Source organism: Theobroma cacao, chromosome 10 (genome assembly GCF_053813885.1).
Source record: "Theobroma cacao isolate CCN51 chromosome 10, ASM5381388v1, whole genome shotgun sequence".
Taxonomy (NCBI): Eukaryota; Viridiplantae; Streptophyta; class Magnoliopsida; order Malvales; family Malvaceae; genus Theobroma; species Theobroma cacao.
Genome location: NC_142648.1, coordinates 21762664 through 21834752, shown reverse-complemented (window position 1 = coordinate 21834752; position 72089 = coordinate 21762664). Strand labels below are relative to the sequence as shown.

Here is a 72089-nt window from a genome sequence, read left to right as displayed (position 1 = left end):
ATTAGGTACTTTTGTCCATCCCTCTGGAATTGAGCAACCACTGAACAAGTGCATGGATATGATGGAAAGATTATATGGGGATAAACTAGGAAAGAAATATCGGGTTTGGCTGGATTGGGTTTCAGCAGCTCAGATTGATTTAAATTCATGGCTTGTGAAGTTTGATAAGTGGGAGTCAACTGGTAAGATTTGTTCAACCTTTTTTGGTTGTCTACTTTGCCCTTTATAATCTCTATTTTATCAAAATCTTATTGTCTTCCCTTTTTGGCTGGTTTTGACTTATATTTGTCTCTCCCAGTTTACTTCTTATACTGTAAGACTTAATTCTACCAAGTTGTGAAGTAACCAAATTATGCTCAATAATTTTACCACGGCCATTCAGGTAGCTCAAACCTGTTATGTCGATGTTAGTTGATGTGTAAATAAAAACAAACCTAAAGGGTTCAATTCTAAGAATGTAAGAGAATCAAAAGAGAGAGAGTACTAGTGATTAAAAACACTGCCAGGAGGCTGGTTTTCTTAGTTTTTAAGCAAGGTAATAGAAAGAGTGTCTCCAGCTAAGGCATTATTGCAATAAAAGCTGAAGCTAGCCCTTAATTTGGTTTACCATCAACTTCCAAACTCACTTAAAGCGAAAATTACATACAATAACATAAGTAGTAGCCTGAACATTGTGGTATTGCAGCACTAGGGTTTTGCATTCTAAATAGTGCTTATTTAGAAAAATTTAACTGCATAACTTTTGAAAGAGAAGTTAACTCAGCCATTTATTATTGGATTCTATATATATATATGTTGCTCCCCTTGTGGGAGTCTTAACTTCTTGTTAGCTTACTGACAGAAAATAGCTCTACCTTCATTGATGACTAAGGCTCCATTTGGTTGATGCTTTTGCTCTTTACCTTTTGTTTTCTATTTATTTTTTATTTTTGCGTTTTACATTCTATTTTGCAAAAAGGAAAAAGAAATATCTCTCTTTTACTTTGTCATGGGAATAGTTGAAGGTGTAACTATCCTTCTCAAGTTCATTTGCTTGTAGTTGAATAATCTTGTTCTACTATCATCCTAATTTTACACATTGGTGAGCAAAAGCTGGCTTTAACACTAAAGCTTGAATTTTTTCTTCTTATGATGATCTGGATCTAATACAAAAACTTGCCTGACTGGTTTAGGTTGATTGTAAGCTTCTGTTTCTTTTCTCTTACATGGAGTGCCTGCAGTGTTCATTGAAATTCTTTATGTTTTATGTTAACAGGTGGTTTTTTGATGTATCACCAATTATCTCAAAATAAAAACTAGAGAAAAAATTTATTATGTTTTATGTTAACAGGTGTACCACCAATTATCTCAAAATAAACACTTGAGAAATGGTCTAAAATTCCAATTGGAAAAACCACTAAACTCGTTTCAAATCTCAATATCAAAAGCTACCTCAAAAAGTTTGACAGGAAGGATGCCAATCTTGTACCCTGAAAATGAAAGAAATAAATGGTTTCATTAACATTTTGATTTATGTACTTGATTGAAGTTAATGCCAAATGGGAGAAATCGTTTGAGATTCATTTATGAATAGCTTCAACTACATGCTTACTAAATATTTTTATTATATATTTTAGTTTATGGTTGTTTTGTCCTTCCCTCAGTAAGAGTGAGTGCCCTTGTTTTTTTCTGTTTGTGATGCTTTACCTGCAAAGCATGAGTGTGGCTTAACATTAGATGTTGGAGCCGTCATTTCTTAGCCTTCTATATACTATATTGTGAATTTCTGCTTCTTTTTATCTTCAACCATTGAACACTCAAAATGCTATTCATCTAATTGTGTAAATTGTTAGCAGGCCAACATCTTTTATGCCCTTTTATCAATTCATTTTATGGACCACTTTCTGTATAATCACTATAACTGTTAATTTTTGAATTTAGAAACCTTTTAGTTTCTTATGAAATATTTCTAAATCATTCTTCCAGGGGAGACGAGGCAGTGCTGTCTTACAACAGTCTTACTGACTACAAAGGTAACCCGGCCCATATCCTGCAAATTGGTGTATTTTCTTCCCCTCTCCCTTTCAAAAACATTGTCATTGTTATTATCCCCATATGAATTCTAGCTACAGGTTTGATAATTGTGTAATCAATATTTTGTATTTCGGGTTTCAGCAAGCTGAAGAACCAGAAGCCTTCACATGGATGCACATACATCAGACATGGCTGGATGGTTTGGAAGCAAAAGACCAAACTACTTGGTTTTTCTAGTCTGCTGCCTGGATCAGCATTTCTTTCTTGTCTCAATAAGTATTTCCTGATAACACACTTCTCATAACTTACAGTTGTTCACTACAAATCTGTACCACTATTGAAGCTAAGTATTCACTTGCTTACATGATTGTTGCAGGTTCTATTCAATGAAATGCAGAAAATTCACCTGTCGTCTGGATAAGCACTGTTTTGTGCTTAATGAAGTCGTCGCTTACAATGTTTGGTGAGAGCCAAGATGCACATTTAGATAGGATTCGGAGTTGAAACTAATTCCAAGTTACCAATGGTACAATCTGAAAATTTATCAAGATAGACGTGTTTAGGGTTGTGGCATCTGCCAACGCCTGAAGATCCGGTCCACCCTGAAGATATTATTATATTAATAAATAACATGTTTTTATTTAATTTTAATTGTAAAATATATTGAATATTAATTTAAAAATATTTTAATAAAAAATATAAAACAAATAGAGTGGGGGCGAGTTTGGCCCTGTCTTCGGTTTTGAAGTTCAACACTGTCTGAAAGTGATGATTGATGACACGGTTACCATAAGCTTTACCTAGCCCGGAAGGGAGTCAAAAACTGGATGAACTTGACGGACTTTTAGCAACGGAGCTTCAGGCAAGATCAACGGCCACACAGTTTATGTTCAGGGTATCGTGACTGTAGTTGGTATGGCAGAGAATCGGCTATTCTTTGTTGCAGTAAGAAGCAGAACTTCAGAGTTTTTCTTGATAACGTAAGTGTAAGAGTGCCATGGAAGGCTTTATGGGACGTCTTCAACATGTACGAGCACGTTATGGATGTCTACATCTAGGATAAGGTTAAGAGGAGCAGAGTAAAGGGCACCACCTTTGCCTTCATCAAATATCGATTGGAGACTGACATGACTACGGCATTAAGGTCTGGCAGCGATAAACTAATCGATGAGATGTGTTTTTCAGTGAAGAAAGCTACTTTTGGATGGGCTGACAGATTCCAAAGAAAGGACAAACAGAGAGTGAACACCAAGCAATCGTTCAGGCAAGAGTGACTATAAACAGTGGCAGTAGGGTTCGGCGTTTGTACAAAGAGATGCTGATAGGAGATCCAAGCCATCAGACGATGAAGGGTTCTTCAACGTGAGGAGATGAACTGGTTGGCTAGGAACATCATGGGAAAATTAAGTCGACATATGTATTTTAAGCAGGTGAATGATGCTCTAACTCACAAAGACATTCATGCAAATATTAGGTCGGCCGGTGGTCATCACTTTCTGGGACAAAATGGAAATGGATACCTTATTGAAAGAATACAGGGACCTGTTTGATGGTTGGTTCGCATGCTGGTACCCATGCTCGGAGTGGAAGGAAAGAAGGCTCTTCAACATTTGGATATGGGTGGAGAATGTACCTCCACATGGATTGTATGAAGCTTTCTTCCCTTTCCTGGATGATAATGAGGGAAGTTTGTTATGGTGGACCGTCAGGCGCCACTAAAATTATGCTTTGATCAGGCCTGTTTGATGGTGGAAGTGGCAAACAAGGCTACCATTCCCTCGGTGGTGAAGGTGCTGAAAAAAGCAGAGTGCTATGTATTATCTGTGGAAGCATCGGAGGTGGAAAAAAATCGTTATGACCAAGGAGGTTGTATCTGAACACTAAGAGATGAATTTCGTGAGGTGCTTGAGGGGGAAATGATGAAGTAAGCCTTCTTTTTTTTTTTAATGGAAACTATTTAGGATGGAGACATTAATAAAAGAAACGTCGCGTTGATCAGAAAGGCAGTAGTTACATTGGAAATTACTGTAACATAGGGTTGGTCTTCCACAACAATAGACAAGATATTATGCACCTGTTCAAAGCAGGGAGAAAACGGACCAGTTGGAGTGACCACAATGAGCATCGATTTAGGTATGCTTGTGGGGTTAGAGTCATATTTTCTCAATGAAATTCTTAACTTGGTATATCAGAGCTTAGAAAACAAGAAAAAATTAGAGCTGTTAAAAAACCTATTGGTAAGGAAAAATCGGATACTGTGTTTTCGCAAGAAACAATTTACAACAGATTGATGAGAAATTGTATAAAAATTTATGAGGCAATCAGTGGCGGAGCTAAGGTGGTGATAGACGCCACTCTTCAATTTTTAATTTTTTATTATTATATGTATAAATTTTGAAATATATAAATATATATAAATAATTTTATATGATTATTCTTTAATTACTTCTCATGTAAAATTCTAACTCTATCATTGGGGGCAGCGCAGCATCAACAGGTGTTTTCACCTAAGTCAAGTGGTGTTGTAGGAGATCTAATTACAATATGGAGATAGCCTTTTTTATAGTTAAGTCTTCCTTTTAGATTGCACTCATACATCCTGATGATAAGGTATGAGAACCAATGGAAATTCGAATGCAATGTCGACAATATTTATACACCTAATGATGATGGGATATGTAGCGTTTGTGAGAGGAATTAGTTTAGATTTTTAATTTGCTCCAATTACCGTGATGTCTTGATGGTGACTTTAATTTGGTGGGGAATATGATGAAGAAAATTGAGAATCATAATAATTTTAGAGCTAAGATCCAATTCAAAAAATTTATAAACTTGATAGAGTTGGTTGATATTTTTGTGGTTGGTGGGAAATTTACATAGTATAACAACATATGCGTGCTGTCCTTTCATTAAATTTTTAATTTTCATTCTAGATTAAACAAAAAAATTTCATTATTTTAATACAAGGTATATAGTATCAACTAAATATAAGATACGTAAGAATTTTTAAAAGAAATTATTATACAAACTATTAAACAATCTAATTATAAATCTTATTTGGCACACTAATTTAAAATCCTAATTTTTTTGTTTGGAAAAGTTGGATTTCATTTCATCAAGAAGGAAAAGAACATGAAACAGAACAAGGGGTATACATGTTAGTGTAAGCCCTACAAGCCAACCGATTTTGTGCTTGTAAAACACTACATTAATTAGTCATATTCATGTTAAACACATTATGAAGCGTTTATATAATGTCTGAGATGTTTCTTTATCCATAAGTTTATTTATAAGGAGTTATGAGAGATTTATGTAGATAAAGTTCTTAGAACATAATGGCCTTGCAAAGAAATTACAAAGGTTATAATTATGAGATTTTTATGCATCAAAGCCTTGTTCCTAAATATGTTCCTAGTCATTATATTGTAAAGAATAAAGGCATTGACAATACTTAAAGGCTAGTACATGCTAAGTCTCCTTACTTTGGAAGTAAGTAATTGATCTCATAAGTTGAAGTATGTGAGATATTAGGAGATAGTATGTGGGTGCTTGTTAAGAAATAAGTTCATTGAATATGACTCGCTATAAGAGTTCCATTTAGTATTTCACTCAAGTGTTTATGAAAATACTCTCATGTGTCAGTAGTGTAAGTAATTCGTAGACTTGAGATACTAGATCATCTTGTATGCGAATTGCCATACTTTGATTTTACCTCTACGGGTCTGAAAGTAACCAGATGCTTAAACATGGTGCTTTTGGGTAAGGCATGAAGTATGCGAAGATGAATGACTAGTCCAGAGAGGATTCATCACTCCAAGTGATTTGAATGGGACATATCTCATTCGCTCTTTATTTATATTGATTAAAAGTCCTTGGCCGAGGCAATCTTGATAGGTCAATATAGAAGTTGCAAGACTACTATGGATAAGTTAAAAAGTAGACACCAAGTCAAGCTTTTTATCTATTTGGGATATATGATGAAAGAATCGAATTACACTGAGATACTGTACACTGAAATGGTAGTCGAATCATACTAACTGTAGTACTTTGTATATTGATACAGTGGCTAATAAAGTTTATGGATGCCAATTGAGGTTGATTACTGAGTTAAAAGGGTAATTCAGAAGTGAACCTGTGAAATCTTGACCCTTATAAACACGTAATTAAAAGTAGACGCGATAATGCGGACCAGTGGTAATTATACAATTTCTCTTGGTAGGCTCCTATGAGTGGGTTTTTTTTATGCTATTAAGGTCTAAATAGGCCTAAGGAATGAATAAATGATGTTTATAATGGTAAATAAATGAGGAAAATAAAAATAATGATAATTTTCATAGTATGGGCAAAATGGTCATTTTGCATCTCGAGTCAAAATTTTTAATTTTCATAAGCCTGAGTAGTTTAGATCATTGTAGACCTTGTCCCAATGTCAAAAGAATAAAAATATTGCACAAAGGATTGAAGAAGAACAAGTTAACTTGCTAAAGGGCATTTTGGTAATTACATGAGAAAATGGATAAATATAAGGCATAAATATCCAAGTTTCTAGCAACTTCTTCAAATTTCCAACAGATTCTTCAAGCTTCCAGCAAATTTTTCTTCTTCCTCACCCATCCGATGCCATTTTTCATTCCACCTCCATGAAAATCAAATATTTCATGTGATTTTTCCTTGTTTTCTTTTTATTTCTTTTCTTTTCCTAATCCTTCCTTCTTCTAACTTCTTGGGCACTGAATTGGCAGCTTCTAACCCCAATTTCCAGCACATCTAAACCCTTGGAGAGAGAAAGAAAAATCTCTCCTTGTTTCTTATATTTTCTATTTCTACTTCACTTTCAACAACACTTGGATTTTTGGCTTCAAATCTTCATTTTCAAGGTTGAAAGGTATATGTTTTCAACTTTTGGAAATTTTGAATTTATGGTTATATTTTCAAATTTATTCTCTAATTTCTTCAAATTATTTTTCTTGGAAAGATTAGGTTTTTGGTTGATCTTCATGCCTCCAAGCTCATCCAAGTAACGAAATTTAAATTGGAGTAGTTGGCCAAATGGGTTTGTGAATTAGACTAGAAACTTAGGTTAAATGTTAGGTTAGAGAGTAGATTGCCTATTGTAAATTCATTAGAATTATTAGATTTAATTTACAACTTAATTGAGGTTGTTATGGTTTATTGATAAATATAAGTTTTAATGGTATTTCGAGACTACTTGGATTAGGACCTTGTTGGTGCTAGTTTTGTCAGGTGAGTGAACTGCATTTCAAAATCATTTTGGGAATGTGACTGTTTTGTACAAAACATTTGAATGATTTTATACAACTTTATCTTAAAGCAAGTGCCTTAGGAACAAGCTTTTGCTAAATGGTTTTATGTTGTGATATGTGGTTGTTATTGATTCAAGCACCATTTCATTATGATATATATATATATATATATATGTTGTGCATGATAGTTGATATTGTGTATGATGACTATAACCGTTTGTGTGCACGATGTGGGGGGATGCACATGCCGGTGATGATGGTGGTGTGGGAAATGGATGATGATAGTGCCTGTGTGCACGATGTGGGGGGATGTACACGATGGCACTGATTGTGCACGATGTGGGGGGATGCACATGATGGCACCGGCTATGTGCACGATGTGGGGGGATGTACATGAGCCGGGTGTGATTATGCTGATATTGGTGTGGGAGATGGATGATGATAGTGCCCATGTGCACGATGTGGGGGGATGTACACGATGGCATTGATTATGCACGATGTGGGGGGATGTACATGAGCTGGGTGTGATTATGCTGATATTGGTGTTATCTATGCATTTATATATATACATCTATGTTTATGGAATCAAAGTTCATGAGTATGGTATATGGTTTTGCATATGTGAATCTTGCATGTTGAACTTTGAAAGTTGCTAAGTATTGTCAAATTGGTGTTCATTGCAACAAGGAATTTGGCTATAGGGAAATGGATTCTCGTTGCCGCCAAAAACTCTCGGTGGTTGTGCAGTAGTGTCACTTTGACAGTGATTTTGACCACATTTCGATCAGAATTGGGCAAAGTGGAAAACACTAAAGTCGTAGCCCTATCTCTTAGCTTTCTAATGACTGAACAAGCATGTCAATTGGACCCATGTAGTGGAAGATATACTTGAAAAACTGAACCATATGCAAACCGAGAATGCCTTTTGTTGCAGCGAGAAACGTGTTGTCACGTTGCTACCTTGCTCGGGTTCTGATATAATTTCCTTCACTCCCTTATCTTCATGATTGAGCATGGGTCTTTGCAATACTAAGAGTCCACTAGTCAATGTCCAAAACAAGGGGGTTTAAGAAAGAAATTAAACCAAATTGCATTGTTTTCAAAACAAGTGCATCATGATTTCCAAATTCTTCCTATTGATTGCTTGTTCCCTTCTTATGTTCATTCACTGAGTTTTATACTCATGTTTTAAAATTCATGTTTTCAGATTTAGAGGCAGTTGGAACCTAGTTTGAGTTGCACACATATGCTCGTCTTCTTGGTAGGTACTATGGCATCTCAATAGTTGCACCTTCACTATGGTCACTCCGCTGGAAGTCTAGAGTCCTTTTCGTTGAACTTATGTACCTTGATGTAAATTGTTAAGCTATATATATCTTAAGCAATAGACGTTTATGTTTATTAATGTTGCCACTACGAGATGGCACGAATGACTTTATTTTGAATCATAAATGTGAACATATGGTTTCGATGGAAAAGTATTGAAATACTTGTTGATAAGAATTATGAAATACGGTTGTAAGAACAAGTGATGAAATCGATGAATGGAGTCACATAAATAGGCTTGCTTGGGCTTAATGGGCTATGCCCATTGGACTCATGCACCGATTATGGTCCGAAAATTTGGGCTATGACAAAGGTAGTATCAGAGCTCTAGGTTTAGTAGAGCCCTAAGGATCCTTGTGTCTGTCAGCGGAGTTATCGGAGTTAATGTAAAGTCTTGTTTATGGTTTGTGACTGCAACACAAATCATAGACAGGAGACTATATGAACTCCTATTCCTAGTAACCTGCCCTTTTGCTATCGTCATGTAGAGAGTATAAATGGTATCGTTGCTCGGGTTTGAGATGCCACCCGAGACATAAACCATTATTGGAAAGATTTTTAAGCAAATGCTCCTAATGAAAGGTCAATATAATGATATATTCCTCTTACTAAGGATGAAGGAAGGTGGAGCTGGACTGTTAGGTCCGTAATAATTTATTCCTTTAGTGGAATTATGATTTGAACCCATGGTTATCAAGGAAAAAAATTTTAAAAAAAAATTAGAGACTATGGATTGTATTTGAGGTCAATATAGGGAGGATGTACGATAATGGTAATAAAAGCTGTTTTTTGACTGGAATGAATAGTGATTGTTATGACTCGCTTGAGATTTATAAATTTAAGCATCGAGGAAAGTGTAAACCAATGTTTATGTGCACCTAGGTAAGTGCACCGTGTTAATTGAGCTTGACATGCCCCTATAGAAATAGTGTGGGCTTTTGAAATATTTTATAAGCATATAAGTGTTGAATATGTGTATAGTAGCTTAAATGGAGTTGGTTTTGATTTCAACTAAGTGATTGTGAGATTCCAAGGCTTGAATTAAATTATTGTGGTTTATAGTTATAATTGCATGAATTAGCTCAAGAGTGAAAATCATGGATTATTATAATTGATGGTAGTCATGAAGTAAAAGGCTAGTAAATGATTTACTCTAAGAATGAACTTGAATTTTTGCTATGTTTAGTGTGGAGCCAAAAGATTAAAGGACTAGATGTGGATTTAGCAGTTTGAAATTAAATGACATGGAAATGACAAATTTAGTCTAAGTGCCATATGGAGTTCTATACTAAGATCGATATATGAATTGCTTTAAAGGTCAATTTAAAAATATGTTTGGTTCAATATGCAACCTATGATGTAAATGATTAGTCTTGAATGTGATTTCTCCAAAGGTAAGGGACTTAAAACATGTGAATTTTCATATATGCTCTAAGAGGAAGCTTCTGCACCTTAAGCTTAAGAAATTTGATCTTATGACTGCAAAGGCAAGATACAAAAAATTTATGTGAATTGTTTGCCTTATGGATGTAATTGGTTAAGAATTGATGAGTACAGCCAAGATCTTAACACTAAGTAGTGTACAATTTGATATATGTGTACCTAAAAGCAAATTTGGAGATCCTCGCTTAATCAATTTGCATTGAATGTTGTGGTAAAGGTATATGAATGTTAGTGGTGAAGTATGTCCAAAGTGAGATATGTGGAGACTAATGTTCCAATCACAAACTTGTGATAGAAAGCTAGTTTTGCAAATTGTGGTTTCCATGATCACAAAATATATGGAGATTATCAATATGTAGGCATACACTTGGAGTTGTACATCTTGTGATTCCCATGCATCATATGGAAGGAGATATCCCATAGAGGAGTTTACCTGATTTATGGTTACATGAAAATAGGCTTGGCATGAGATTGAGAGTGCCTTGGCATAAATGTGGAATGTATTGTGAAAGGTTGAAAAGCCACATATACCTTAACAAGGTCAATAACATGAATGAGAAGGGAGATATGAATGTTGATATGCTGAGCATAAAGAGCTTAAGGATAATTAATGCAATTATACTAAGTTAGATAGTATGATCCGAACTAAGAACACAAATACCTTAGGAGATTTTAAAATAATACCCAGTAGGGTCAGTGAGCTAAAGTGTTATCGGGCATACAATGAACGATTAAAGTTATGAGTGGCTTTGAAGATAAGCCTTTGATTGATTAAATTCTCAATGGAACCCTATTAAAGAAAGTGTTTAAGTGATTTGGAAGTGTATGGAAAAGCATAAGAGAATATATTAGCTTGACTTGCTATAAGAGGTCAAAATTTGGATGGCCATGAGTGGCTTATGAGTAACCCAACAATGTATAAGTAAATGTGCAAGAGAGCTATAATTGATAGATAAGGGTAGAACTTTAATGATGAGACTGTGTTCACTGCTTTAAGCATTGAACTGTAAATTACGAACATGTATCCACCTTGTGAATACCCTGATGAGGTAAATTCAAAAGATTTTTCACAATAAGAAAACATTAAAGCTCGAGGAGCTAATAGTTTTATAGCGATGTTAATGCTCGTGACTGATATGTCACGTAGTACCAAGGTATGCTGCAAGTCTAAGAATGTTTGGGAATGTTGGTTTGAGGTAATGACTACCTTGCCATTACATAGACTCGATAATGATACGATCTTGATACACTTGTGGAGGTAAAGCATACAATAGTAAAAAGTGCTTCCCTCGCATGTTTCATTTCATGTTGAGTAGTTATCAAGGTAGAGTACCAAATAAAGGTAAGCAAAGATTGAACTGTGCTTTAAATGCTTAATGAATAATGGTGATATGCTTTAGTTAATCGATATTACCCTTGGTGAGGGAATAAAAGTACATAATTGGATTCGTAGAGATCTACTTGGGAAAAGAGATGATGATTTGAGAATTCAAGTACTCATATACAAATAAAGATTTGGTAATGAAACATGACCTAGAGATGGAATACTACAATATAAATTTTGACTAAGAAAATCGACTTATAAAACACTTGGTGTTTGGAGATGGTGTCAATTAATGGTTGACTCTTGTATGAGAATGGAATATTGAAATCAGCTTTGTGTATTCACCACAAATGATGAAGCATGATCTAACCAACTAAGAGACGACTTATTGAGCTTGATATGCCTAAGGCTATTCGAAGTTAAAATTTTTGGAAATAATATGTATGGATATATATGTTGCATATTGGTATAAAAGCTCATGCGGAGTTAGTTATAATTTGATTCGATGATGATATTCTATCAACGGTTATAGTGCTAGACAATGATTAAGATAATTTATCGCTGATTTTGGCAGTGAACAAGTTGATTATGATGCTGTTAACTTAAAAGTAAGTGTTTATACTTTTGGTATAAGTTCATCAAATTCTATTATATTGTGATCAAACTTGGTGTTTTGATATAGCCTGAGAGGCTTGGCATATCAACTAGCTTAACTGTGAGCTAGAAATTGTTAGGTTATTATGAAGTACACAAATAGAGAAATATGACATGAATTTAATATCCTAAGGGGCAATGGAAAATGATGTATCTGTTTTGGTATAGCTTCAATATATATAGTTTTGATATATAAAGATGTGGGGAAAAGTTTATAGCTTATGCGTGAAGGTGTGCACTTGAATTTGTGCACCTTAAAGTGTGAAATCTACCTTGATTAGCATAAAGCCGATGATTCATAATGAAGGATGATGGATTTAATTTTCTAAGGTAAAAAGGGTTGAAATAAGTTAATTTTAGAAAGGTCTTAGTAAAATGATTCCTTGATTTTAAATTGTACTTAAAGAAAGATTAATGTCTAATTTCATCCTCAGATTGATAAACTAATGAGGCCATGAGATCTGACATTTGGAATAAATTTGAGAAATATCAAGTTAGATATGTTGTGGGTGATTGATGACGAGCAAATTAGCTATGACATTGGAAATATAGAAATGATTAGTAATCAAAATGAGAGTTGGAAAGGAACTTTAAAGGAAAAATTTTGAGCAACTTTAATCTTGAGAGGTTGAGTTATTGATTAAAGAGACTAGTTAAGATTATAAGGGAGTATGTGAAATGTCATGATTTATTGAAATGTCTTGTGGTATAAATTGAGATTTATCTAGTGAGCACTCTATCATGAAAGTATTGGAGTTTGTTTTTGGGAATATGATGATTAATGGTTACTAGATTTGAATCATCTTTGATATTAAAACATAAATGAAATGAATAAAGAGCGTTTGATCCTTATGTATTGTGAAATGCTTCAATGGAATTTGTATGGGAGAATGAAAAATGAAATAGAGATTGATTGACAAATTAGACCCATAGTCAATGGTGGAATAGATGCTTGAATATTGGAAGGGTTGATAAAAGAGCAAGGTAGAGGAGTTACGGATGGTTAAGTAAACATGCATGATTGATGATTTAAGGATGATTTGATTGAGGTGTGACCAGAGTTAATAGCATGTTTGAATTCTCTTCATAAGATAAAGAATAATATTATTTTGACCCAACAAGAGTAGTACACAAAACTATATACTATGACATTGTTGAGTTTTCTATAAGATTGGAAGTCGATATGATGCATAAACCAAGATTTTATGTTAAGAATACCCAACGAGAGTGATGTGGTAGAACTTTAGAACTTTGATTATTCACCCTACGTCGATTTGAATTCGAGGACGAATTCATTTTAAGTGGGGGAGAATGTAGTACCTTATATATTGATACGGTGGCTAATAAAGTTTATGGATGCCAATTGAGGTTGATTATTGAGTTAAAAGGTAATTCAGAAGTGAACCTATGAAATCTAGACCCCTATAAAGACGTAATTAGAAGTAGACGCGATAATGCAGACCAGGGGTAATTTCGTAATTTCTCTTGGTAGGCTCCTACAAGTGGGTTTTTTTATGCTATTAAGGTCTAAATAGGCCTAAGGAATGAATAAATGATGTTTATGATGGTAAATAAATGAGGAAAATAAAAATAATGATAATTTCCATAGTAGGGGCAAAATGGTCATTTTGCACCCCGTGTCAAAATTTTCAGTTTTCATAAGCCTGAGTAGTTTAGATCATTGTGGATCTTGTCCCAGTATCAAAAGAATAAAAATATTGCACAAAGGATTGGAGAAGAACAAGTTAACTTGCTAAAGGGCATTTTGGTAATTACGTGAGAAAATGGATAAATATAAGGTATAAATATCCAAGTTTCTAGCAACTTCTTCAAATTTCCAGCAGATTCTTCAAGCTTCCAGCAAATTTTTCTTCTTCCTCATCCATCCAGTGCCATTTTTCATTCCACCTCCATGAAAATCAAATATTTCATGTGATTTTTCCTTGTTTTCTTTTTATTTCTTTTCTTTTCCTAATCCTTCCTTCTCTTAACTTCTTGGGCACTGAATTGGCAGCTTCTAACCCCAATTTCCAGCACATCTAAACCCTTGGAGAGAGAAAGAAAAATCTCTCCTTGTTTCTTATATTTTCTATTTCTACTTCACTTTCAACAACACTTGGATTTTTGGCTTCAAATTTTCATTTTCAAGGTTGAAAGGTATATATTTTCAACTTTTGGAAATTTTGAATTTATGGTGATATTTTCAAATTTATTCTCTAATTTCTTCAAATTATTTTTCTTGGAAATATTAGGTTTTTGGTTGATCTTCATGCCTCTAAGCTCATCTAGGTAACGAAATTTAAATTGGAGTAGTTGGCCAAATGGGTTTGTGAATTAGACTAGAAACTTAGGTTAAATGTTAGGTTAGAGAGTAGATTTCCTATTGTAAATTCATTAGAATTATTAGATTTAATTTACAACTTAATTAAGGTTGTTATGGTTTATTGATAAATATAGATTTTAATGGTATTTCGGGACTACTTGGATTAGGACCTTATTGGTGCTACTTTTGTCAGGTGAGTGAACTGCATTTCAAAATCATTTTGGGAATGTGATTGTTTTGTACAAAGCATTTGAATGATTTTATACAACTTTATCTTAAAACAAGTGCCTTAGGAACAAGCTTTTGCTAAATGGTTTTATGTTGTGATATGTGGTTGTTATTGATTCATGCACCATTTCATTATGATATATATATATATATATATATATATATATGTTGTGCATGATAGTTGATATTGTGTATGATGACTATAACCGTGTGTGTGCACGATATGGGGGGATGCACATGCCGATGATGATGGTGGTGTGAGAGATGGATGATGATAGTGCCCATGTGCACGATGTGGGGGGATGTACACGATGGCACTGATTGTGCACGATGTGGGGGGATGCACATGATGGCGCCTACTATGTGCACAATGTGGGGGGATGTACATGAGCCGGGTGTGATTATGCTGATATTGGTGTTATCTATGCATTTATATATATACATCTATGTTTATGAAATCAAAGTTCATGAGTATGGTATATGGTTTTGCATATGTGAATCTTGCATGTTGAACTTTTAAAGTTGCTAAGTATTGTCAAATCGGTGTTCTTTGCAACAAGGAATTTGGCTGTAGCGAAATAGATTTTCATTGCCGCCAGAAACTCTCAGTGGTTATGCAGTAGTGTCACTTTGATAGCGATTTTGACCACATTTCGATCAGAATTGGGCAAAGTGGAAAACACTAAAGTCGTAGCCCTGCCTTTTAGCTTTCTAAGACCCAACAAGCATGTCAATTGGACCTATGTAGTGGAAGATATGCTTGAAAAACTGAACCATATGTAAACCGAGAATGCCTTTTGCTGCAGCGAGAAACGTGTTGTCACGTTGCTACCTTGCTCGAGTTCTGATATAATTTCCTTCATCTCTTATCTTCATGATTGAGCATGGGTCTTTACAATACTAAGAGTTTACTAATCAATGTCCAAAACAAGGGGGTTTAAGAAAGAAATTAAAGCAAATTGCATTGTTTTCAAAACAAGTGCATCATGATTTCCAAATTCTTCCTATTGATTGCTTGTTCCCTTCTTATGTTCACTCATTGAGTTTTATACTCACGTTTTTAAAATTCATGTTTTCAGATTTGGAGGCAGTTGGAAAATAGTTTGAGTCGCACACATATGCTCGTTTTCTTGGTAGGTACTATGACATCTCAGTAGCTGCACCTTCACTATGGTCATTCCGCTAGAAGTCTAGAGTCCTTTTCGTTGAACATATGTACCTTGATGTAAATTGTTAAGATATATATATCTTAAGCAACAGACATTTATGTTGATTAATGTTGCCACTACGAGATGGCACGAATGACGTTATTTTGAATCATAAATGTGAACATATGGTTTCGATGGAAAAGTATTGAAATACTTGTTGATAAGAATTATGAAATACGATTGTAAGAACGAGTGATGAAATCGATGAATGGAGTCACATAAATAGGCTTACTTGGGCTTAGTGGGTTATGCCCATTGGGCCCATGCGCCGGTCATGGTCCGAAAATTTGGGCTGTGACATTAACTCTCCTAACATTTGAGTGATCATAACGTATTACTAGATGCCGCTTATAATCTATAAATATAAATATAAATTCTTAATTGAATTAATTTATATTTGTTGCCAACATGCTAGGAACCTAATGGGTCACACATATAAGGTGAATTATCGAAATTAATTTGAGTATTAGGCTAAATCAAATATGATTTGATGGAGTATTAAATAAAGGCCCAATTAATCCAAGACATTTTATAATCCTAGTTGGATATAAAGTAAGTCAATTCACTCGAGAATAGAATTCCTTAGCCGTCTCTTGGATATATAAAAGAGTTCTGTTTTATTTTCTCATTTGTTGAGATAGGATCACAACCAAAAAAAAGAGAAAAATGCAAGGAAGCTCAAAGTTGAAAGTTTGCTAGCACAAATTTTGGCTTGGATATTCACACACTCTTAGTGAAGAGAATTTGGCAAATCACTGTGAGGATCACTATTAGAGGCAAGACAATTGTGCTGCTTTGATTTGATAAGTCTTAGTTGGTGTACAAAAATTAAAAACGAAAAGATAAGGAGGATTCCACCAAAGAAAACAAACTTTTAGGTATGTCAAAATCTCTCTTATGGTTTTTCTAGATTAGTTTCAAATAAAAAGATCTATGGTTTAGGGGATTAAAATTTAAATAATATTCCTCTGCATATGAGTCATCTTAGCATGATTTAAATCTGCAGTAGTGGTATCAAAGCCTCCTTTAATTGATTTAATCTAGTTTTATATTTAGTTGTTGAAGATTACAAAAACTGCTTTGTTTATTTGTCGATTTGATGCAAAGTTTGAAAAAAATTTTAGAATAAATTTGAATGGATTTTTCAAAACTAATTGATGTTTCAAAAGGCCTTTAAAACCTTGATTTATGGATTTAAAATCTAGATTTAATAAATCTTTAAAGATTTTATTGATTTGTTTTAAGAGAATCCAAATTTGAAAATTTTGGTAACATAACGTGAACTGCTTTGAAAATTTTTTTGAGGGACTTAGAGAAGGAGTCTGTGCTTGATTTTTGGAGGGTAGAAGCTCAAGAGGACGATCTCAACCTCTGAAAATTTACAGCATTTAATTACCTCGTTTGGGTGGTGATTTGATGATGTTTCTACACAAACAGTTTGTTGGAATTGTATTCTTGTGTGACAAGGACTCTTACAAAATCATGGTTATTTGTATTCCGAATTTGCTGAGGTTTTGAGAGCTTTTTGGCATGATGTTTGGGGCATGGGATGTCTCTGAATTGGTGCTAAATCACAGCAAACAATGGAAGATAGAGCTCTAAATAATTTGAGACAGCATAAGTGATGCAAACCCAATAAAATTACATTAGCTTGTGCGATTTCTTCCCTATATAATTAAGAGTTGTACTAATTTAGTTATGATATGGATTTAGACTCCTAATTGTAATGGAATATATCCTAAATAAGATTTTATAATCAAATTGGCAAAGAAATAGGACTTTTGTCCATAAAGATCTAATTCTAGTTGGACTGGAATTGTAAAAATTGAAGACAACAAGGATTAAATTTTCTAATAAAATTAGAAAGCCTAATTGGATTAGGATTCCTTGTGAATATTAAATTTTTCATATGATTAGGACTCATATTGAGAATAAGGGTCAGATTTAAATTCATAATCCTAAAAGGTTTAGGATTACAAAGTCTATACTTATTTTAATTCCTAGTAGGACTAAGACTTCTAATTGGCACAAGACTTGTAATGGGATTAGGACATCAAATTATTTGGATTAATATCTTCAAAGGTTAAGTAATATTATTGCCAAATGACATATAAGATCTCCAATTTGAATTAAACATAAGTTTTATATGTTCATTATATGATTATGAATGTATGAGGATGATTATGGACTTAGATCGCTATAATGTGTTAAGGATGGTTATGGTTGAATGTATTTGGTATTTATTTTATAAATAGGATGTGTGCCCTGCCCTTGCTCTATTTTATTTAGAAGTTGTTAAATTCTCTTCTTATCTTACTCCGCTCAACTGTAACTTAAAGTTTTTTTACATATATGTAAGTAGAATTCATAAGACTATATTAGAAAGAAAATTTTGTAAGCCCAAGAATAAAGGACGAGGGCGCCAAGGAGATTTGAAGATTACAATACTACAAGATATAGTGATATTTGCATATAACCCTTTAGAATTTGACCAATTAATTTGTCAAACCCTACTTTGTAAAATAATTATAATGTCATTCACATGCTCGACAGAATGTTTGTATATTTAGGAAGTTCGAGAAATCGTTAAAAGACGATATTGCCCCTAATGGTATCATTAAGTCGATTAAGCCTCGAACTAGTTCAAATAGGAATTTTAAGGTGAAATTAAGAGTTTCATAGTTCAGGGATGACTCAAAATGGTAATTAGGAGTTCGAGGATCAATTCGGAGTCAAATCAAAATTTTCACTATCTAGGGGTAAAATTGTAATTTTTCCACTTGCGGACAAAATTTGAGATTTTGAGAGAATTTAGATCACATTTGACAAATTGGAGAATGGTATGAGTATAAGGGATGGAAAATATGTCTATGGGCAATTTTTCATTTTTTGGGGTAAAAATGTAATTTTTCACTTTACAGGGGCAAAAGTGTAATTTTTAAAAATTTGCTCCACCAGAACTTTGGAAAAGTCTAGAAATTTCATGGAAGACATGGATAAGTGAAGAGGATTGAGTGGTAGAAAAAGAAAGTCAAAAAGATGGCTAGAAAAAAATAAAATAATAAAATATTCAAAAGGTAAATAAAATAATAATATTTTATTAAGCTTATTAAAAGGCTTGAAAGTTCCAGAATTCTTCATTGGGATGGTCAGCCAAAATCAGCAGGAGAGAGAGAGAAATAAGAACAAACCCTAGAGTGAGAAAATTCAAAGAAAAAGTGTGATTTTTCAAGGAATCAAGTGTTTAAAGGTATGATTTTTCAAGCTTAGCTTAAGATTTATCATTTCCATGCATTTCTCATCATTTTCCATGGTTGAATCATGTGATTTGAGGATGAATTCAATTCTGGAAAAATGGGTTAGGAGAGAGAAACTTGTTAGATTAATTTGATTTTAAGTTATGTTAGTGTTTTAAGTTAGTTTAGCATATTTAGGAACAAAACAACAAGAAAAGAATTTATTTTCCTCCATTACCATTATTGGCTGAATTTTCTAGGGGAATATTGGCTGATGATCTTGATGTTTATTTGAGGAATTATGATGAATAATGATGAATTATGAGTCTAGAAAAATAATGGAAATTTTCGGAGCAAAAATATGAATTTTTACCCATTAGGGGTATTTTCGTAATTTGTTATCAGGACTGATAATTTGCACCACACTGAGGGACATTAAGTCAATTTGGGTGCAATTGAGGTATAGAAACTGAAAAAAATTAATTTGAGATTAAATTGGACGCGTTAGTAATTTAATCGGGTAATAGGCCGAATTAGGTCAGCACCGCATTTAAGCGGTAGTCGGATAAGTTGCATGTCATATCATGCATATATACCGAGCCTGAATTGATTTTATAATGGTCAAGCATTGATATGGTGAATTATGTATTGTACATTGTGGATAGGTGGTGAGCAAATTACACTGGTAAAAGTACCAAAATTGTGCTTGAAGACTGGGATTAGGAGTACATCGACTCCTAGAACTGTGAGTGGACAATTTATCGTCTTAAATATCTAGAGTAATTATACTTGTTTGATGCTTTTATTGAATGGTGAATTTAAATTATAAAATATTATGTTTTCCAATTAAAATGTTTTTTAATAAAAAATGAGATTTATACTGGTTTTGAAAACTAATATTGTTTTGGGAAAATTGAGTATATGGAGACTGTGTTGAAATTTATGATTTTATATGTTATTGAAATTGTGGCTTATGACACTATGGTAGCATGATGGCTAAATTTTTGAGGTTGGCATGAAATACATGAACAGTTTTGGATTGGTCTCGGTAGACTGGATTACATTTTATTCGCCATATTATGCTACTGGAATTTTTATGGGTCTGGTGGTATATTAAACGGTCACTGCAGTGGTGGGGGTTTTCGTGGACTGCCTATGAGAGGGGCACGGTAACTCAATTATATATTTACCTCCGGGGGGAGATGTTGGGTAAAGTATCTCCTGAGGTATGATTTGAGTGCACCTCACGTTCGGGCCACCACGTGAGAGTGAGACTCAGCCAACGCTAAGGAACGGCTGTGTGTTAGATGTGAAAACATGTTTATGGGTATGGGTCATTGAACAGCCTTGGCGGTCTCAGTGGGATACCTTGACGAAGGTACCTGCGAGAATGATTTTGGTAGGGGCCAAGTTTAAGAAATTCATAAGCCGAGAAATTTTGATGAAAAGAAATTGTTTGGTATAGATTGAAATGAGTTTTGTGTTATGAACATTATTGAGATATAACGTTTTTATATTATCTCCATCTACTCGGCTTTAGATGCTTTTGATGGTAATTGTTTTGTCACGACCCGGTACTCCCCTCGAGCCCGTGACAACCGCCGCGGTGTCCCGGTAGACACTTATTGCCCGGAATGTCAACCCGAAACCCCGCAAGGCTTTACTATCAGTTTCTCTGTTCCCTTGTGAGCAACCATTGTCAAATATCGTGTTCTAAAATATTTTAAGCTGTTTCCAACTTTAAACAAATAAAATATTAATTTTTCGTCTCACAAGGGTATTTTGGTCATTTTTCTCAAAAATTTTAAAACTGGCTAAAACGTAATATACAAGTACAAAACACACAATTCATATTCAAAATGAGTTTAAAAGTCTAAAATCTTCATTTAAAACGAAATTATGGTTATTTGAATATAATAAGAAAATAAAAGAAATATTAAGTAAAATATTCTATTTTCTTATAAAACAATATTTATAGAGTTATATGTGAATAATTTTTATAACGTAAAAGTTAAATAAATTTATACATACTTAAATACAGTAAGCCAAAATATTTAATTTAATTTACAATAACAAGAGTGCCCCCGAATAAACAAAAGTAAAGAGGACTGTGAACCTACGATTTGGAAAATGCAGATCCCACTGTAGTCCTCGATGAGATCAGCTATCTACAGTCTATACTGAACCTGAAATGGGTGGAAAGGAGGGTGGTGAGATTATAAAATCCCAATGAGTAAACAAACATCATCATAAACATCTAGAGTTGAGTACATGGAGACAATAAAGTAAATCATCATAAACTGGGTTATAGCATTAGAACACATTTTGTTCAAAACACGTAAAGAGGCTTATGAATCTCATAAAAATCTAGGCTTGTGCCATAAATCCATTCTCGGGGACACCTTGGCCGAGGCATCCTACCGAGACCGCCAAGGCTATTAAAATTCACATTTCACATAAATCATGTTTTTGTTTTGAAAACATAGCCGTTCCTTGGCGTTGGCTGAGTTCCCCCTCACGTGGTGGTTTAGCGTGAAGTGAACCCTAAACTTTACCCCAGGAGATACCCTACGCGCCTCTCCGTTCGAGGTAAGAATATAATGGGGTTTACCGTGCCCCTCTAAAAGGCTGGTCCACAGAAACCCCCTACTGCAGTGATTAATTAATATATAATCCACCATATAATAAAACTCAATAACATGATATGGCAATTTTGTAATTCGTAGTTTTTCAAGGTAACCAAACAATTCGCATTTCAATACAATTGCCAACTAGCCAATCATGCTCGATTTATCATAAGCCAGTTAATTTAAACAATCAAATTGCCACAATTAACAGTCTCCGTGTACTCTATTTTTCAAAATCACTATTAATTTCAAAACAATTTATAATTTAATTTCATTGAAACTCATTTATTCATAAAACATGAAAATTTATCTTTTTAAATTCCTTTTTCCATAGAATTCATGAAAGCATTTAAAAACCACCCTAGATAATTAAAATGACAGTAAGTTTACTCACAATGTCTAGAATGCAGACTTTTGAAGCACTCTGTCTACTGGTCCTCGGATGCAATTTCCTTGCCTTTATCGGAGGACTCACCACCTTGACACAGTACAAAATCGAGAGTTTCACCAAGTTGGTACTAAATCAAAATTAAACTAATTTAGACTACCAATGCATGATAAGGAATGCAAAAATGCACTGGTAACTATCTAAACCCGGTATTGGCCTAATTCGTCTTATCACCCGATTAAATTCCTAACGGGTCCGTTTAAACTCCAATTTAATTCTTTTCAGTTTCTATACCTCAATTGCACCCAAATTAACCTAATGTCCCTCAGTGTGGTGCAAATTATCAGTCCCAACAGCAAATTACGAAAATACCCCTAGTGGGTAAAAATTCGTATTTTTGCTCCGAAAATTCCCATTATTTTTCTAGGCTCATAATTCATCATTCCTTAACCAATTCTCCTAGAATAAAATCAAACTCATCCTCACTCACTACATGGTAAATTCAGCCATTAATGGTTGGGGGAGAAAATAAATTCTTTTCTTGTTGTTTTGTTTCTAAATATGCTAAACTAACTAAAAACACTAACATAAATTAAAATCAAATAAATCCAACAACTTTCTCTCTCCTAACCCATTTTTCCAGAATTTAATTCATCATGAAAACATGTAATTTAATCATGGAAAATAAAGAGAAATGCTTGGGAATAAGAAAACTCAAGCTTAATAGAAAAAACTCACCTTTTTCACTTAATTTCCTTGAAAATTCACACTTTTTCTTTGATTTTTTCTCTCTAGGGTTTTGTTTTTGTTTTCTCTCTCTTCTTGCTGGTTTGGCCGGCCATGGGGTGGAAGATGGGCTGACTTTGTGGCTTTTAAAAAGGAAAATAATAAATTAATAAAGGCATGACACATGGCATTATGTCATTGGCCCGTTTTTAAAATTTTAAAAATTTAAACATTTTATCTCCACCACATGTTTAGTCAAGGGTCAAAGATGAAGACAAAGGAAGACCATGTGCTGGAAAAAATATCCTGGTGGTGGAAAATTACAATTTTGCCCCTGAGGTGGCAAAATTACCATTTTACCCCTATACTCCAAATTATACCGAAATTAAAATTTTTCACTTCTAAACCTCAAATCATACTTCAATAAGTCAAATTATACTCTAATAAGTCAAATGGGGTCAAAAAAATCTTTTCTAAAATTCCCATTTTGTCCCCAGGTGGCAAATGACCATTTTGCCCCTAGTTAGTGAAAATTCCGATTTGACTCCAAATTGATCCTCAAACTCCAAATTACCATTTTAAGTCATCCATGAACTGTGAAACTCTTAATCTCATCTTAAAATTCTTATTTGATCTAGTTCGAGGATTAAATAAACTTTGTTGTACCTCTAGGTACAATACCGACTTTTGTAAATTTTTTTGGGACTCTCCTAGCATGCAATCATGCTATCATCACATGTATGTCATGAATAGTATTTTATAAGGTCGGGCTTTACAGCACTACCCCCCTTAAAATAAAATTTTGACCTCAAAATTTCACTTACCTGATTCGAATAAAAGATGTGGATATTGGTTTCTCATCTGGCTCTCGACTTCCCACGTCATCTCCTCCATTCGAGCATTCTTCCACAATACTTTCACCATTGGAATGCTCTTGTTCCTTAGCACTCGATCCTTTCGATCTAGAATACGTACAGGCTGCACCTCGAACTTCAAATCCTCATGCAACTCAATGGGAGGTGTCTCTAAAATGTGAGAGGGATCGGGAACATACTTTTTCAACATCGAGACATGGAAGACATTATGAATTCGATCTAACTCTGGGGGTAATTCAAGTCTGTAAGCCACTGGCCCAATCCTTTCAATGATACGAAAAGGTCCAATGTATCTTGGATTGAGCTTTCCCCTCTTCGCGAATCGAATCACACCTTTCATCATCCAATAAATACCACAAATTATCACAATAGTATAATCAAATAAGATTTAATACTTGGAAATTTCAAATTATTACCTTTCCAAGGAGAAACCTTAAGAAAAACTTTATCGTCGACTTCAAACTCCAAATCTTTCCTTCGTTTATCCGAATAATTCTTCTGCCTATCTTGAGCTGTCTTTAATCGCTCTCGGATAACTTTGACCTTATCGTTTGTCAAATCAATCAATTCCACATTCACCAATTTCCTCTCACCTACTTCATCCCAACAGAGCGGAGTTCGGCATTTCCTTCCATACAAAGCCTCGTATGGTGCCATCCCAATACTAGACTGAAAACTGTTATTATAAGCAAACTCCACCAATGGCAAGTGTCTGTCCCAACTCCCGATAAAGTCAATGACACAAGCCCGTAACATATCCTCCAAGGTCTGAATAGTTCTCTCAGATTGACCATCTGTCTGTGGATGAAAGGCAGTACTAAATCTCAATTTAGTTCCAAGAGCTTCCTGAAATTTCGGCCAAAATCGAGAAGTAAATCGAGGGTCTCGATCTGACACAATAGAAACTGGGACTCCGTGTAATCTCACAATCTCATCTATATAAAGTCTTGCCAGCCTCTCAATAGAATATGTGCTATGGATAGCCAAGAAATGGGCGGACTTAGTCAATCTATCCACAATCACCCAAATAGCATCCTTCCCACTTTGTGTCCGCGGCAAACCCAATACAAAGTCCATAGTCACATGTTCCCACTTCCATTCAGGAATCGGTAAAGGTTGAAGAGTACCTGACGGTTTTTGATGCTCCGCCTTGATCTGTTGGCATGTGAGACATTTCGCTACAAACTCTGCTATGTCTCGTTTCATACCTGGCCACCAATAACTTTCTTTAATAGTCCGATACATCTTGGTGCTTCCGGGATGTAAAGCGTAGGCGGAAGAATGAGCTTCCTCCAAAATAGCTCGTCTCAACTGATCATCCTTAGGAACACAAATTCGGTCTCTAAGCATGAAAGTACCATCATCGCTGAGTCTAAACTCACTAGCTTCTCCATCTTGCAGCTTTTGAACTTCCTGTTTCAACCAATCATCAGATTTCTGCAATTCTCTTATCTGATTCAACAATGAAGGTCTCACGACGAAACTAGCAAGTAGGGTTCCATCCTCACCATTATTCAACTGGATCCCTAGAGATTTCATCTCAAGTAACATCGAAAAATAAGAACTTTGAAGTGTTGCTAATGACGATGAGGATTTACGACTTAAGGCATCCGCTACAACATTTGCTTTTCCCGGATGATAATCAATCATTAAGTCATAATCCTTAATCAACTCCAACCATCGTCTCTGTCTCAAGTTAAGCTCTTTCTGGGTGAGCAAATACTTCAAAATTTTATGATCAGAAAAAATCCGACAACGCTCACCATATAAATAATGTCTCCAAATCTTCAATGCGAATACTACTGCTGCTAACTCCAAGTCATGAGTAGGGTAATTCGTCTCGTGCTTCTTCAACTGTCGGGAAGCATAAGCTATTACTTTCTCATCCTGCATCAACACACACCCTAATCCCAACTTAGATGCATCGCTGTATACCACAAATTCTTTTCCACTAACAGGAAGTGTTAAAACGGGAGCGGAGGTTAACCGGTTCTTTAGCTCCTGAAATCGATTCTCACAAACGTCATCCCACTCATACTTAACTCCTTTACGAGTCAAACGAGTCAGAGGAGCTGTTATCAAAGAAAATCCCTGAACAAATCTCCGGTAATAACCGGCTAAGCCAAGGAAACTACGAATCTCAGTTACCGTTCTCGGTTGCTCCCATTGCAAGATTGCCTCAATCTTCCTGGGATCGACATAAATTCCAGCTCCGGACACCACATGTCCCAAGAAAACCACTTCCTTCAACCAGAATTCACATTTAGAGAACTTGGCATAGAGTTGTCTCTCGCGCAAAGTTTGCAACACAATGCGCAAATGGGCAGCATGTTCATCATCATTCTTCGAATAAACCAAGATGTCATCGATGAATACTATCACAAACTTATCCAAGTATGGATGGAACACCCTATTCATAAGATCCATAAAAACTGCCGGGGCATTAGTCAAACCAAACGGCATCACCAGAAACTCATAATGCCCATAACGCGTCCTGAAGGCAGTCTTAGGTACATCTTGCTCCTTAATCCTCAACTGATAGTACCCAGATCTCAAATCAATCTTAGAGAATACCATAGCACCTCGTAATTGATCAAAAAGATCATCTATCCGGGGTAAAGGGTATTTATTCTTGATGGTCACTCGGTTCAGCTGACGGTAATCAATACACAATCGAAGAGTGCCATCTTTCTTCTTTACAAATAGGATTGGTGCTCCCCAAGGAGAAATGCTAGGGCGAATGAAACCTTTATCCACCAAATCTTGCAACTGGGCTTTCAGTTCCTTCAACTCTGCTGGAGCCATTCTATATGGAGGAATAGAAATAGGTGCAGTACCCGGAAGTAAATCAATAGGGAACTCAAGCTCTCGATTAGGAGGTATTCCCGGTAAATCATCAGGAAATACATCAGGAAACTCACTTACTATTGGGACATCCTCTAACTTAGGTTCCCCCTTTGAAGTATCGATCACGTATGCCAAATAAGTCGGATACCCTTTTTGCACTAATTTTGAAGCTTTGATGGCCGAGATTACACAATATGGTAATACTCGACGTTCCCCTACAAACACAATCTCTGCTCCCTCCGAATTTCGAAGAACAACTTCTTTTCGGAAACAATCCACGTTCGCCCGATGTGCAGTTAACCAGTCCATACCTAATATTAAATCAAAATCCAAGATCTCTAGAGGAATTAAGTCACCCCTAAATTCTTCCTCACCTAGCCTTACCCCACAGTCTCTATAATAAGTATTTCTAATCAATTGTTCTCCTAGAGGGGTATGCACTACAATTTCTTCCTCTAATGGTGACAGGTTTCTATCAGTAATTGATGCAAATGTCGTACTCACATAAGATCTATCTGAGCCAGAATCTATCAAAACATAAGCATCTTTATCAAATAAAGACATAGTACCTGTCACTGCTCCAGGTCGGACTCGTGCCTCATCTTCTGTCACAGCAAAAACTCTTGTCGCGGTACGAGTTTGTGGTCTCGAAGGTGGATGTGACGGGGTATTACTCTCCACACTAGACCGTATGGCTACTCCCTGTCTCGGTGGTAACCCAGAAGAATCTCTCCTCTGTATATCTGTGTGAGCTGGTGGAGATGATGCAGCTACAGTGGCTCGTCCTAACTGTGGGCAATTACTCCTAATGTGACCCGTCTGTCCACATTGGAAACATCTTGTTGGCCCTCTACATAGCCCACTATGATAATTCCCACAATTTCTGCATCTGTCAAAACCTCCGAGACTCTTCCCAGAACCAGTCATAGCAGATCTGCTAAACCTCGAAGGTCTCTGCTGTGATGGTGGAAATGGAGGTCGAGGAGATGTCACGGAAACAGAAGTAGTGCTCCCTGAAGTCGCTGAGTCCTTGCCTCTTTTTACTGGCTGACTAGAAGACATACCAGGATTCCTCCTTTTTGCAAACTCAGTCCGAATCCTTCTATTCTCAGTCGCGAGCTTCTCAGCCCGTAAAGCCATCTGTACCACCTCCTTATGTGGCTCCCTACCAATCACTGTCATTCGCTCTCTAATCTCATTACGGAGCCCTTTCTCGAAATAGCTGGCCTGATCCTGCTCAGATTTCACCAGATCCGGCACATATAACATCAACTCGTTAAAACGAGTCTCGTACTCCTCTACAGTTAGATTTTCCTGTTTCAAACTCAGAAATTCTCTCTTCTTTTCTTTTTGATGGAAATAAGTGAAATACTGACCATCGAATTCCCTGAGAAAATCGGACCATGTTTGAGGAGTAGCGGAACGGGACTTCACCGAATTCCACCAAGTACGAGCCCTCTTCTCTAATAATCTCGTAGCCACCATCAGCTTCATGTCATCATCTAATCCCATATCAGAAAGAGTCTCGGACACCTGATTAATCCAATCCTTTGCCACAGTGGCATCCAACTCACCAGTGAAAGATACACAACCCAATTGCCTAGCCTCTTTCAGCTTCTTGGAAATGGATACATCCTGTATTGGTGGTGGAACTAAATGAGTAGCTGGAGGCACTACAGGTGGAACTTGACCAGTCTGAGACCAGCCATTGCTGCAAAGAAAGCTGCCAATGCTTGTGCTGCTTCAGTAGGCATGGCGGGAATACCAGTAGGTGGCTGAGGAGATGGAGGATGTGGAGGACTATCGGCCTGCTCAGCAGCAGGTGCTGCCCGAATGGTAGATGCAGCTGATTCCTCCTCTACTGTATCTGGCTGATGATGTTGGGAACGACCTCTTCCCCTCCCAACCGATCTAGTGAGAGGTGGGCGTCCGCGTCGAGGAGGCATTATAATCTATATAAAAAAAATACGAGCAAGTTTAGGTAACCTTAGGCTCTATATGCAAATGCATGCATTCTATTCAACCTAACCTAACTTAACTTAATCCGGGGCCACACTGATATTGTAAATATTTAAAACAACTTTAAAACTAAAAACTTTGATCTTGAAAACCAAAAGCTCTGATACCAATCGAATTGTCACGACCCGGTACTCCCCTCGAGCCCGTGACAACCGCCGCGATGTCCCGGTAGACACTTATTGCCCGGAATGTCAACCCGAAACCCCGCAAGGCTTTACTATCAGTTTCTCTGTTCCCTTGTGAGCAACCATTGTCAAATATCGTGTTCTAAAATATTTTAAGTTGTTTCCAACTTTAAACAAATAAAATATTAATTTTTCGTCTCACAAGGGTATTTTGGTCATTTTTCTCAAAAATTTTAAAACTGGCTAAAACGTAATATACAAGTACAAAACACACAATTCATATTCAAAATGAGTTTAAAAGTCTAAAATCTTCATTTAAAACGAAATTATGGTTATTTGAATATAATAAGAAAATAAAAGAAATATTAAGTAAAATATTCTATTTTCTTATAAAACAATATTTATAGAGTTATATGTGAATAATTTTTATAACGTAAAAGTTAAATAAATTTATACATACTTAAATACAGTAAGCCAAAATATTTAATTTAATTTACAATAACAAGAGTGCCCCCGAATAAACAAAAGTAAAGAGGACTGTGAACCTACGATTTGGAAAATGCATATCCCACTGTAGTCCTCGATGAGATCAGCTATCTACAGTCTATACTGAACCTGAAATGGGTGGAAAGGAGGGTGGTGAGATTATAAAATCCCAATGAGTAAACAAACATCATCATAAACATCTAGAGTTGAGTACATGGAGACAATAAAGTAAATCATCATAAACTGGGTTATAGCATTAGAACACATTTTGTTCAAAACACGTAAAGAGGCTTATGAATCTCATAAAAATCTAGGCTTGTGCCATAAATCCATTCTCGGGGACACCTTGGCCGAGGCATCCTACCGAGACCGTCAAGGCTATTAAAATTCACATTTCACATAAATCATGTTTTTGTTTTGAAAACATAGCCGTTCCTTGGCGTTGGCTGAGTTCCCCCTCACGTGGTGGTTTAGCGTGAAGTGAACCCTAAACTTTACCCCAGGAGATACCCTACGCGCCTCTCCGTTCGAGGTAAGAATATAATGGGGTTTACCGTGCCCCTCTAAAAGGCTGGTCCACAGAAACCCCCTACTGCAGTGATTAATTAATATATAATCCACCATATAATAAAACTCAATAACATGATATGGCAATTTTGTAATTCGTAGTTTTTCAAGGTAACCAAACAATTCGCATTTCAATACAATTGCCAACTAGCCAATCATGCTCGATTTATCATAAGCCAGTTAATTTAAACAATCAAATTGCCACAATTAACAGTCTCCGTGTACTCTATTTTTCAAAATCACTATTAATTTCAAAACAATTTATAATTTAATTTCATTGAAACTCATTTATTCATAAAACATGAAAATTTATCTTTTTAAATTCCTTTTTCCATAGAATTCATGAAAGCATTTAAAAACCACCCTAGATAATTAAAATGGCAGTAAGTTTACTCACAATGTCTAGAATGCAGACTTTTGAAGCACTCTGTCTACTGGTCCTCGGATGCAATTTCCTTGCCTTTATCGGAGGACTCACCACCTTGACACAGTACAAAATCGAGAGTTTCACCAAGTTGGTACTAAATCAAAATTAAACTAATTTAGACTACCAATGCATGATAAGGAATGCAAAAATGCACTGGTAACTATCTAAACCCGGTATTGGCCTAATTCGTCTTATCACCCGATTAAATTCCTAACGGGTCCGTTTAAACTCCAATTTAATTCTTTTCAGTTTCTATACCTCAATTGCACCCAAATTAACTTAATGTCCCTCAGTGTGGTGCAAATTATCAGTCCCAACAGCAAATTACGAAAATACCCCTAGTGGGTAAAAATTCGTATTTTTGCTCCGAAAATTCCCATTATTTTTCTAGGCTCATAATTCATCATTCCTTAACCAATTCTCCTAGAATAAAATCAAACTCATCCTCACTCACTACATGGTAAATTCAGCCATTAATGGTTGGGGGAGAAAATAAATTCTTTTCTTGTTGTTTTGTTTCTAAATATGCTAAACTAACTAAAAACACTAACATAAATTAAAATCAAATAAATCCAACAACTTTCTCTCTCCTAACCCATTTTTCCAGAATTTAATTCATCATGAAAACATGTAATTTAATCATGGAAAATAAAGAGAAATGCTTGGGAATAAGAAAACTCAAGCTTAATAGAAAAAACTCACCTTTTTCACTTAATTTTCTTGAAAATTCACACTTTTTCTTTGATTTTCTCTCTCTAGGGTTTTGTTTTTGTTTTCTCTCTGTTCTTGCTGGTTTGGCCGGCCATGGGGTGGAAGATGGGCTGACTTTGTGCCTTTTAAAAAAGAAAATAATAAATTAATAAAGGCATGACACATGGCATCATGTCATTGGCCCGTTTTTAAAATTTTAAAAATTTAAACATTTTATCTCCACCACATGTTTAGTCAAGGGTCAAAGATGAAGACAAAGGAAGACCATGTGCTGGAAAAAATATCCTGGTGGTGGAAAATTACAATTTTGCCCCTGAGGTGGCAAAATTACCATTTTACCCCTATACTCCAAATTATACCGAAATTAAAATTTTTCACTTCTAAACCTCAAATCATACTTCAATAAGTCAAATTATACTCTAATAAGTCAAATGGGGTCAAAAAAATCTTTTCTAAAATTTCCATTTTGTCCCCAGGTGGCAAATGACCATTTTGCCCCTAGTTAGTGAAAATTCCGATTTGACTCCAAATTGATCCTCAAACTCCAAATTACCATTTTAAGTCATCCATGAACTGTGAAACTCTTAATCTCACCTTAAAATTCTTATTTGATCTAGTTCGAGGATTAAATAAACTTTGTTGTACCTCTAGGTACAATACCGACTTTTATAAATTTTTTTGGGACTCTCCTAGCATGCAATCATGCTATCATCACATGTATGTCATGAATAGTATTTTATAAGGTCGGGCTTTACATGTTTACTCACTGGGATTATTTAATCTCACCCCTCTTCCTATCCATTTTTCAGGCTCAGGATAATTTGTTGATAGTTGATTAAGACGAGAATTAATCTCGGAGTTGCATCTTAGAAAGTAAGGGTTCGTAGCCCTACATCTTCATAGTCAGTTGGGGACCCACGTGTCATTGTAAAAGTAATTTTATTCTTCAGTTATTTGATTTAAAGTATGTATGAATATATTTAGCTTTTACACCATGTTTTTAACGAGTTTCGGTATTTTCGAAGAAAAATGATGAAAATGCCCCTATGAGCCAGAAAGTAATATTTTATTGTTTTGATTTGGAAATGACTTATGATTTTTTTGAAATGTGAGATTTAATAACTGTCACTCACTAGGGAGATGCAGAAGCTGATGCTAAGCCTTGCGGGGTTTCGATCGGCATTCGGGGTAATGAGTGTCTATCGGGACGTCGCGGCGGTTGTCACAGGCTCGATGGGAGTTCCGGGTCGTGACATAATTTCCTTCAATGGCTCAAGGAAATTAGATTAGATAAAAGTCTATAATCATCCTAGTAGTATGCATGCGATAGATTTATTTTATGCAATATTATAAATGCTATGCATGCCAAATTCGATGAAACCTAAATAACAAGATAAAAGCAACAATAAAAATCCCTCATTAAAATATTGAGTCACATGCTTCGCACAATTAAGTTGCCTTCCACCATATAACAAGATAACCAGGCTACCCTTTTAATTGGAGACTTGTTAAGTCACCCAAGGTCAAACTTTTACACTGGCACGTTTGAGTTATTGGTGGGTCTTACTTAACTAAAACTATGTGGTTCGGATGTGTCACACTTGACCACATGGCCTTAGAGGTAGGGTTAGGCGAAATGCATATGATGCATTTGGACAATGAGTTGTCACCTAATTGATCTGGGAGTTGCATGTTGATGCAATTGATAAACTAAGTTATCTACCCAATTAGGCTTATTGTGATTTGTTGAGTCACTCAATGTTGCAATAATTAGAAAGGGGTCCCAACCTGTTAGAAATACTTAGTAGAGATTTCCATATAATAGTGAGAGCTATTATTTCAAAAAATTAGTGGGAGAATCAATGTAAAATTTAATACCTTGTCTTAAATTGGTTAATAACATGACAGAATAATACAAATACTTTTTTAATATTTATAGGTTGTTAAAATGGGTATAACAATTGCTACTTTGTTTTTCATACTTGATGCCATCAGCTTAAAATGTTTAGACTAGTATATCACTTTGAAAAAAGTTCTCAATAAATGAAAGGGTACAATCTTGACAAGTAAAGACATAACTTTAAATATGATTGAGCTTAATCTTTCTACTGTCAATCCTAAATCTTAGATAATAAATACAAGATGTGGATCGCATCTATGTACTGGCATAAAAGCTTTAAGGGATAGTAAAAGGCTTGGTAAAAATAAAGTAGTCCTAAGAGTGAGAAATGGTGCAAAAATTGCAACAGTTTCTGTTGGGACTTGTGATCTTATTTTACCATCGGACTTAATGCTAGAGTTAAAATAGTGTTATTGTGTACCAACATTATCTAGAACATCATTTCAATTTGATACCTAGCTAAAAATGATGATTTCGAATTTAGTATGAAAGGCAATTGTTGCACTGTCATTCTAAATTATATATTTTATGGATGCGCAACATGTTATGGAGAACTTTATGTTATGGATCTAAATTTATTAAGTTTAAGTTAAAAATTAAGTCCAAAAAATTTCAAATTTTTACACTATTATAAATAAAAGAAAAAAATAATTTATTTATTTTTTTCTATTATTTTATTTCAACATAATGCAAGTTATTCATCTAAATTTGACTTTCGATATGAAATTTTTTTGAAAAGTTTTTGAATAGAAGGAGAATTCAAACTTAATTTTTACAAAAAATATAAATTAATGTACATATTCTAGAATCAAATAATCTAGTAAGAAAATATTTATATATTTTTTAACACCATAAATCTTTTACACTTAAATATTTAGCTTATTAATAAGTATATCTATCATCTACTTAAATATTTGTATTTTTCTAATATATTTTACAATTTTATCCCTTAACATCTCAATTTTATTCAATTTAGTCCATGTACTATATATTTTTGTTCAATTTAACCCTTATGACGTGGCACAAAAAAATTTTTGAAATTTTTTTGATTTGCCACGTGGCACTGACATGTCAACATGTCAGTACCACGTAAGCATTGCCACCTCATCATATTAGTGCCACGTGACACTATCACGTCATCATGTTAGTACCACGTGGCATGCACGTCATTATGTTGTGCCACGTTAGCGCCACATCATCCCTTTAATTGTAAAATTGGATATCGTTAGGGAGAGAGACTAAATTGAAGTAATTTTCAAAATCGAAGGATTAAATTATTGTGATTTTGAGTAGATGAACTAAATTGAATAAAATACCTTAGTACAAAGGCTTCCAAGATATTTTGACCAAAAAATACATGAGAATGAAAAACAATTAATCAATATAATATTAGTTGAATTTCATCTTAGAGTTTAGGGTATAGGTTTTAGAGTTTAAAGTTTAAGGTTTAGGGTTTAGGGTTTACAATAATATTATTGGATTTTGATCCTAATGAAATATTCTTTTACTTTTTTCTTTGTTACCGGATTGTTGGCATAATCTAGTTCTTAGTGCCCATGGGAATACAATTAATCAACTCATTTGAGTTGTAATTGAGGACTAGAAGAATGGGTTACGTGGACAACAAAATCAGCTGGAAAAATATAACAGTGGGGTCCACGACTTTAGATGAACCTAGGAAAAGACAGAGCCTCCCATTGCTCATCTCCTCCAAGCGGCAGCTCATGCTTCCACGTCCATATCTTCTCTATCAAGTTCTATAATCCAACATCCTCATCGTTAAATAAATAAAATTAAAATTTCCAATTTCAAAGTTAACTTCTTAAAGAAATATTAGTCATTTATTTATATATTAAAAAATCAATAAAACTTGTTAGACACTTAAATCAAACAATAGCTTATCTACTTTATATTTTTAGTAGGAGGTTTGTTGAGGGGAAATTGTCAGTGGGAGGTTGTTGTCTTGGTAACTCGTGACTCGTAAAGCCCAGTGCTTTTCTCCCTAATTTTCTCCAACAGGCAACAAGGCAACAAATCTTATCTGATCACTTCTGCTGGATATCTCTATTCTCTACCTTTCTCTCTGGTTCTATCCATGGAGCTCATCATCTTCTCAATCCAACCTTTGCTCCTCCTGTTTCTCGTCTTTCTTTTTTCTTACTATTACTTCTTCACTTCACACCAAAAACCAGATGATAATAAGGGGTTCAAAATCTACCCCATACTCGGTGCCTTGCCTGATTTCTTGAGAAACCGGCATCGATTTCTTGATTGGACAACCGATATTCTGAGCCGATGTCCCACCAACACATCTGTCTTTCGTCGCCCTGGTAAAGTCCATGGGATCATCACTGCAAACCCTTTAAACGTCGAGCACGTTCTCAAGACCAACTTCGACAACTATCCCAAAGGCGAGCGGTTCATTTTCCTTCTCAAGGACTTCCTGGGCCAAGGAATCTTTAACTCTGATGGTGAACTATGGAAAATTCAAAGGAAAACAGCTAGCTACGAGTTCAATACCAAATCGCTCCGGAATTTCATCATGGACAATGTTAGGGTCGAGACTTCCACAAGGTTGATTCCGGTCTTAAACCATGCTTCAAAAACTCTACAGGTATTGGATTTGCAGGATATTTTGGAGCAATACGCGTTTGATAACATATGTCAATTAGCTTTCAACGTCGACCCTGGTTGTCTTGGAGGCGATGGAACATCTGGTTCTCAGTTCATGCGTGCTTTTGAAGATGCTGCCTCTCTTAGTTCTGGTAGATTCATGTATGCCTTCCCCCTTTTTTTCAAGATAAAGAAGATTTTCAACATGGGGTCAGAGCGAAACTTAAGGAACTCGATCAAGATTGTTCACGAATTCGCAGATGACATCATACAGAAAAGATTAGAAGCCCAAGCTGAGAATCAAGACGAAGATTTACTGTCCAGGTTCATCAGAAACGATGACAATTCACCTCAGTTTCTCCGAGATATCATCATAAGCTTCATATTGGCAGGGCGAGACACCACATCTTCAGCTTTGACCTGGTTCTTTTGGCTGCTATCAGTAAACCCAAACGTCGAGCTAAAAATACGAAAGGAGCTTCAATTGATTCGACAACGAAATGGGAAAAGCATCGGCGACGCATATACCTTCGATGAGCTTCGAGACATGCACTATCTCCATGCTGCAATTTCAGAAAGCTTAAGATTGTACCCCCCAGTTCCTGTCGATACAAAAGCTTGTCTACGCAATGACATTCTCCCAGATGGAACATTTATTGGGAAAGACTGGTTTTTCACTTACCATACATATGCAATGGGGCGCATGGAGGCAATATGGGGCAAGAATTGCAAGGAATATCTGCCTGAAAGATGGCTTGATGAAAACGGAAACTGCAAGCAAGAAAGTCCATTCCGGTTTCCCATATTCCATGCCGGACCAAGAATGTGTCTAGGGAAAGACATGGCTTACATTCAGATGAAGTCGATTGTAGCAGCGGTGACGGAGAGGTTCGTGGTTGAGGTACCAGGTAAGGACAAGTGCCCTCAGCACTTGTTGTCTTTGACTCTTAGGATGAAAGGTGGATTACCTGTACAAATAAGGGAAAGATGAGAGTGGACTTTTGTTTTTTTTCTACAACTAGAATGGACTGGGCTTCTTCACTTTAGCATCGTCAGTGATGTATTGTATAATTAACTACATTATCCATTTCATGTGTATGGTTTTTCCAACACGCTAATAAGCATATTCCATGTAATACAATTATAAAGAAAAAAACAAACAAACAATGATGGCATGGTGTTGGCTTTTTCTTCTGAGTCTCGTCAATGTGATGTTGTCCTGAATTATTATTGTTATAATAATAACAATGATGGCATGGATAGGTGGTAATCGGTGTTTTATTTTTAAATATAATAATAATTTTTTAAATTAATAAAAAAAATATTTTAATTTTTTTATAATTTCTGTTAACGGTGTTTATATTTTTGAGATAAAATATTTATTTTGAAAATTAATAAATTTTCGTTTAATTTCAAATAAAACTTAAAAAGATCAAGATATTTTACTTAAAAATAATATACAATAGTAATTTTTAAAATTATTTAAATAAATATTTGTTTTTTATTATATATAATCGAATATTTATATTTTGTTTTGAATTAAATGATATTCAAATAAATGCTTGTAATTTATAATTAATTAACTATTGTTAGTAAAAATAATATTATTTATCATTTTATATTACATTATGTTAGTATGAAATGTTAACATGTCTTAATAAATGGTGACGTAGCATAATATATTGATTTGATAAAGATCATGGTCATTTCTCATGTTTCACATTCTAACATATGAGTATAAAATAAGAAGTGATATTTTTATTAATGTCAATTAATCAATAATAAATTATAAAAATTTATTTAATTTTAAAATAAAAATAGATAAACTTGATTAAATGTAATAAAAATAAAAAATTTTAAATTTTTTTAAAAAAAAATTAATAATATTTTCAAATATAATAAAAATGAAAAGCCACAATCTCAAGTAGGAAAAGTACAGAGGCTTCCAAGTGCAAATGTCAACTCAACCCAGCTCTTCTAAAGAGTAATTTGCTTTATTTTCTGACCAAATTTGTATTCCATGATTTTCTTTCAAACAAAAAACACCATGATTTTAGGGTAACTATTTTCGACTAATTAATGCCTGTAATGACTACAAAAGCTGAACTGTAATAGACATTATTATTTGACTAAGTGCTCATATTGAGATTTAATATTTGTCAAATATTTCATTTCAAAATTCAATTTATTATTTCCTTGAGATTAGAATGCAATATTTTAGATTATACTTTTATAAAAAATCAATGACCAAAGTTGACAATTCAATAAAAAAAGTTAGGGTTGCTAGAGAAAATAATTCTTAGTTAGACTTGACAATTCGTGTTTTATGTTTTAATCGTGTCGTGTAAATATAAGATATTAACAATTATATGGATAAACATAAACACGACATGATTAATTAATTATATTATAATCTTAAACACGTACATAGATATATTTAATAAATATGTAATATGATATGACATGACATAGTTAACATGTTTATTAAATATGTCAAGTCAAATTTTATACAACATGATATGATTTGTTTACATGATTAACACAATTATAATTAACATGATTGATACAATCAACACAATTAATACAATTAACATGATTAAATTAAAATATAATTTTATTATTCAAATTTACATTAAAAAATTATAAATATCATAATGTTTATCAAATATAATAAAATTCAACATCCATAGATCTTAATCATTATAAAAATATTAGTATCTATTTGGATCAATAAACAGGTCTTAACCATGTACTAATGTGTCTACTTAACACGTAAACATAATTAAATTAATGAATAATAAACGGATCATAGATTATAAGAGGACACGGATAACATGACTAATTAATCATGAATTAAATAGGTCTTAAACGAGTTAATCATTAAGACACAATTTATTCGTATCGTAACATTGTCAACACGATTACCTTAAACTCAAACTCACTTAAATTCGTGCCTTATTGTATATTAAGTCTATTCTAAACCTTTTATTATCTATTTTCTTTAACTGCATAAAATCCAAAATATTGCATCCTAATTTGAGTAAAATAACGTATTGAATTCTGAAATATATGATAAATGTTAAATCCTAAATTAAGCATTTAATCTTATTATTTTGTATTTACAAGTAAATAATATTTTTTGTACGTATTAGGTGGCACCAAGGAGAGCAGAAATTCTAACCCTTGGGCTAAGCCTGAGTTGTATAAATTAAGTTTTATTGGAAACAAAAGCAGATTACTGTTATTTCTGTACCAATGATGCAAAGAACTTACGGCATAGATTCACTCCATGCCTTGAGAAAATCAGAGAAGATAATTTACTCATCACTGTTAAAAATAAATTGAATGCCCCTCCCTCTCTCTTTCTCTCTGTGGCTAAGGGAAGTGACAGTGAGCCCTTGAAAATCTATTCTGGCCGAAAACAAGTTCAAAACATCAATGGTTTCTAAAACTACATATTGCTGCAACCAGTTTCTGGCAGAAAAATCAATTTAAATGGCATTTTGGGAATTGAGAATGGTGCTACTCTTGTAAAATGCTAGGAAGTCAGTTGACATTACTCTGAGAGCAGAAAATGTTAAGCGGCACGTAACCCTCCCTACGTATGCAACCACCTCTCTTGCAGTCTTCAAGTAAGAGCTTCAGTAAATCGGTATTTTACCTGCTATATCAATTCAGCACATTCATCAACAAATCAAATGAGTATAAATTTCCTTCTGATAAGCATTGAAAAAGCAGTGAAGCTGTTCAAGAGCAAGAAAGAATGGAAAAGGGTACCTGTGAAATAGAAACTCAAACTTATGGTTATTATAAGGATAAACAAGCATGGCCCTTCCAAAGCAGCAGCTGAGGTTGACCTATAGACAACAACATCAACCATGTAAGAAAGGAACATCCATAGAAATAACCAAAACATATGGAATTTATAAAATGATTGAATAATGAAATTTCTTCATCAAAAGAAAAATTAAAATTTCTTATCACAAGCAACTAAAGCCATCAAAAAGTACATGGAACATAAATCATTTCTATTTTTAAGCTATATATAAAATATTTTTTCTTTCTTCTCTTTTAATTTTTAGCAAATGCCTCACATTCGCAAAGAAACAGAATAATTGGTTGTCACGACTGCCACTGGCAATTGTGCATATTATTGGACCTTGCATGTTAAAACAGGACATACTAGTGCAGCATACACGGCCACCAGCCATGACATGTTGCATACTGGCAGCATAGTTTTTTTCAATTGGTTGTTGGACAGAAACCATTGCCTGTTGCATTCTCTAGAATCAGATATTTTTGAAGTATCAAGTTTTGGCTAAAAATGAATGAGAAAGGGGCTGGGGAAAGATAGGAGAAAAGAAAAGACAGGATCACAGGATTGCTTTTCATCTGCATACGTTGATACATGACCAACAAAATTATAAAAATAAGTAATTGGTGAATACCGTGAAACAATGCTTGCAACCGAATCAGTTTTAAGTCCAAATCCAAGGGGGAAGAGTGGATCATAGTGTGAATCCTCAACATTCATAGGAAGCTGATCTACAGTTTTGAACCATGTCCTTGGAAGCTTTCCACTGAATCCATAGTCCCCATAAAGGGCATCAATCACCCCTTGGCCTTCAGTGCCGGGTAACCATGCTGCCACTAGGGCATCAATGGTGGAAACATATGGTTCAATAACAATGGGTCGGCCAGAAATGATAACAACCACACACTTGACAGCTCCACAAACATTGGTAATGACACTTGGGCCGGGGTCCATCATTGTAAGAGTTGTGCTATCCCCTGCAGTCTCAGCATAAGGGGGCTCTCCAACAGCAACAATGGCATAATCAAAGTTGTTAGACTTCACAAAGTCAGCATCAGGGTTCTCTCGGTAGACAATTTCTGTGCTTGGGTCAACAGTAGAGTTTATGGCACCAAGGATTGTTGTTCCTAATCACAGAAAGGAATTTTAGTAAATTGATTACACATTATGTCTGCAATTGATTTTTTTTTCTTCCTGGTTCAAGAGAAAAATGGATGCTATTTTCCTAATTTCCTATAAAAAGGGTTCTTGCAAGCAATAAATGGGAGATTTAAAGAAGATAGATATATAAAGAAGATCATACCCCTTGTATAGTTATTGCCACTAAATCCTTGCCAATTAATTGTCCACCCACCACATTGATAACCTAAATTATCAGCATGGGTGCCAGCAACTAGAATCTTTGAAGCTTTCTTCGAAAGGGGCAGTAACGGAGTAGTTCCACCTTTCCCATTCTTCAGCAATACGAGTGATTTTCTTACAGCTTCCCTCGCCAAGTCTCTATGTGCCTGAGTAAGTAATGGGATCATTTAGAACTTTTACAAAGAGCACTTGGACCGTGAGACAGAAAATTACTTGCCACATAAAATTTCAACAAAAGAGAGACCAACAAATAGTATTTGATTTTACAGAAACCATGGTCATGGATGTTAATTTGACATCAATATCATCCAAAGAAAGCTGGATTCTGAAATGAAATCTAGTTTGAAAGGTAGGAGCATGGCATTTTATGATAAGCTAACTAACCTGGCTTCCAAGTTCATGGACCAGACTAAAATCAGCGAAAGGATTCTCAAATAGACCCATGGTGAATTTCACTAGCAAAATCCTTTCTACAGCATCATCAATACGATCCATCGGAATAACTTTGCTATTCACTAGGTAAGTTAGATCATCAACGAACTCGGTATGGTTGAAGGGAACCATGACCTGCAGATCAACGATCAAGACTTCAAGTCTTAGAAAGCATCGATATTGTCAAGATTTGAGTTTTGTATTGATTATTCAAGTGCATGAAAGCAGATTTCTTCATTGTACTTCCACATTTGTCCAAACAGAAGCTACAAACCATATCAATGCCAGCTTGAATTGCTGCTTGAACAGAGTATGTGTAGTTCAAATGTGGTGGTGAGGTGATCCTGTCTATTCCCTGCCAATCTGATATTACAAAACCCTGAAAATTTTATCCAGAAAACAACTTGTATTAACATGAAAGGCTCAATATTAGTACAGCATTAGCATTTGTTTGTGTAAGATTATTGGTCCATACGCATAAGGAATGAATGTATGTTTTTGAGCCATTTTTAGTAGATTAGTTGTGTATTTATAGCTAAATCCAGAATTGAACTCAAAAACAAAATTCTTAGTCCAATCTTTTTATTAAGTGCAAAATCTTATTTCTGTTATACATTTGCAAATTTTAGTAACTGAAGAAGCTGCAAGAAATACTGAAAATACAAACCACACTCAACCTTAAACTTAAGAGTGTTCTTAAGGAATCCAGTAATCAGCTCATGGTTTGCATGCATCTTTTCGCCATTCCAGCTGGAGTAGGAGACCATGATTGTTGAAACACCCTTGATAACAGAATAAGAATAGGCAGGCATGTACATGCTAAGCAGCCCATGCACATCAATCACAGTGTTGTTTTCATTGATGCCCCTGGTTGTCCCACCATCACCCACAAAGTGCTTTGCACAAGCAGCAACCTTGTCCCTAGCAGAATTTAAGAATAGAGTGAAGGGAGAAAACAAGTAAAGAAAACAAAGATGATTCAACAAGCGGACAAACAGTATTATAGACACAGAATACAATATTGAGGCATCATTAGTGATACCATTCCAAATATAAGCTGTGTAAATTGTAGTATTCATGAATTATGAGAAGACTATATTACCCTGTTATTCACAGTGCATCCGAGATAACTGAAAGGACAAGTGATATATACTTTAGATTGTAATGCAAGAAGGAATTCATATACTTGACTATTTTGTTGCTCTGACTCTTGATTTTTTTTGAAGTACCCATGTCCAACACGTATCCATCCAACATGGGAATACAGGTCCAACCGTCCAAATATATGGAAAACTTAGATAAAATTGAATGCAAACACATACCTATATCCGACATTCACCCCCAAGTCAAAGTAACATAACTTGTCTAGGTACCTTTAGTTTGGCATGTTACGGTATCATGGGGAGTGTTAAGGGGTATGAATTAGTGATCCAATCAACCCAACATTGGCACATCGATTCTATGATAAAACAAGAAGGCCCAAGGCATTAATAAAACGCAGAGTCGGTATTACTAGAAGAATGTAGCTCCTCAATGTTTGACAACCATACAGCAGAATTTCTAAGAGTATGTACAATTTCATAGCATGAAGTATGTTTCAACTCAGATAGTGTTCATACTTTCCACCAACATAGGGAACCCCTTTCCGAGAACCAGAAGGAATATCTCCTTGCAACCCAAATATAATATCTGTCATCTCTTCCACAATTTTATGATCCTCACTGTAGCTTTCATAACACCGACCCCACCTTGGATCTCTACAAACCTATAAAGAAAATGTCAAATAAAAAGAAGGTTGCATTATGGAATGGTGAATTCATTTGCAGAAGGCATCTGAGAAGTTGAAGAAATTACTGGAAGCAACTCTTTCAACTTACTACAAAGTATGTAAATTACCGCAATGCATGGGGCAAAGACATAAGGAATTCCAGTAGCTCTCACTTCAAGAGCAGTAGCAGCACCAATCTTCTTCACCAGCGCAGGATCCCTGCATATCAATAGTTCATTTAAGATGCAGACATGCAGTGCATTCCAAAGGAGGAGCAATATAAGTTCAACTCTTTCTTTCCCTTCAGCAGAAAGACAATGGAATTTTTAGAGTGCAGATATAACTCTTCACATCATTTAATTGAATTCAAACTATTACTTATGTTTTCCTTTTTAAATTTTTTATGCTAAAGATACACTTTGTACTTTGAACTAAGGAATGGAAAGTTATACAAGGACAACAACACAATAATTAAGTGATTCTATGACACATATCACCAGACACAGAAATCAACAGCCATGCTTGCCTGGTTGCTCCAAGCCCCACATTATGTGGAAATATTGTAGCATTATAAACATTGTTGTGTCCATGAACAGCATCAATGCCATAAATCATAGGAATTCCTAAACGACTAGCCAGAGATCCATTCTGATAAGCATTAATCATATTGACCCAATCCTCGGCACTAGCCTGTGGAAGTGGTGCACTCCCACCACCACTCAACACACTCCCTGTGCAAGAAAAGATACTGTGAATTAATGACTGTCAACAAGTAGAAATTTTAGAAATGCATAAAACATAAAAAAAAAATACAGAAAAACCACAATTAGAGACAGAGCATGCCCGTTCAAAAGACTGCTACTATAAATGGCTTCTAGCATTACATATGAACCAAGTTTTTTTTTTTTCTTCTCCTTTTGGCCTGAATGAACCAACATTTTAAAAGACCATACTATAATTTAGAAGACATATACTAATAAAATATTTTTAAAAAAAAACTATGTAAGCAATAAAATTATGAATATATAATGCTGAACAAAACTTACTTTTTGTGGTACAATAATATTAATAAATAAAGTATTAGAGGTAACCATATCCAAATTGTTGTAGACCCCATCAACAACTATCATCAGAACCCACCAAAAAGGGGTAAAAAAAATCATTGGCAGCAGCAGCAGCCAGAACCAACACAAAGAATGAAATGTTGAAAACGAAGTAAAAATATTACCGATGGAGTAATCCCTCAGTATCTGTTCAGTAGCAACAGTTCTATCAATCTGGACCATCTGACCTATCTTCTCTGCCAGTGTCATTTTGGACATCAGATCCTTGATCCTAGCAGCTACAGGTTGGTTGGGATCCTTGTACTTGACATACTCTGCTCCCACCACCATTCCCAACCACAAAACCCCCACAACCAGCTTCAATAAACCCCTTCCCATCTAAAGACAAAAACCCAATATTTTTTCAGAGACAAATAATGAACATCAAAGTTTTGAAGTCATAAAGAGTAGAAACAGCAGCAGCAGCTTAACTTAAGGTACAAAAAGACAACAGCTACATTGCCTGAAAAAGGAGAAAGAGAAGGAAATCTTACATGTGAAAGGCAAATAATGACACCCTTTTCAGCAGAGAGAGAAATAAAGTGAAGTGCTTAATTTATGCCTTTAGAAAGAGTTAAGAAAGGGAGAAAAAAAGCAGCAAAGCTATGGCTTTTGTTTGAGTGAGAGAAAAGGAGAGAGTAAAGGAATGCCATATACAGGGAAGGGGACGGTTTCCTTTTGTTTTTACTTGTGTTTAACAACGTGGTGGGCTCAAAACTCGGACGAGGGGGCGGTTTCGTAAACAGTTACAATGCGGTTGAGACTTGAGAGTGGGGTTCCATCATCCATCTTCTTTCTTCAATCTTGCCTCTTCCTTTTACTGACCTAACTATCTTGACATTTATTTTCGACCGTTTACTTAGCCCACGGACTTTGAAATGCAACTACTTCTATTTTTTTCAGACAAGCAAGAACAAGACACATCTATTTCAGTTACGTCATAATATCTAAACAAAAATTATTAAATTATTTTTAAATTTTTAAATAAATTTTTATTTTTTCTTATAATTAATTTAAATTTTTATACGAATCAAATAAATTATAATAAATAACAGTTTGACCGGCTGTCATTAATCAAAGCATCACATTGTCTTTTTATGATATATGGCACTGATATAATATGTTGATATGTTATATTAGATAATAACATGTCATAATGTTATAATCACGTAGTATTTTTAAACTCTATGTCAGTGTCATATGAATATAAAATAACATGTATTATTATGTATTATTTTGATTAATAATAATTAGTTAACTATTAGTCATTAATGATCTATTTAATAAAAAAGTAAAAATACACGGATTTAATTGAATATAATAAATGAATAAGAACTTATTTAAATTTTTTTGAATAGTTCAAAGGGTTTTTTAAAGCATTTTGCCTTCATTTTAATGACATTTTTGCATAATTAAAATATTCATTCATTAAATTGAATTCAAATTCTTTCTATTATAAAAAATTAAAAAAATTTTAAAAAATTTATAATCCAAGTATGTATTAGTAAGACCATTACTCTATGCACACTGGGGACTAGGTTAAAAAGGTAAACCAGCAATTATACTAAGATTAGTAAATCAGTAATTTGCATAACTCTATTCATCTAAAATTAAAAATCCACTTTTTTATTGAATTGTTTTAAACTAATATCCACTCTTTCCCAAATTAAAAGCATTTTTTTCAATATATCATCATCCAAATAGTAATTTTAAATGAGCCCTCTAACTTTTATTATTTTTTTGACGGTAAAAGCTTTAATGTAAGAGACAAAATATCATATTCTTAAAACTTTGTGTCATTAGAAAAATAAGCATTCAATTTGTAGCGAAAGGAGAAAAGAAAGAATTGATGTTAGATTTCATACGTTATGGTTGAACATTGGGTTTCTTATAAGAGTAACTTTGGTAAGAAGATGTCATCTAAGCAAAATCGATTCAGAATTTCACATATGGAATAATTAAAAATAATCATATAATTAAGTTTATCGATATTTCAAATTTCATTTTAAAAAAATAAAAACTGAGAAATGACTGTTACCATCACTCGTCACCATCTTGTCTCTATCAATGCACGCATCCAAGGTATTTTGCATTGCCTATGGTCTAGGTATAAAAAATTGGAATAAACAAGAAAGAAAGTTTCGATGGATGAAGAGAGCTAACATGCCATTGTGTAGCTTATTGTTCTGATTAAGGGATCGCAAAAACCCTAAAAGTAGAAGCCAAAGAAAGGGAGTTTCGTGAGGAATAAGTGATGCCCCATATATATATGTAACGAGGGACGAAGATTCCAAACCACACCTAGGAAAAGCAAAAAAGAATTGCTTGATTTAGAGGGCAAACCAATCTCAATGGAGTTTCAGGTATACAGCCTTCAAACTTGGCCAAAAGTAATTACATATATAACAGACCAATTGTTATTACATTCATTATTACATGCTTGTCTGATACAGAGACAAGAGTGGAAATCAAAAACGATTGCCATGAGGCCAACAACTGTTGGGGTTTCGACAGGTGCAGGTCCACAGCCACCTCAGAATTTCAAACCCAAATCAGAATGGAAGCATGAAGAAGCAGCAAGCTTTTTGTTTGTTTATCTTCCTGGTACCTCTTTATATTTCATCACTTTTGTTGCTCTCAGCTCTCATTTACATGTCCTTCAATTCCTTTATGCTTCTCCAATGAGTATATATGGGTTTAATCTGCCTAGGGTTATCTCAATGCATGGATCATTATTATTAAGTTTCAGTACGTACCAAAAAAAGTTCAAAGGAAGGAATATTAGAACCTTAAACTCCCTTTTAAAGGGTAACAATTTTTAATATTTTTTTTCTGTCTCATTCTGTTTTGATTATTTTGATCATTATTTTTTAATAAAATTTTTAAAAATAAGATTTGCATCAAACTTTTTAAAACATATTTTTTGAAATTTTAATTTTTTATATATCATGTTTTAAAAGATAATGATCAAAATTGTATTCATTCGATAAAAAAAGTTCAAATCCAATAAATCGAAAAATTTGTATCGATAGACTTTAATGTTGTAATATTAATTGGTGATACAGGATTTGTGGCAGATCAATTAACTATAAAACCTGACTACTCGAATAGGACGGTGAAGGTTCAAGGAGAGCGTCGGCTTCCCAATAACAAAGTATTGCCTGTAAACGAAACTTTCAGCATCCCTGAAGATTGTATCTTGGCGAAAATGGAAAAACAATTTGGGCGGGGAATTCTATTGTTTAAAATTCCAAGGGATGTTATTCCGCAATTAACCCCAAGAAAGCCTCAAGAAACAGTAGGTGGCCGGGTGACTCGAGAGGATGAAGACACTACTGGTTCTTCAAAACAAACATCCACCACTGGTTTAGAGAAACAACGTCCGGATAAAGCAGCTGCAATCGTTCCTCTGGTAACAACTGCCACCGACGAAGGTGCGGTTTCAACGAAGGCAATAGATGAAAACAAGGCAAAGACAGGTTCCACGAGTGATAAACAAAAGTTGGTTGAAAAGAAGGAAGAGAATGAAGAGGAAAGTTATAAAGAGCAAAGCCAGGAATCAGCCATGTCTTCAGCAGTGGTTGCTGATAAAGTTGAAATGAAAGAAAACGAAAAGAGTCAGAAATCTAGTGATGCAAAAGGGAAGGAAAAGGAAACTGTAAAGGCGAATCTTGTTTTGGAAAAGAAAGGCATGGTGGAGGAACTGAATGAAGATAGGTCATTATTAGTCAACATGGGCGCAGCCATCCTGATTATTGCAGCACTAGTAGTTTCTCTATTTTATACCTTAATAAGGTCATAAACTAGCTAGGGTCTTTGGAACCAAAATGCACTGTCATATATAAGTCATGTTGCCTATGATTATGTATCACCCTAGCTACAAGTTGAAGCTCTATATATATATATATATATATATATTGGAATGTGATATTTTAGATGGTTCCGAGAAGCCTACTGAGGGAGGACAGATGATATAGCACTTCCACCATACATGCTGATTACTGCTTCAAACTCTCAAAGACTGAACCAAAATGATCCTAACAATCAAGAACATGTACCCAAGTTGCACTACTGATAACTTCTAAAGTTGTTTTGATCCTGTAGACACCTCAAAAAATAAAAAATATAATAAAATAAAATAATATATATAATAATAATAATAAAAAAAGGAATGGTTGGGCGTATGCCCAGCCATCCCTTCCCCCAACCACCATGAGTGATGGGGCTTTGGCTACCAACTCCTTGGTGCCAGAACCCCATTGCCAGGTTGTCCAAATTTTTGGACAACCCAGCTTTTAAAGATGGAACTTGCAGAAGCCAAAATCAGAGAGCAAGAACCAAAAAAACCAATCGGAAAACAAAGAAAAACCAAGTTCAAACAACCAAAAAAAGTCACAAATCAGCCATCAAAAACCTTAAACTACTAGCAAGCTACCTTAGCCACAAGAGAAAAAATAAAAAATCAATCAAAAAAGAAAAAGAAAGAAAAAAAATCAGTGTTTTCACAAGGGGGTTCAAGTAGTGTGTGAAAGAGGGGGAGTTGATTTGTGTAGGTGTGGTCGGCTAGCAATGAAAAAAAAAGAGAGAAAGTCGATCGCCGTTGAATAGAGAGAGGAGGGTCCGGTTACAAGGGAGGTGTCGGTGCAGGGAAGGAATAAGTGAAGGGAAACCGATCGGAGGCGATTTAAGGGAGTAGATCTAGAGCCGATTGGTGGGGTTTGGAGAGTGATATGGAGGTTTTGAGGTTAGAGAGAGTGTGAGGAAGCCGGCAAAGGATTTAGGAGGAGAAAGTGGAGGATGCTGGCGCCGGTGAATATAGGAAAAAAGAATAGTTTTAGAGAGAAGTGGGAGGAACGACACTAGAGAGAGAAAATGAGAAGGTGAAAATAATAGAAAAGGCCAAAAAATGGGTTTTTATACCCAGGTGTAGGAGAGCAAAACGGTGCCGTTTTAGTGGAGTGGCAGAAGTTGAAAAGTCCAGGCCTAAACGGCGCTGTTTCGAGTGGCTCTACAGGCACCAAACGGTGCGTTTTGAATTCTGCCTTGCGGGCCTCAAGAAGCAGACCAGGTGTAGCAGATTTGGGCTTCTGCGGGCCATTGAGCTAGGCTAATCCGAGCCCAGAAAGGTATAACCCATTCTCTTTGGTTTGGGCTTATTTTAATTAATTTTGGGTTAGCCCATTTTGTTAAATAAATTACATTTTTTTTGTTTTTTTGTTATGATTTAAACCATATTAGGAAAAGTTATTTATACATAGGTATATATATATTATTAATGCTTCTTTTAATGCTAGAAAAAAAATAATGATGATAGTAATAAAAATAATAGTAAAGATGTATATTTTAGAAGAATATATATATATATATATATATATATATATAATAAGTAAATAAATAGAAAGCAAATTCATAATAGATTTAGTTTTTTTTTAAAAAAAAAATAAATATAGTAATAATGATAAGTAAATAAGAAGAATAAAAAAATGAAATGATTATTCAAAAAATTTCACCTAAGAAAGGTAAAGAGTTGCCTATTCTAAGTGGGATTTTATGAACGTGAAGTTTGAGACGGATTTTCACCGAAGCGTCAAGATAAATCCGAACTCTAAACTCCAATACCCGTTAAGTCAAATAATCGTTGTTAAAAAAAAAGATATATATATTAAAAAATAATAGATTTACATAATATTGTATTTGAACTTATATTAGTTAATTAGTTTAAATAAATATTACTAAATAAAGTTTATTTAATCGTTAAAGAAAATAAATTAATTAATTATTTGATAAGCTATATAATCAAGTAAAATATTAATGAAAAAATGTTAATTAAAAGATATGGATTTAAGTAGAAAACAAAAAAATATAAAAATAAATAAATAATCCATGAAGAAAAAATAATAAATAATAATAAACATATAAACAAAATGATAAATTATTAAATACATAGTTGGGTGAATTATGAACCACCTAAGTCAATAAACGCGTGCATGTAAACATCAGCATTTTATCCTATCATAACACGCCACATTTATTTTGCAAATGATGCGGGAATTCCGATGATGGGATTTCCCCGAAAAGCTTGTAGAGACGAGTTCTTCCAGGGATATCTCTAGGTGAGGAAAATTTCGAGACTTCACCAAAGCGTTGGAATGGTTTTCGAATAATTTTCCAATAAAAGATTACCGACCCCATTATTTAAAATAAACGAGTTATGACATCATTTTACGCTTGCATCATGTGCATACGTAAAACCAAATAAAAGACTCGGGCAATCAGTTTAATAGAAAATTAGTTAATAAGCGGGGACTAAATCAAAAGTAGGCTATAATAGGATAACTTAAGATTAAATGGTACCGTTCGTGGAACGGGCGCCACGGAGGTGATAACCCTTCTCTATGCGTAACCACACTCTCAAACCCATCTCTAAAAAACGTGGATCAGTTCTCGTTCTTTCGACGAACTTAAAATTAATTTAGGACTTCGTTGATTAGAACCGGGTTAATAGGTGTCCAATCACACCTAGATAAAAAAAGATTGGTAGCGACTCCCACACCACATTATTTTTGCTGACGTTTAGCGGTCGGGTTCCCGAACCCACACGTTATGACAGATGGCGACTCCACTGGGGACACCGAGAGTCAAGCCATTAATTAATCATAAGTTATCTTAAGCCTTAAATAATTTGTTGTTTTCCCTAGCATCAATTTTGCATATTTTTGTTTAATGCATTCATTTATTTTACTATTAGTACTTCATTATTTTTAATAATTGCGGGAAATTTAGGATAAGGGGAGTGTGAAATTATTGGTCCAAGGTTAGTATATTCCTTCTCACACACTACACATCTTGCATTCATGCATAAGCCTTCCACCCGGGCTTTGTCCTTAATTAGGAGGGAGTTAAGTAGCTACGCTTTCGTGAGGTGACAACCTCCGCATGGGCTAGTGAAGACTCCCACTCAGATCGAACCTAGTCCGTTTGAAGCTGGTAATGGGTGAGGACCGGGGTTCCTTACTAGTCCGTGTAGACGACAGTGAGGAACGATTTGGGAACCTTTAGCTTCATTTTCAACTCAAACTCAGCATGTAAAATACCGAGAGTCGCCTTTGCTTAGGTAGAGCTTCACCCGTGAGAATATACCTTTTAACTAGGTACACATGAAAGAATTTTCATAATCCCCTTGTTCTAAATTCTTCTCCGCAAAGTAATAAAGGTATCATATCATTAATTATTTTCATTCATCTCTTTTAATCAGAATAACTTTTGGAATACCTGTTTACTATACTAACTTGAACTTTTTGCATATGCATGTTTGCATCATAATTTTGCATATAGGAAAAGTATGTCATCTGACAACCATTGACGAAGTAGATGTAAAAGATGACTCCTGAATTGCAACAAGAAACAATAGCTTATGCAATGGATGACTTTATTGTTGGGTGTCATGTGACGAATACTTTTAGTACATAATCATTCATACATGCATAAATCATCATTTCATGACAATAAGTATTTTCACCTAAAAATAAAGATAATGGGTTCAGTTCTTCATTTCATTCATGCACCGAATATGCATTTAATTCATGTTTATGATTACAATCAGGTTCCAAAAATAGCTCAACCACCTAAGCCAAGTGACCAACGTGTCCATAATACGCATCGACGAGCAAGGATCATGGAAGAAGAACAAAAAAAGCGAATGGATAGAATGGAAAGAGCTCAAGAAGAAATGAGAGAACAATTAGCAAAGATGATGGAATTGATGACAAGCTTAAGTCAAGGAAAAAGAGTTGCGAAAGAGTCAGCTTCTTCAAAAAACCCACCAGCTCAAGACACTGGAAACCAAAGGGATGATCCACCTTATCCCCCAGGGTTCATTCCACCACATGCCCAAACCTCTCAAAGGGTCTACCCTCAAGCAATACCATCCGTTTATTACAATGCACCACCCCCGATGGGCCATCAACTGACTCATGGGCAATTTAGGCCATATTCTGGGACAAATCCTGTTGAACCAATACACGTTCCAGATTTAGACTATCCAAAAGAGTAAGAGAAACTAAGTAAGGAGTCATCACAAAAAGGAGAAAATGAAAAAGATCAAAAAAAGTACGATTTGTTAGAAGAGCGTCTTCGTGCTATCGAATGAGTTGATAGGTTCGGTACCATGGATGCAACCGAACTATGCTTAGTGCCTGATGTACTGATCCCGACCAATTTCAAAGTTTCAAAATTTGAAAAATATGACGGAACAAAGTGTCCCATGGCACATATTACTATGTATTGTTGAAAGATGGCTGCACAATCTCATGATGACAAGCTACTAATCCATTTTTTCCAAGACAGCTTGACTGGGTCAGCTGCTCGGTGGTACATACAGCTAGATCGAAATCGTATTAAGACTTGGAAAGATCTAGCAAGAGCCTTCATAGCCCAATACAAGCATGTGGCTGAATTAGCCCCTAATCGGTTGTCATTGCAGACTATGGAAAAGAAGCAAAGTGAGAGCTTCAAGGAATATGCCCAAAGGTGGAAGAATATAGCAGCGCAAGTTCAGCCACTTCTCACTAATAAGGAAATGACTGTGTTGTTCATAAACACACTTCGAGCTCCATTTTACGAACGATTGATCGGCAATGCCACAAAAAACTTTACGGATTTGGTCTTATCTGGAGAAATAATAGAATGAGCTATCAAAAGTGGGAAAATTGAAGGGCAGGAGGTTGCTAGCTCAAAGAAATGGAGTATGCCCAAGAGAAAAGAAGGAGATGTACAAGTAGTGGCCCATGACAAACAACAAACCCACAACTTTAACCCATATTACTAATACCCCCCATACCAACCCTTCTATCCGCACATAGGCAACATCGCATAAAACCCATATGTGTACCAACCTGCCCCACAACCAACGTTTCAGACCAATGTTCTCCCACAAGCTCCACCACCAAGACCGGTAGCTTCAACCAATAATTCTGGCAATGTTCAAAGAGGACCTAAAACTACCCTAGAAAAACCAAAGTTTGATCCTATTCCAATCCCTTACACTACATTGTTGCCACAACTCATAGAAAATCGACTCCTTGCTCGAACCCCTTTAGAACCACTCCTACCACCTTTCCCGAAATGGTATGACCCGAATGCGCATTGTGATTACCATTTTGGAATTCAAGGGCACTCCACCGAGAATTGTACTGCTTTAAAACATAAAGTCCAAACGCTCATTAAGGCAGGACTTTTAAATTTTGCCAAAAAGGATAGTTCAAGTGTTGATGGGAATCCTTGACCTAACCATGGAAGACTGACAGTGAACGCCATACATGAAGGGATGATTCGAATGATGAAAAAGAGTATTGATGAGATTCAAAAGCCAATGGATAAAGTGTTTGAGGCGTTATTCGAAATAAATGCCATAACTCCAAAACCCATAGACACAAAAGAATTGGGGTATGATCTCACTCATTCTTGCAAATTTCATATGGGGGCAGTTGGGCATTCCATTCAAAATTATGATGGCTTTCTCTGTAAGTTGCAAGAATTGATGGATTTGTCGGTAATTGAGTTTTATGAAAAAGCCGAAGAGAATTTGGTCAAAATCATAAATGAAGACACCCTAACTGAAGTGGCATCAAGTTCATTCAGGGCAAACAAACCTAAACCTCTCACCATCTTCTATGAAGAAAATAGGAGCCCGATGAATGATACATATCCTACTATGATCAGAAGTAGTATCACCACCGAAGTCCCCAACCCGTTCCCTTACAAGAGCGATAAGGTTGTCCCGTTGAATTATGAGTGTAATATTTTGGGCACAACTTCATCTGCCCCCCAAGCATCTTCTAAAGATCTAACTGGTGTGGGGGGTATAACGCGAAATGGGCGATGTTATTCCCCTGAGATAGCGGAGAGAGTTGGAAAAGGGAAACCCACACAAAGAGAGGGAGGCCTGAAAGAAGCATATACCTTTTCCAAGGATCAACTTGTCGAATCTGTAGTTGCTCCGAACAATGAGGTCAAAAGACCTCTTATCGAGAAAGAAGTGGGTGAATTTCTTAAATTTATCAAACACAGTGAGTACAGTGTGGTAGAACAATTAACCAAAATGCTTGCTCGCATCTCACTTTTGTCCTTGCTTTTGAATTCGAAAGCACACAGGAACGCGCTACTTAAAGTCTTGAACCAAGCTTATATGGCACAAGATATATCAGTGGAAAAGTTGGACCATATCATGGGGAACATTACAGTGGGGAAATTCATTGCCTTTAATGATGAAAAAATTTCATCGGGTGGTCGGGGAAGTAACAAAGCTCTGCACATTACCATCAAGTCATGCCTCGCTCTACCTTAACCAAGTTGCCAATAGATGTATCTTATATGAGAACTAGCCACATGGTTGTAAGGGCCTTCGATGGGACTATAAGGGAGGTGGTAGGGGACATTGAACTACCGATAAAAATTAGCTCTTGCATTTTTTAGGTCCAATTTCAAGTCATGGACATTGCCCCTTCTTACAATTGCTTATTAGGACGTCCATGGATTCATATGGCAGGAGCCATACCATCTTACCTTCATCAAAAAGTTAAATTCATAGCTGAGGGCCAACTGATAAATGTATCTGCGGAGGAAGACATACTGGCTATTCAACCATCATCTGCTCCCTATGTAGAGGCGACAGAAGAAGTCCCAGAATGCTCTTTCAGATCTTTTGAATTTGTTAATGCTACTTATGTGGGGGAAAGAGAAGTGATACTGACTCCTCGTTTGTTAGTAGTAACTAAAATGGGGGTTAAGTAGACAGTGGGTAAAGGATGCCGTGCCAGTTTAGGGTTAGGAAAGAATTTACAAGGAATTAGTCGTCCTTTGACTCCAATAAAGAATGAAGAAAGGTTTAGTTTAGGGTACAAGCCTACCAAAGAAGAGAGAAGGAAATTGGTAGCTCAAAAGAAAATTAAAAGGATGGCTCAACTTGAGGGAAAGGAAGAAGAATTTGGGAAACGAACAATTTCGTACTTATATGAGACTTTTCGCTCTGCAAGTTTCATTCATCCCGAAGCACCAACAAAAGTCAATCAAGTTCTGCAGATGTTTGATGAGTTGTCAGTCCATATGATCAAAGACGAAGAATCTAACGAAAAGATCCTTGTGGTGTGTCAAGTACTGTCAGGAGAGGAGTTAACCAATTGGACAACCACGGAATTGCCCATCATATTTAAGTCTTTGGAAATGTAATGAACAATTTTATCTAAATGCCTATGCCCAAAGGTGTTAAGAGTAATTTTTTGTTTAAGTAGGGTTTTCTGTTACCTTCATCATTTAAATAAATGACAATGCATAATGTGTTTCATAATTCATCAACCTTTTTGCATATTTCCTTTCATCTATTCTTTTAGCTAATAAATACTTGCCCATACACATGTCCAATTTTACCTGTTTGCAGGTCTTTAAATAATGAACACAAAGACAATCTAGACAACGATTTGAATATCGATTTTGAGATGATTTCGAGCGTTGATGCATTGAAAAATGAAAAGGAGGCGGATGACTATGGGTTACCCCCTGATTTGTCTAGAATGTTGGAATAGGAGGAAAATGAGATTTTACCTCATCAGGAACTCACAGAAATGATTAACCTCGAAAATGGGAAAGAAAAGAAAGAGGTTAAGATTGACACCTCGCTGTCATCTAATGAACGGCAGAAGCTAGAAGAACTGTTCCGTGAATATGTGAATGTGTTTGCTTGGTCATATCAGGACATGTCAGGTCTCAACACTGACATTGTCATCCACAAGTTACCTTTGAGATCAGACTGCAAGCCTATTAAACAGAAATTGAGAAGAATGAAGCCAGAAATGTTGCTGAAGATTAAAGAAGAAGTAAAGAAGCAATTTGACGCTGGTTTCTTAGAGGTGGCCAAGTATCCTGAATGGGTAGCTAATATAGTCTCGGTTCCTAAGAAGGATGGAAAAGTTCGAATGTGCGTCGATTATAGGGATTTGAATAGAGCGAGTCCGAAGGATAGCTTCCCTTTACCACATATTGATACTCTTGTGGACAACACAATAAAGCATGCTTTATTCTCATTTATGGATGGTTTTTCCGTTTACAATCAGATCAAGATGGCACCCGAAGATATGGAAAAAATGATGTTTGTAACCATGTGGGGAACGTTTTGTTACAAAGTAATGCCATTTGGATTGAAGAATACTGGTGCCACCTACCAAAGGGCAATGGTAGCTTTGTTTCACGATATGATGCATAAAGAGATAGATGTATATGTGGATACATGACTACAAAATCACACACAGAAAATGATCATACTGTTAATCTCAAGAAGCTGTTCGAGAGATTGTGAAAGTTTCAGCTCAAGTTGAATCTTGCAAAATGCACTTTTGGTGTAACTTCTGGGAAAATGTTGGGGTTCATAGTAAGTGAAAAAAGAATCGAAGTGGACCCGGATAAGATACAAACTATTCAAGAGCTGCCACCTCCCAAAACACAAAAAGAAGTGAGAGGATTTTTAAAGAGATTGAATTACATTGCTCGATTTATATCCTAACTCACCTGTAAATGTGAGCCAATCTTCAAGTTGCTTCAAAAACGAGACCCAGGAGAGTGGAATGAAGAATGTCAAATAGCCTTTGATAAAATCAAAGAATATCTCACAAATCCACCGGTGTTAGTGCCATCGACAGTTGGAAAACCTCTTATTTTGTATTTGACTGTGAACAAGAATTTTATGGGATGTGTATTGGGACAACATGATGAAATTGGGAAGAAAGAACGGGCCGTATATTACTTGAGCAAAAAATTCACGGAGTATGAGTCCAATTACTCTGCGCTCGAAAAGATGTGTTGTGCGTTAGCATGGACCGCCTAGAGGCTCCAACAATATATGTTGTATCACACAACATGGTTGGTGGCAAAATTAGATCCCATCAAATATATTTTTGAAAAACCCTTCCTGTCTGGAAGAATAGCTCGATGGCAAGTGCTATTGTCTGAATCTGATATTGTGTATGTGTCCCAAAAATCAATCAAAGGGAGCGTCATCACTGATTTCCTTGCAGATCGAGCTAATGAGGATTATGAATCTGTAAGTTTTGATTTTCCATATGAAGATTTGATGGCCATCTTGCACATAGAAAATGACAGTCCCAATGAACTTAATCCATGGAAGATGTATTTTGATGGAGCATCTAATGCTTTGGGGCACGAAATTGGGGCAGTGTTGATTTCTCCAAATGGAAAGTACTATCTAGCCACGGCGAGATTGAATTTCAGTTGTACTAATAATATAGCGGAGTATGAGGCGTTGGTAATCGGATTACAAGCAGCAATCGAGATGAAGGCTGACATGATAGATGTTTACTGAGATTCGACTTTAGTGATATGTCAAATGAGAGGCGAATAGGAAACTAGAGATTCTAAACTAGTTCCATATAAAAAGCTGGTTACAGAATTAAGCAAACAGTTCAAAGAAATCAGCTTCAACCATTTGCCTCGAGAAGAAAATCAGGTTACTGATGCTTTGGCCCTTATCGCAGCAATGTTCAGAATAAAAGAAGTGGCTGATGTACACCCTTTTGATTTAAAAGTCCGTGAAGTCTTCGCACACTACTTGAATGTTGAGGAAAAGGTTGATGGTAAGCCGTGGTATCATGATATCATGCAATATATCAAGCACCAGTCATATCTTGAGAATGTCACGGACAATGACAAGCGAACTTTTAGAAGGTTAGTAATGGGTTTCTTCCTTAGTGGAGAAGTGCTCTACAAAAAGAGTCGAGATCAAGTACTTTTGAGATGTGTGGATGTTACGAAAGCCAATAAAATAATGAAAGAAGTCCACGAAGGAACTTGTGGAGCTCATGCAAATGGACATATGTTGGCTAGACAAATTATGAGAGCTAGTTATTTTTGGTTGACATTGGAATCAGACTGCGTAAACTTTGCTCGAAAATGCCACAAGTGTCAAGTTTATGCAGATAGAATCCATGCTCCACCAGCCCCATTGCACGTTTTCACAACGCCTTGGCCATTTTCAATGTGGGGAATGGATGTGATTGGGCTTATTACGCCAAAAGCCTCTAATGGACATCGATTCATATTGGTGGCCATTGATTATTTCACGAAATGGGTAGAAGCAGCTTCCTATGCCAATGTGACACAAAAGGTGGTGTGCAAGTTCATCCAAAGAGAGATCATATGTCGATATGGGCTTCCAGAAAGGATCATTATTGATAACGCAAGCAATTTGAATGGTGCGATGGTGAAAGAGGTTTGCACTAAATTCAAGATCAAGCACCATAACTCGACAACTTACCGTCCGAAGATGAACGGAGTGATAAAGGCAGCCAACAAAAATATCAAAAAGATTGCCGAAAAGATAACTGAAGTTTATAAAGACTGGCATGAGAAACTTCCTTTTGCCTTGCATGCATATTGAACTTCTGTGCGTACTTCCACCAAGGTAACTCCGAACTCATTAGTATATGGTACAGAAGTAGTTCTACCTGTTGAAATAGAAATCCCATTATTGAGGGTGTTGATGGAAACAAAATTGGTAGATGCTGAGTGGGTCCGCTCCCGCTACGAACAATTGAATCTGATTGAGGAGAAAAAGCTTGCGGCTCTTTGTCATGGCCAGATGTACCAACGAAGGATGATGAGAGCATACGAGAAAAAAATTCATCCCAGGCAGTTCCGAGAAAGAGAGTTGGTTCTCAAGAGAATACTCCCTAATCAAACTGATTTTCGGGGCAAGTGGATGCCTAATTGGGAAGGGTCATATGTGGTAAAGAAGGCTTTTTCAAGAAGAGCTTTGATTTTGGCTGACATGGATGAGGAGGATTTGCCTAATCCGACAAATGCGGATGCGTTGAAGAAGTACTACGCTTAAGAAAAAAAAATAGAAGGGGTTCATGTTGAAAACTCGAAAAGGACAGCTCGTACCTAAAAGAGGAGGCTCATGCTGAAAACCCGAAAAGGGAGATTTGAGGTCGAAAAGTAGGAAGTTAGAATGAAATTTAAAGATGTCAGCCTAAATGGAATACAAGATTGAGGTAGAAATACACTATGAATGGAGCTCCACAATTTCGCAAAACAGGGGAAGTCAAGGAGTTTGCAATCTACAGATTTGCTCAAAGCATCAATCAAGGACAATTCTTGAAATCGAAAATCAGATTATTTTCTCTGAATGGTCTGAGTGTTCATCACTTAAAGATTTAATGTTTGCTCTGTAAATTCTCTTTGCCTTGAATTATTTGATTTCTCATATATGAAATTCTCCTTCGCCTCTTTATTTTAACCCTTTCGTTATTTACCATCCCATGATTCACATAGTAATTGTCATAGAAATGAATGATGACTGGTAAAAGAAATAAACTAATTAAGCAAGAAATTACACTCATTGTTCAGCAAAAGACTTAATGATGAGGAAAAGGAATGGCAGAGCCTTGAACCTAAGGCAAAGTCAAATGTCAAAAGATAAGGTATTTAAGGAAAATCTGGAGTTAACTGAAGTCTCCAGAAGGAAAGAAAACAAGCAAAGAAGATCGAAAGTTCTAGTGAAAAATAGGATGAAGTAAGAGAAGGGTCTTGGAACCTTGATGAATCATAAACATGAAAACATTTCATCATTTCAATCATGCATACATGCTTAGCCATGCACGCGGTCATTTTCAAAACAAGAATCTAAACTAATTCATGTCCCAAGCTTCGAAAGTAGGAATCCACTAACCTAAAGTGGTGAGGTTGCAAAACTTTGATGGAAGGATCTGAGTCTCTCATTGTGATGATTAATCTAATTAAGTTGGCCTCTGTGAATTAAATCGAACCTATTTTAAGATAGGTCGAGCCTAGATCGAGTCTAGGAATTTCAATTTTCAAAATCGAACTTGTTTTAAGATAGGTCAAGCCTAGATCAAGTTTAGGAACTTCAATTTTTAAAATCGAACCTGTTTTAAGATAGGTCGAGCCTAGATCAAGTTTAGGAACTTTAATTTTTAAAATCGAACCTGTTTTAAGATAAGTCGAGCCTAGATCAAGTCTAGGAATTTTAATTTTCAAAATCAAATTTGTTTTAAGATAGGTCGAGCCCAAATCAAGTCTAAGAATTTCAATTTTGTTTAAATCGAACTTGTTGTGAAATAAGTCGCGCCTAGATTAAGTCTAGGAGTTTTAATTTTTAAATCGAACTTGTTTGTGAGATAGGTCGAGCCTAGATTAAGTCTAGGAATTATAATTTTTAACTTGAACCTGTTGTAAAATAAGTCGCGCCTAGATTAAGTCTAGAAGTTTTAATTTTTAAATCGAACATGTTTGTGAGATAGGTCGAGCCTAGATTAAGTCTAGAAATTTTAATTTTTAAATCAAACCTGTTGTGAGATAGGTCGAGTCTAGATTAAGTCTAGAAATTTCAATTTTAAATTGAACCTGTTATGAGATAGGTCGAGCCTAAATTAAGTTTAGGAATTTCAATTTTGTTTAAATCAAACCTGTTGTGAGATAGGTCGAGCCTAGATTAAGTCTAGAAATTTTAATTGAATTTGTTCTAATATGGGTCAAGCCTAGATCAAGTCTAGAAATTTCAATTTTGTTTAAATCGAACCTGTTGTGAGATAGGTCGAGCCTAAATTAAGTCTAGGAATTTTAATCAAATTTGTTCCAATATGGGTCAAGCTTAGATCAAGTCTAGAAATTTCATTTTTGTTTAAATCGAACTTATTTTGAGATAAGTTGAGCCTAGATCAATTTGATTAAATCAACTGACTTCGAGATAAGTCAAATGTGGTGTCTACGTCTTTGCACTATCCTTGATTCTCAAGAATGTACAAAGAGGGGTAACTGTAGACACCTCAAAAAATAAAAAAAAATAAAATAAAATAATATATATTATAATAAAAAAAAGAGGAATGGCTGGGCATATGCCCAACCATCCCTTCCCTCAACCACCATGAGTGATGGGGCTCTAGCTGCCAACTCCTTGCTGCCAGAACCCCATTACCGGGTTGTCCAAATTTTTGGACAACCTAGCTTTTAAAGATGGAACCTGCAAAAGCCAAAATCAGAGAGCAAGAACCAAAGAACCAAAAAAACCAATCGGAAAACAAAGAAAAACCAAGTTCAAACAACCAAAAAAAGTCACAAATCAGCCATCAAAAACCCTAAACTACCAGCAAGCTACCCTAGCCACAAGAGAAAAAATCAAAAATCAATCAGAAAAGAAAAAGAAAGAAAAAAAATTAATGTTTTAACAAAGGGGTTCGGGTAGTGTGTGAAAGAGGGGGAGTTGATCTATGTGGGTGTGGTCGGCTGGCAGTGAAAAAAAAAAAGAAAGAAAGCCGATCGCCGTTGAATAGAGAGAGGAGGGTCCGGTTATAGGGGAGATGTCAGCGTATGGAAGGAATCGGTGAAGGGAAACCGATCGGAGGTGATTTAAGGGAGTAGATCTAGAGTCGATTAGTGGGGGTTTTGAGAGTGATATAGAGGTTTTTAGGTTAGAGAGAGTGTGAGGAAGCCGGCAAAGGATTTAAGAAGAGAAAGTGGAGGACGCAGGCACTGGTGAAGAGAGGAAAAAATAATAGTTTTAAAAAGAAGTGAGAGAAACGACGCTAGAGAGAGAAAATGAGAAGGTGAAAATAATAGAAAATACCAAAAAAAGGGTTTTTATACCCAGGTGTAGGAGAGCAAAACGGTTCCGTTTTAGTGGAGTGGCAAAAGTTGAAAAGTCCAGGCCTAAACGACGCCGTTTCGAGTGGCTCTGCAGGCACCAAACGGTGCGTTTTGAATTCTACCTTACGGGCCTAAGGAAGCAGACCAGGTGTAGCAGATTTAGGCTTCTGCGGGCCATTGAGCTAGGCTAATCCGAGCCCATAAAGGTATAACCCATTCTCTTTGGTTTGGGCTTATTTCAATTAATTTTGGATTAGCCCATTTTGTTAAATAAATTATATTTTTTTTGTTTTTTTGTTATGATTTAAACCATATTAGGAAAAGTTATTTATACATATGTATATATATATTATGAATGCTTCTTTTAATGCTAGAAAAAATATAATGATGATAGTAATAAAAATAATAGTAAAGATGTATAGTTTAGAAGAATATATATATATATATATATATATATATATAATAAGTAAATAAATAGAAAGAAAATTCATAATAGATTTAGTTTTTTTTTTCTAAAAAAAATATAGTAATAATGATAAGTAAATAAGAAGAATAAAAAAAATGAAATGATTATTCGAAAAATTTCACTTAAGAATGGTAAAGAGTTGCCTCTTCTAAGTGGAATTTTTTGAATGTGAAGTTCGAGACTGATTTTCACCGAAACGTCGGGATAAATCCGAACTCTAAACTTCAATACCCGTTAAGTCAAATAATTGTTGTTAAAAAAATGATATATATATATATATTAAAAAATAATAGATTTACATAATATTGTATTTGAACTTATATTAGTTAATTAGTTTAAATAAATATTACTAAATAAAGTTAATTTAATCATTAAAGAAAATAAATAAATTAATTATTTGATAAGCTATATAATCAAGTAAAATATTAATGAAAAAACGTTAATTAAAGGATATGGATTTAAGTAGAAAACAAAAAAATATAAAAATAAATAAATAATCCATAAAGAAATAATAATCAATAATAATAAACATATAAAAAAATGATAAATTATTAAATACATAGTTGGGTGAATTATGAATCACTTAAGTCAATAAACGCGTGCATGCAGATATCAGTATTTTATCTTGTTATAGCACGCCACATTTATTTTGCAAATGATGCGGGAATTCCGATGATGGGATTTTCCCGAAGAGCTTGTAGAGACGAGTTCTTCCGGGGATATCTCTAGGTGAGGAAAATTTCGAGACTTCACTAAAGCGTTGGGATGGTCTTCGAATAATTTTTCAATAAAAGATTACCGACCCCATTATTTAAAATAAACGAGTCATGACATCATTTTACGCTTGCATCATGTGCATACGTAAAACCAAATAAAAGACTCAGGTAGTCAGTTTAATAGAAAATTAGTTAATAAACGGGGACTAAATCAAAAGTAGGTTATAATAGGATAACTTAAGATTAAATGGTACCGTTCGTGGAACGGGCGCCACGGAGGTGATAACCCTTCTCCGTGCAGCACCGCACTTCCGAACCCATCTCTAAAAAACGTGGATCAGTTCTCGTTCTTTCGACGAATTTAAAATTAATTTAGGACTTCGTTGATTAGAATCGGGTTAATAGGTGTCCAATCACACCTAGATAAAAAAAGATTGGTGGTGACTCCTACGCCACATTATTTTCGCCGACGTCTGGGGGTCGGGTGCCCAGACCCGCACGTTACGATAGATCCTATACCCAAGGTAAAGCATGTTTGGGACTGTAATGAAATTAATCACTTTCAATTGGTTTTTCTTATCAATCAAAACAGAACTTTCAATAATAAAACTGAATAACATCTTGCTTCGTCTTAAGAGATCATATAGTATAAATATAAAATAGTAATCACAATTTATTTATAAACTGAATAACACTTTGATATTTTGTGTATTAATTTAAAAGCCCGTTAAGATGTAATTCAATCAATTCAATTAAGCTCAACACATGATTGACATATTCATATTTGTGCAGTCTCATTCATTTGTGCAATTAATTCTTGTGGTGATAATTTTGGGTATTAGAATTATCATTTTGTTTTTCAAAATTAAGTTACATCAAAGTTGTTGTTTTGGCATTTTTCATCTTTTACTTGTTATGCTTTAAGCTTTATTACCCTTTAGCTAAGATCATCTTTTGATATTTAATTTCATATATATAAAAATCATCTTTTGTCAAATCCATCACTGTCAGCTGCCAAAGTTAGGGACAATGTTTGAAGATTGGTCCTTTATTAGTAGATCCACCATCTCAAACTAGAATTGGTATATAAGGATTCATAATCAATGCCTCACCTATCCCATCTACTTTCCAAAGCCCTAAGAATAGCAAACCTTGTGTCTTCCTATTTGCTAAACCAAAGACCCACAAGAATCAACCAAAGTAATTTAATTTCAAGACCAATAAGAGTTTTACACCACACAACTATGATGTAGACAAATAGGAAAGATTAATGGGATATCTAAGATTAAAAGTCTATTTGAGAATATTGAGCCACCAATCAAAGTTAGATTTATCTTTCAATAATACCCATTTGGGCCTACTCTGCCTCTTCCCTAACCCCCAACTAACGTCAAATCTTTTTAATGAATAATTACTGTACTTTTTGGCCTTACATGATTATCAGGATTTATCTCTTAAAATAGAAAAGACCCCTATTCTAATCACCCAAGAATACAGAACAAGATAAACAAGGCTCTGCGATTTGTACATGAATGTTCAAATAATACTACATTTTACATTCATGTAGATCTAGAGAAATACCAATTATTGACCTCTATATCAGTGTGAAATAATTTTCTAATTTTGCTTCTTTGCTGCTTGAATAAATGTTAGTAGTTAAAATTAGTATCTAAACCACATAGACACCTTTGGTCATGGATCACACAAGCTGAAATCACTCACTATTGTTTGATTAAATATTTTTTACCTAAAATATTCGATAAAAATCTATCCAAAAATTAAAAATAGTTGGACAATGTAGTTGTGTATTCACATTGCCCAATTTCACACCATGTTCATAGATTAATAGTATAAATGTGTCAAATTTGATTAACAAATAAACCATTATCTACATGATACTAAAATATGCATTGATTTTCCAAGTGATTTCCAAAATGTAATTTTTTATGTATAATTTGGGCTATAAAGTTTTGAGTACCTGTCAAGTAGTTAGGAGAATTAGGTCGGATGCTTAGCAAAGTCAAGTCAAGGAATTAGTTCTTAATTTTTAAGAATTAGTTTCTGATTTTATTGTTTAGATATTTTCAGTTTTACAAAATAAAGAGATTCCTTAAATTAGGGGATTTTTTCTAGTGCCTAGAATAAAGGGATTCAATAACAAATTCTATTGTTATGTTTTCCCCTATATATTGTAGTTGTTATTGTCACAACCCGGAACTCCCATTGAGCCCGTGATAACCGCCGTGAAGCCTCGACAAACATTTTTCACCCCGAATGCCGATCGAAACCTCGCAAGGCTCTCTATCAGCTTTCGCACTTCCTCGGTGAGCAATAGTTATCAAATATCGTAATTCAAAAGATTACGAGTCATTTCCAAATCAGAACATAACATACTGTTTTTTGGCTCACAAGGGCATTTTTATCATTTTTCGTCGAAAATCTCAAAACTTGCTAAAAATGTAGTAGGTAAGCAGAAAATATATTTTTAGTGATTTAAAAACAAATTAAGTATCCAAACATTCATTTGAAGTGAAAATTTGACCATTTGAATATAATAAAAATATTCAATAAAATAAACTATTTTCTTGTAAAATAATTTTTATAAAGCTATCGGTAAATAATTCTTATAGCATAAAAGTTAATTATATTCATATATACTATAAAGCAAATAACCAAAGCATAAAATTACTTTTATAGCAACACGTGGGCTCACATCTAACCAAAATGCATCGGAAGCTGAAAACCTACAGTTTTTACCGATTTAAGTCCAAATGAAGGTCCTTGTCAAAGTCAACTAACTATGGAATTCCCCGAGCCTGAAATGTGAGGTAATAAGGGTGGTGAGATTATAAAATCTCAGTGAGTAAACAGACACCATTTAAACTATCTAAAGGCGAGTAAATGGAGATGAATTAAAATAAGTCATTATATTGTAATTTCATTACCTTTCAATTCATTTCAACCAAATAAACAAATAAGCTTATGATTTCCTAAAAAGCTTGGCTCGTACCAAAATCATTCTCATACTTAGTTATCAAGGATACCTCGATCGAGGGTTATCCCAACTGAGTCCGCCAAGGCTGTTGAATGTCTTTACATCTGAAATTTTAGCCATGCCTTGACGTTAGCTGAGTCTCACTCTCATGCGGTGGTCCACGTGAAGTGCACTCAAATCTTTACCTCAGGAGATACTTCATCCAACATCTCCCCCCGGAGGTAAATATATAATTAGGCTATCGTGCCCCTCTCATAGGCAATCCACGGAAACCCCCACCACTACAGTGACTATGGATTATTTTATCTACCACCTGATTTATAAAATCTTTTTCTACATGACATGACAATTTATCGCAACCTAGCCTCTCAAGGCTGAATACACAGTATAAATAATTCTAACACCAAAAATCAGTTTAGCCATTCATGCTCATATATTGTCATAAGCCATTTAATTTAAAATCATAAATTTACAACACAAGCAAGCAGTCTCCAATTACTCTATTTTCAAAATCAATATTCAATTTTTCAGAAAATTTATAAAATTATTTTATAAAATTACAATTTCTCCTAAAACATAGCAATTTACCATTTAAACCCATTTTCCATAAAATCACACAATTGAATAAAACTACTCTAGATAATTAAGATGATAATAAGTTCACTCACAGTTCTAGGAGTCGATGTACTCCTAATCTCAGTCTCCAACCACAATCTCTGTACTTTTACCAATGTAATTTACTCACCATCTATCCACAATGTACAATACATAATTCACCACATCAATGCTTGACCATTATAAAATCAATTCAGGCTCGGTGTATATGCATGATATGATATGCAACTTATCCGACTACCTCTTAAATGCGGTGTTGACCTAATTCGGTCTATTACCCGATTAAATGATAATTGTGTCCGATTTGACTCCAAATTGCTCCATTTCATTTCTAATATTTCAATTCACTAAATACAATTCCAATAATCTAAAATTCAGCCTAACAACCCTCACAATTCTTCTTGAAAATTTCGGCCATTGTGGTGCACTATCACTAAAACTTTTCCCATTCCATTTTCTCACCATAAATCATCATTTCATCAATTTTTCAACCAATTCACTTGATCACAAAATCAATTCATTACTTCTACACTTCACATAGGGTTCGACCATTGAAGGTTCATGGGAAAAATGGATTCTTTTCTTGTTGTTTTGTTTCTAAACATGCTTAACTAACTCTAAACACCAACATAACTTAGAATCAAATCAATCTAACATCATTCTCTCTCCATACCCATTCCAACCAGCCATGAATTCATCATGAAAACATGTAATTTAAGCATGGAAAATGAGGAGAAATGCATGGGTAAGGTAAATCACTAGCAAAATCAAAGAAATTTTACCTTTGCTTGATCAAATCCTTGAATTCCAACACTTTCTCTTTGATTTTTCCCACCTAGGGTTTGTTCTTCCTTGATTTCTCTTCTCTTCTAGTTTGGCTGACCACTATGGGAGAAATGGGCTGATTTTATGCCTTTTTATATAGAAACAATAAAATAATAAAAACATGACACATGGTATTTCCTTATTGGTTTAAATTTTAAATATTTGACTTTTAATTCTTTAATTCTCCACCACACATTTCTCATGTTTATTCATTTCCATGATGAATAAAATTCCTTAGTCTTGACAAGTGTCAGGGGTGAAAATTTACCGATTTACCCCCGATGTGGTAAAATTACTATTTCACCCCTATACTCCAAATTCTATCGGAATTAAAATTTTTCACTTCTAAACTTCAAATCATACTCCAATAAGTCAAATAGGGTCAAAAAAATCTTTTCTTAAATTTTCATTTTGTCCTCAGGTGGCAAATGACCATTTTGCCCATAAATAGTGAAAATTTTGATTTGACTCCAAATTGATCCTCGAACTCCGAATTACCATTTTAAGTCATCCCTAGACTGTGAAACTCCCAATTTCACCTTATAATCCCTATTTTAATTAGTTCGAGGTATAAATCGACTTACTTGTACTTTTAAGCACAATATCGACTTTTAAATATTCTTCCGGGACTGTTCAAATATACAATCACTCTATCAGTCTCATGTGTAACATGACAGATAATTAAAGGTTGGGCTTGACAGTTATTCAGCACAATAAGATAAGTTGAATCAAGTTCTTTTATAAACTAACATGGTGTCAAAGTAAGGCTTTTTTTTTTATGGCCAAACTAGCCATGACTAGGGCAAGAAGAACCATAGATTCTTCTAAGGTAGAAAGCTCAACAATCAAAACTACTATGACAAACGGAGCAGAGTATTTTTCCTAGCGTTCTTTCCAGTTAACTTCCCACAAACTAAACAGTAAAAACTACCTAACATGGGTTCAATCTGTAAAGTTGGCAATTGATGGCAGAGGAAAGCTTGGGCATCGACTAGAAATGAAAAGCAATCAAAAATCGAAGATCCAAATCTGAGCAAATGAAGATCAGAAAATTCATTAATCATTGCTTGGCTGATCAACTCAATAGAGCAAGTCATAAGTAAACCCTATCTTTTTTTACCTACTATAAAAAATGTATGGTAAGCGATGCGTGAAACCTATTCCAATGTAGAAAATTCATCTCATATGTTTGATTTGAAAACAAAATTATGAAAATCTAAACAAAGAGAACGTGAAGTTACTATATATTATAATGAGATGGTTTCCTTATGGCAAAAATTGGATCAATGTTATAATGATGAATGGGATTGTTTTACTAATAGTGTGAAAATCATCAAGAAAGAGGCGAATGATCATATGTACTTGCTTTTGACGGGTCTCAATCTTCAATTTGATGAAGTGAGGTCTAGGATCCTTGGAAAAAAAACCTCTACCATCACTTCATGAAGCTTTTTCTGAGATTAAAAGAGAAAAGACTAGAAAAAAGGTTATGTTGAACAACCAAAAAGCTAAAACTATGGCAAATATTGAAAATTCAACCCTGTTTTCAAAGGATATTAGATTTAGCAATGACAAAAAGAAAAAACCTTGGTACAATCACTACAAGAAGCCATAGCATACGAAGGAAACCTATTGGAAGATTCATGAGAACTTCAAATTGGAAAAAGAAAACAAGGGGCGAAAACCAAGCATTTCCAAACTTACCACGAAGAGAATTAGGGACAACAAGTCACCTTAGAAGCATCTTTATTCACAAAAGAACAACTAAAGCACTTGCAAAAGCTTTTTCAATCTCCACAATTCTTAAATTCCTCTTGTTCCTTGGGTCAAAAACGTAAATTTGTTACTACACTTCTTAGTGTCTATTCTTCTGGACAAACCACCTTTTTGATCATAGATTCTGGAGCAACTGATCAGATAATAGGTCACTTCAACCTTTTTTCCACTTATACTCCTTGTGTAAGGAACAAAAATATCAAGATTGCTAATAAGTCTCTATCGACAATAGCTAGGATAGGATCCATTATTTTATCTCCATCCATAACTCTGTATAAAGTTCTTCATGTACCTAAACTGTCTTTTAATCTTTTATCCATCAGTCAGTTAATTAAAGATTTCAAGTGTCAAGCTAATTTCTATCCCTCTCGGTGTGAGTTTCAAGAAATGATCTCAAGGAAGAAAATTGATAGTGCTAGAGAAAGCGATACTGTTGTGATTGATAACCCGACACTGATGTGAATTCGAAGACGAATTCTATTTAAGTGGGGGAGATTGTAATACCCCATACTTCGATATGGTGGCTAATAAAACTTATCGGATCCCAATTTAAGTTAATCAAAATGTTTAAAAGTGATGAAGGGTGAAAGGAATAGTTGGAATAAAATATTTCGCACGTGAAGAAATAATAATTAAATAATAATATTTTTATTGAGGATGAATTAATGAGATAAAAAGTGATTCAGAAGTGAATCAAGGCATAATAAGATATTTTAGGTATCAAGGAGACAAGTGAAAAATTTTAGAATAAAATAATATTAAAATATTAATATTTTATTCAGTGTCGAAATTTTTCATGAAGAAAGAGTATATGGTCAATCTAAGTAGGGGAGAAGAAGAAAGAGGAAATTTTGGAGAAAAATGACATTAATAGGACCCCGCGTGTCTTTATTAAATAAAGCTAGTACGGGTAAATAAATATTTAAATATTGCGGTGATACCATGTTGAAGTATAAACTTGACATTTTATTGGTACAAGTGTTAAGGAAGAAAAATGAAAAGAAATTGGAATTAAAAGATTGTGGGAGGATGCAATTAAAAAGGGTGAAAACCTTATAGGGTAAAATGATAATTTTGTCATTAATTTGGTCAAAGCTTCCAAAGAAAGCTTTGACTCTTCATCCTTATCCCATGACCGATTCTTATCTTCACCAAAAGATATTTTCTTCTTCTTCCTCACCCACCCAATGCCATTTTCATTTCACCTCCATGAAAATCAAATTTTTTTCATTTGATTTTCCTTGTTTTCTTTTCATTTCCTTTCTTTTCTTACTTCTTTCTTCTCCTAACTTATTGGGCACCAAACCTACAGCTTCTAACCCCATTTTCTAGCACAACCAAACCCTAGGAGAGAGAAGAAAAAAATCTCTCTTTCTTTCCTTTATTTTCTATTGCTACTCCACCATCACCGACACTTGAATTTTCAACTTTAAATCTCCATTTTTAAGGCCAAAAGGTATATATCTTCAACTCTTGGAATTTATGAATTTATGGGTTATATTTTCAGATTTTATTTCCTAATTTCTTCAAATTCTTTTTCTTAAAAATATTAGGTTTTGTTGATCTTTATGCCTCCAAGCTCACGAAGGTAAAAAACCTTTAAATTGGAAGAGTTGATATGATGGGTTTGAGAATTAGACTAGAATTCTAGGTTAAAAATTAGGCTAGAATGTAGTTTACCAAGAGAATGCTTATTAGAATTATTAAGTTTAAATTTATGATATATTTGAAGCTATTATTGTTTATTAGCAATTACAGGTTTTAATGGTATTTCGGGACTACTTGGATTAAGATCTTGTGGGTGCTAGTCTTGTTAGGTGGCATTGTTAAGGTGAGTGAACTTGTATTAAATTATTTTTGAGAAATACATATGTGTTGGGATAAAGCACTTAAATGATTTTATTTTATTTTTTTTTCTCTAAGTCATGCCTGGGAACAAGCCCTTGATGAAACGTTTTATGTTGTAAAATGTGTAATGTGATGAACCCATGTGTTCCTATATTCTGATGATATATATGTTATGCTTTGAATGATAATATTATGTAATAATTGTAATCGCACGCGTGCGGTGTGGGAGTGCACATGTCGGTGATGACGGGTGATTCTAGCTATGTGCGGTGTGGAAGTGCACATGAGCTGATGATCGGTGGGTGATGATTCCAGCTATGTGCGGTGTGGGAGTGCACATGAGCTGATGACCAATGGATGATGATTCCAGCTATGTGTGGTGTGGGACTGCACATGAGCTGATGAGCCGGTGGATGATGATTCCAGCTATGTGCAATGTGGGAGTGCACATCAGCTGATGAGCTGGTGGTTGTATACATGTTTACACATACCATAAAAATATTAGAGCAAATATTATGTCATTGCAATGAATGTTGAATGTTAAAATTGTTAATTGTTTCCAAATTGATTTTCAATGCAATGAAAAACTCTCTGTCTTGCTTGTCTTGCTTAAATATTTACTGTAGTTTTCACTTTTCGATTTCATTATGGATCATAGATCCTTCAACACTAAGGGGTTAAATAATCAAAGGTCGAATTTAGGGGTTTTACAAGGAATTAAACTAAATTGCATTGTTTTTAACATACATGCATCATGATTTCTAAACTTTCCTTATCCTTTGCTTATTCCCTTCCTATGTCCACTCACTGGGTTTATACTCACTCTTTTCAACTTCACGTTTTTCAGATTTAGAGGTAGTTGGGACCTAGGTCGAATAGTTCATTTGTATTCACCATTTGGTAGGTAACATGGCATCCAGTAACAGTACCCACGCCCAAAGTCACTCCGCTGATAGTCAAGGTCTCTTGTATATGCATATAGTTACTTAAATGTAAATTATGAGATTGTTGTGCACTCTGTACATTTGATTTGATTAACCATGTCGTTTAGGGTTGACAAATGATAACCCTAATTCGAGAACATTATATATATATATATATATGTACTTGGTTCTCATAGTTTAATTTCGAAAGAATATTTATTAGAAATTATGAGTTTTATATCTTAAAGAAAGAGAGGCTTGCTTGGGCTTGGTAGGCTATGCTTATTGAGCCATTGAGTTGATCATGGTTCGGGAATTGAGCTATGACATAGATCCACCATCTCAACTAGTATTGGTATACAAGGATTCATGATCAATGCCTCACCTATCTCAGCTATTTTCTAAAGGCCTATGAATAGCAAACCTTGGGTCTTTCTATTTGCTAA

General features: G+C 34.9%; 4 protein-coding genes and 1 pseudogene across 7 annotated transcripts in view; 4 read left to right on the top strand and 1 right to left on the bottom strand.

The window, feature by feature from the left end:
• Positions 1-4455, top strand: part of LOC18586901 (sucrose-phosphatase 2-like) — a 7259-nt gene extending 2804 nt beyond the window's left edge. For 2 of the 3 annotated variants that reach the window (XM_088802617.1, XM_088802618.1), the window contains exons 6-9: positions 1-182; positions 1966-2039; positions 2155-2289; positions 2390-4455. The exon at positions 1-182 is cut by the window's left edge and continues 5 nt beyond it. In XM_088802617.1, coding sequence (XP_088658743.1) covers positions 1-182; positions 1966-2039; positions 2155-2250 — 352 coding nt within the window. In that variant the 3' untranslated portion in view covers positions 2251-2289; positions 2390-4455. The remainder of the gene's footprint in view (positions 183-1965; positions 2040-2154; positions 2290-2389) is intronic. The other variant, XM_018129732.2, reaches the window with a different exon arrangement.
• A 30166-nt stretch (positions 4456-34621) lies between these two features.
• Positions 34622-36600, top strand: LOC18586900 (cytochrome P450 CYP94D108-like). The gene has a single exon (XM_007010483.3). It carries the CDS (start codon positions 34813-34815, stop codon positions 36319-36321), a length of 1509 nt encoding a protein of 502 aa, XP_007010545.3. The 5' UTR covers positions 34622-34812; the 3' UTR covers positions 36322-36600.
• A 1943-nt stretch (positions 36601-38543) lies between these two features.
• On the bottom strand, positions 38544-44562 carry LOC18586899 (uncharacterized). 2 transcript variants are annotated; one of them, XM_007010480.3, is made up of 12 exons: positions 44304-44562; positions 43935-44148; positions 43233-43437; positions 42835-42925; positions 42558-42703; positions 41616-41859; positions 41213-41317; positions 40891-41073; positions 40448-40652; positions 39779-40271; positions 39108-39187; positions 38544-38994 (listed from the first exon to the last, which is right to left on the bottom strand). In XM_007010480.3, exons 2-12 carry the CDS (start codon positions 44146-44148, stop codon positions 38972-38974), a joined length of 1989 nt encoding a protein of 662 aa, XP_007010542.3. In that variant the 5' UTR covers positions 44304-44562; the 3' UTR covers positions 38544-38971. The 2 variants fall into 2 exon arrangements, with proteins under 2 accessions (XP_007010542.3, XP_007010543.3); XM_007010481.3 differs by having other exon boundaries at positions 38544-38991.
• Positions 44563-46239: 1677 nt separating this feature from the next.
• LOC18586898 (uncharacterized) lies at positions 46240-47713 on the top strand. Its single transcript, XM_007010479.3, has 2 exons — positions 46240-46413; positions 46875-47713. Exons 1-2 carry the CDS (start codon positions 46293-46295, stop codon positions 47609-47611), a joined length of 858 nt encoding a protein of 285 aa, XP_007010541.3. The 5' UTR covers positions 46240-46292; the 3' UTR covers positions 47612-47713.
• A 20176-nt stretch (positions 47714-67889) lies between these two features.
• LOC148760426 (uncharacterized) lies at positions 67890-68834 on the top strand (annotated as a pseudogene).
• Positions 68835-72089: the final 3255 nt, after the last annotated feature.

Excerpts from the sequence above, each read along its gene's own strand:
- LOC18586898 (XM_007010479.3), top strand. The coding sequence starts at position 46,293 with ATGAGGCCAACAACTGTTGGGGTTTCGACAGGTGCAGGTCCACAGCCA. Across the intron at positions 46,414-46,874 it reads TTTGTTTGTTTATCTTCCTG|GATTTGTGGCAGATCAATTA; the intron begins GTACCTCTTTAT and ends TTGGTGATACAG.
- LOC18586900 (XM_007010483.3), top strand. The coding sequence starts at position 34,813 with ATGGAGCTCATCATCTTCTCAATCCAACCTTTGCTCCTCCTGTTTCTC.
- LOC18586899 (XM_007010480.3), bottom strand. The coding sequence starts at position 44,148 with ATGGGAAGGGGTTTATTGAAGCTGGTTGTGGGGGTTTTGTGGTTGGGA. Across the intron at positions 43,438-43,934 it reads ACTGAGGGATTACTCCATCG|GGAGTGTGTTGAGTGGTGGT; the intron begins GTAATATTTTTA and ends TTTCTTGCACAG. Across the intron at positions 41,860-42,557 it reads GTTCCCTATGTTGGTGGAAA|GGACAAGGTTGCTGCTTGTG; the intron begins GTATGAACACTA and ends AAATTCTGCTAG.